The following is a 72,089-nucleotide window of genomic DNA, read 5'->3' as shown; positions in this document are numbered from 1 at the left end:
ATGTCACCAGTTATGGCAAGTTCAGAATTTCTCTTTTTATGGAATGGTAAACTGAATTGTTTCAGTAAGAACCCAGAAGTGTACATTTTTATTACCTATCACCTTTATGCTAATGATGGGAGAAGTTTGCAGAACTAATATGTAATTTCCTCTAGCGCTGTAGCTGCTGAGTCTCCATTGGGGATTGTCTCCGTGATTCTATGAGCAGGACATTTCTAAGTAGTGCTGAGCAAACAGGGCCTAGGGGTTTATTACAGGATGAGTGACAAGCTTATCAATTCCAGCCAAACCGTCATTGATTTTTACTTTTTGTCCATAGTTCTACTTCTGTTGAAAAGTTAAGACACTGGAAATAGCAGGTGGTTAGCTTAAACCCTTCCCAATATTGATAGTTTAGTATTTCATAATTGTGGAATAGATCTGAGTAAGGCTTCAATATTTGCTGATAAAAAATAATAAATATGTCAAGGCCTATTGGTGAATGTTTTCCATACATTCAACCCCAAAACCAACATACATCATTTTGCTCACAGTCCCATTGAAAACCTTGTGCTACGATGCCAAACAAATCATCATGCCAATGTTATCCTTTTTATTAAAAGGAGTGAAATCACAAAATTATAAACGTGCAATGCATTTTAAATTTCATATTCTCTTCCTCACTGTTAACACTTTTGTATTCTCTGATATGTAAGGCACACACTATATATTGTGACAGTGTGTCCTGAGCAGGTGTCAAAAAGCAGGTGTCAAAGGCTCAAGGAAAAGAGAGTATTAATAGGTTTGGATAGGTTTCCTAGGAAAGAAACCAGGGACTATAAGGCCCTGGAGCCAGCCAAGGGAGTGAAAGGGTGGGATCCCTGGCCTAACCCAAGCCTGATTTGGCTTTTATTCACCTACACTCAGGTGCAAGGGGAGATGATCAGCCAGTGTGTTGCAGGCTGTAGTGTGAGCAGCCAGAGGGTTCCAGGCTGAGAAGGCTGCCAGAGGGTTCCAGGCTGAGGCTGAGAAGGCTGCCAGAGGGTTCCAGGCTGAGAGGAAGTGTGTTCCAGGCTGGGAAAGGAGCAAGAGTCTGTTCCAGGCTGCAGGAAATGGGGACAGAGCTCCAGAAAAGCCAGTTGGCAAACAAGACTTAAACTGTGAGTGAACAGTGGTGATATAGTGTGTGTTAGAAAGTGAGGGCAGGCAGTGAGGTAGCCAGATGCCCAGCCAGGCTTCTGTGTATTATTTTGTTGTAAAGGTATGGAGTGTGCTGTAACACTTGGCTAAGGAAATAAACACTGCTGTTATTTTGGACTTTTGGGGTCTGCTGTCTCTAATCTGCCCTGTAAGCATCCCGTTACCATGAGCAACCCCAGTAATTTACCACAATATATATATGTATTATATAAAAAATATTTTTTCCTTTATAGATTATGATGCTCCACTGACTGAGGCCGGGGATTACACTTCCAAATATTTCAAATTGCGAGAAATATTCAGCAAGCATTATGGTAAATTTAGCAATTATTATTGTATATTTTAATATGATAGTCATGTGACCTCATTTCTGTGTGATGGGAGATTGGATTAATGTCTCGTGTTTGCATGCAAGTCATGCATATTGCCGAGTGATTCAAATCATAGACATGGGATGATTTAGGAATATTTGACTGCTGAGAGATTCTTTTGTATGAAGTATACTTCCATAAATATACTGTACATAATCAGAACATTTATTCATGAGATAGACACAGACTGTTCATATCTCAAGGAAGCAGTAGTGCTGTTGCCTAACCCCATCTTGAAATTGATTAGCTATGGTCCGCAGAGACTATTAATATTATTATTAATATTAATAATAATAAACAGTATTTAAATAGCACCAACATATTATGCAGCACTGTACATTAAATAGGGGGTGGAAATGACAGACAGATACAGACAGTGACACAGGAGGAGGAGAGGACCCTGCCCCAAAGAGCTTTCAATCTAAGAGATCACTGCATGTTCATACACAAAAGACAATTTACCTATTCAAATAAAGGTAATCTTATTTTTATTTGGAGTAGGTGTGTGAGGTTCTGCTGAGCTAGCTGGGGAGTCCTCTATGGCTTGCCAGGTCGTTATAAGACTCCAAAATGATTGGATATTCAGATGTGTGGCAACTTCAGTGACACATTAGGAGCTCCTTGTAAAACAGTCAGACTTTTTTGACCATGAGAAAATCTTGATTTTTTTTGTAACAATGTATACATATACAGCCAACAAAGTTTCAAGGTTCTATCCCTTTTTCAGGGTTAAGATCATGGTTCGGAAGCGCAGAGAAAAGGATGTTTTGCATGGTGTAAAGCTGTGGCTTAGCTCTAAGTTCCATTCCAACCTTGTTCAAATGGTTACACACAGTTGCCAATAAACTCAACTTTTATGGACATTTTATGAGACTGCTAATCATGGTTTTCCTTCTCCGCTATTGCAGTCATCCCATGTCTATTGGCAACCCAACACGGATAAACTAAATTGACTTGTGACTGTCATATGTGTTTGATGTTACAGCGGAGCCACTTCTACCTGCACCCTCACTGCTACCAAAAGGAGCTTATGGTCCTGTAAAGCTGAAACGCAGCCTGTCACTGTGGGATATCCTGCATCTAACAGGAGAGGTAAGGGGAAGAAAACTTTTCTACCTGCTCCCATTAAACTCTGTAGGCTCAAAGTCAGCAGTTGTGTGGTTTGGTCCACAAAGCATAAGAAGTGTCATCACTTATGTACATTTTGTGGACCAAACAAATACATATAAGACACATTGGAATATAGCGAGTCGTATTCTCTGCAATATTTTTTCAGTCTGTATATTAGACATTTCATCAGTAACCAATATTTTAATTTGATCGCACACATGTGTACAAAACAAATGTTTGCATTTGTTAAAGAAGTTGGTTTTAGTATGAAGCGTTAACTGCAATCAAAACCCTGAAATTTGCAACCTGGTTAAACTTAAATGTCCCTTTTAGCTGTTACAGACCCTTATGACTATACCCTCAGACCAAACCCAAAGCTCCCCTGTTTTTCTGTGATTGTTACCTCTGGGTAATCTGATGTGAATACTTTGGTAAGATTCTTATGCCTTGGATTAACCCTTGATATCCTTTTCACCTTTGATCCCCGGCTCTCTGTTTGCAGCCATTCAAGTCGGAGGTTCCAGTCAACATGGAGAACTTGCCTGTGAACAATGGAAATGGCCAGTCCTATGGCTACACTTTATATGAGACGGTGATATACGGAGGAGGGAAGTTCCAGACTAAGGGGCATGTCAGGGACCGAGCACAGGTGCGGTCTCAGTTCCTGGACACCTTTGTTATTAGGCACATGCAAGGTTTCAAGAGTCTGAGCAGAGATACATTGTGAACACTTTTCTATTACAGGTCTTTGTCAGCAGTCAGTCAGTGGGGTTCGTAGACTATAAGAACCAGGAGCTGGACATTACAGAGGTTCCAGTAAGTAACCAACACATTTAATAGACCCACATCTTTTGTGGATGATTACACGTGGACTAATATAAAGAATGTGTGGTATGGTCACTAGTGACCAATCAAATTCTTTTATGCTATTGAGCAGTTAAAGTCCTGTTAACAATCAATGCATTAAGATAGTTTGAACTTTATGTGACTCCATTAGTAGCCACCTTTTCACACCAGAGACCCTTTAATTTTGTTATCAAGCCCCCCATTTCACATTAGGAACCCCCCTTTTACATTACTATCCCACCTTCATATTGTAAGCTCCCTTTCCCTCCTTCACATCAGGAGCCCCACATCAACTTACTGGCTTTGCAATTGTCATCCATCAGAGCCTGGCAGAGGAAACCATTAGTTATAAATCTCTGCAGCTGTAAAGTTAAACTTTCAGTTGAGCTCCTGAGGGTTCATGCTGGTAGAGGACTGAACAGGAGCCAAGACAATGGCCTCAAGGAGGGAAAAGGTGGACCAGCTGCAATTTCAGATGCAGCAACCCCTGTTCATACACCACTGTAAGATAGTATGGGAGGAATATTATTATGGAAGAATAAAACTAGAATCTGCAGGCTGTACAATAATAAAACAGAGAGCTAAGGGCTTAAATCCTAACTTTGCACTGGTATTTGGTAATCTGAAATGTTAAATTTCCATAGATGAAAGATGGTAGAACTGTAGGACAATCAGTATACATCAAACATGGACTGTGCATGTTAAGATCAGATTTTATAAGTTACTTTGTTGAAAAAAGAGAAAAAAGATCACTGGGGAGTTCCATGATATCAGTCTTCTACTATATTATCCGAGAACTCATCAGTGATGAAATCCGTCCCTTGATGTTTTCAAGTAAACAAGAGCAAATAGCTATACTTTTCACCGTTATAAAACACACCAATGTTGGTTTAATTTTTATTTAAAGGGTTATAGAAAGCTTCGAATATTAGTAGAAAACTGTGGACGAGTTAACTATGGAACCAGAATAAATGATCAGCGTAAAGGTATCCAAATATTATTGTATTATTACCATCCAGGAGGGAGGGGGGCAATGGATATATACTAATTAACTAACTTTCATGGCATTTTATATTGTGATTCACAGATGCCCCTCAGACCAAAATTGACTTGCCTAAAATGCAGTTAGATTTTTTCTTTCCATAAACAGCAGGGGGGCAGACTGATACTGTGCAATATCGACACTTAAATATCCACAGTCTGGCTAGTAGTATCCATAATTATGACAAGGGGGTTAGTTTTGCACTCGGTCCTTTTATTGAATAAAAATTTCATTATGTTGTTCGATCCTAAGATCTGGCCAAGCTACCAGTACAGCTGAATTTGCTGACACTAATACCTGCAATTACATACAAAGCAGGCCCTATGGAGACCAAAACAAATTCCAGGACCAACATGCACAGAGAGGGTACAGACCCTTGGCCAAGTTGCAGCTAAACCCTGTCCCACAGACAACCATCTAATACCCTAAAGGACTTTATTTCCCCGTCAATCATATGGATTGGTGGGGTCCTGCAGTTCAAATAACTACATATATGTCAATAGTGCAGGGCAGAGTGATAGGCATGGGCAGGGTCAACAGCTTAATGGACCTTAAAAACATAACCAAACACTGTAAATGGTATCCATAATACTAAGGAGGGGGCAGATTAGGGACAGGGCCCAGAATACACTTTAAATATACTAATTGCTTTAAAGGTTATCTTTGCATAGGACACTTTAGGAGCCATCCTACTTCTGTGTACTGATCCAGATCCATTACAGATGACACCACTAAACATCTCATGTGGGGTTTGGACCTCAGGCATTGCTTATAATGTCTTTTTGTATCTCCTTTCAGGTTTGGTTGGTGATGTGTTTCTTAGGGATGTTCCCTTACGGAATTTCAGGATCTACAGCCTGGACATGAACTCTACTTTCATAAGCAGGTAATTCTTTGTATTTCCTGTTAATAATACTGAAATGCCCCATTGTGGTAAATATAAGAAATGTAAAATTAGTGCTTTAAAAACTTAAAATAGTTCATAGTGTATTCTTCGTCCTTGCATACATATGGCCAGTACACCCCAGCCACCTTCCAGACAGTACATTACTGTTGGTCAACAAATGACTGGTTCTCTTTGAAGTGGGTAAGGAGCAATTATATAGTCCAGACTTGGTAGCCTGAACATTTTGTTTTGTCTGCACCCACTATTTCTAGACCACATGAGGCAGATGGACAACAAAGCTTATGCTTCTCACAGAACAGACCACCGCAGGTGCTGGGTTTTTCTCCTGGTTCCAAACTTTTCATCTATGACATACTGAGGGCAAGTTGTGGACATAACAGCAATGTTCAGAATGTCTAACTCATTTCCTCACCGATAGAGGAATTGTGGAAAAGAGAGTTATTGCCATTTTGTAATATTACTGATGGTATGTGTCCTTGTTAAGTCTAAACAGTGTCGAGTGGTCTGATCTGAGTGAGGAGAAGACAGGCCCGGTGTTCTTCCAAGGAGCTTTAGAAATCGGTTTATCTCCACTGGACACTTTCCTGAGCATGAAAGTAAGTCGCAACATCATATATTCTATGTTTTTCAGCATTTCATGGGTGCTGGATGCTATTCACTGTAAACTAGCGTGGCACAGATCCTCCTTCTCACAGACCACCTCTCAGATGTCTCTACTCTTCTCAGACTAGCTCTCTTCCCATAGCCTGTCTCTCTTCTTCTAGACCAGGCATGGGCAACTTAAAGCCTGCGGGCCATATACGGCCCAATGGGGATGTTTCTCCGGCCCTTTGGGTGGTCTGCGGCTCTGGCCGGTGCCACCCCAAACAGGGTCAGGAGAAGGCCCCCGCCAGGGGAGCGCACCACCCAGAGCCGCGTAACGCGTCCCCGGATCTGAGCCTGCGTTGGGAGAGTGGGCGGGTTGTGTGTGGTGACACAGCCCACCCACTCTCTCATCGCAAGCTCAGAGTTGTGTTACTGCACACCAACCCGCCCACTCTCCCATCGCAGGCCCAGATCTGCGATGGGAGCGTGGGCAGGGTTATGCCATTATGACGTCACGTTCAGGGGCGTCATGATGGCATAACCCTGCCCACTCTACCATCGACCTGCCCCTCTGGCAAATTTTTTTTCAGATTGTGGCCAATGACTAAAAAAGTTTGCCCACCCCTGTTCTAGACTATCTGCTTTCTCCCAGATCACCTGCCTATTTGCAGACTGCCTCTCTTCTCCAAGACTTCTCTTTTTTACAGATCACCTTCTCCCAGACACCTCACTTCTCCTAGACCATTTATCCTTACTTCTTCCAGACCTTCTCCCTTCTGCCTGACCACTTCCCTTCTCCCAGATATCTTCTCTTTTTCCAGACCACCACACTTCTAGACCATTTTTCTTGTATTAGACAACTTCCTATCTCACAGACTGCCTCTCTTCTCCAAGACCTTCTCTTTTTTGCAGACCTCTGTTCTTCTCCCAGACCCCTTTCCTTCTCCTGACCACCTCCTTTCTCCCAGACACCTCACTTATCCTAGACCATTTTTTCTTTACCCAATCACCTCACTTCTCCCAGATCTCTTCCCTTTTTTCTAGACCACTTCTTCCAGATGACTTATTTTCTCCCAATCCACCTCCCTTCTGCCAACTGGAGACAAACACTGGCTACCTGCATCAATTTTACATTAATTTTCTTTTTAGCTGTATTTAGATTTTTTCACACTTGTAAATGTTTTTTTTTTCAATAGTGATGCAAACATTTTCTAGCTAATGCAGTAATTAAGTAGAATCAATCAGATCAAATCGTGCAGAATGGAATTTGTCCAAATAAACCCACTTGCTTGTTGTTAATAAAAAATGGCAATTTAGATGTTCTTTGGCGGCTCTTTATGCCTGTGTGATTTCCTGTTCTGTGTCGGTCTCAGGGCTGGAAGAAAGGAGTGGTATTTGTGAATGGAAAGAACCTTGGTCGGTACTGGGATATAGGACCTCAGGAGACTCTCTACTTACCTGGAACCTGGCTTTGGCCTGGGGTAAATGAGGTGAGCCCATTTTTTGCTTCCCCCCTTTGTCCAATAAACAGTCCTGTTCTCCTGTAACCTCTTTGTTTCTGCAGATCACAATCTTTGAAGAAGAAGAAGCTGGAAGCTCACTGTACTCTGTCGATGTTCCTAACCTCGGAAGAACTCAGTATGTGGACTAGCAAGATGTGAAGAGATGGCAGCTGCATCCAGCATAACCCAAATCAGCATCAATGATGCTCTAGGAGGTTAGAAGTATAAGAACCTGTGTCAGTGGGTTTTTTGTTACCATAGAGATGTATGGCAATGCAAAACCCACATTCATTCAAGTTCAAAAGGAGGATGAATTCTGAAAGATATCAGAATCTTAAACTGATGCCATGGATAAAAGCCATAAAGCTTGCAATCTTAAGGGTCTTTCTTGGCAACAATGCTGGCTCTCACAATGGGTTACCATTCTGGAAGTGTCAAGAGGTGTCCAAATATTTACTTTCTTTTCTGTGGAATTAATAGACAATGACTCTTGAATTAGACAGAAAGCAATGCCAACCTACTTGGCAGTTAGGCACCTCAGCTTCTAAGCCAAACAAACAGTCCTTCCAAACACAGAACAGCTCAATCCTTCCAAAGGCTTCTCTGCTCCTTGAAGCTCCAAATACTTGTAAATAATGTAGAATTTAACTCAGGTGCTCAAGAATTATTCCTGTGTAAAAAATAATGTTTTAATGTATTTTTTAAAGAACTGTAAATGTAGATAATATGGATTTTAAATATTAATGGTGAAACAAGGGTCTTCCATTTTGCTAATTTTTTAAAATATTTAATAAACAGTTCCTTTTTTTAAGTTTTTTTAAATGTTAAAACTGATCTGTTTTTGTGAATTCCTCAGGAAGCTTCAGGAACAAGATGTCTGGCTAGGTCAATTTTAGCTAAAACCCACAGTTCAGTTTTAATGGAGCACCGCTGTGTTAAATTACATGTTGGCTTCCAGTACTTCTCAGAAACATAAATGGTAAGATTTCCCAGCAGTAGCTTGTGTCCTCACCTCTTTCATGTGCCCTATCCCTAAATCACCTTAAATATGTAGATGAAAAATGTTACTTGTTAAGGAGACAATTAGGATTATACTTGCCTTACCCCAGTCTTCCGCATTGCTGGGCATGACGTCACCATAGTTCTAGGCTGAGCCCTTTGCAATGCAAAGCAGACAAAACCTTGTAAGATGTTCTTTAAATTGACTGGAATTTGTTCTTGTGGAATTTTACCCCTTGCTTTACATAGGACCTTGCTCAGAAAGGGCGGTGGCGTCATCTTCATCAAGAAGGTTAGTATAAGTGTAACTCTTCCTTGGCTGTAGACCGAGACACCTTCAGGCCTTGTCTACAGGTTTTATTATGTGAAAGAGCAGTGTGTACAGCTGGTATTGCTTCAATAACCTTTATTGAAGCCTTCAGATCACCATTCAGCTCCAGTTTGGTAATGTTAAACATAGAGAAGTGATGTAAACAGTTATCATCAGGCTTCTGCAGGCTTTCAACAAACTTCAAGTAGTACTAAAGCTTACCAAAGCCTGCTAGAATTGATTTAAAGGGACAGCCAGAACTCTTATTAAAGTCATCCGTACACCAACATGGATGGTTCAATTCCATGTGCCCTATCCCCAAATCACTTACTATATGTAGATAATGTAACCTGGTTAAAGAATAATATAGGGTTACCTTACCACAGCTGAGCATGATGTCACCATCATTCTGGGCTGAGTCCTTTGGGATGCAGAGCAGACAAAATTTCCAAAAAGATGTTCTTACAAATAACTGATATGTGTTCCTGTGAAATTTACCTTATGCATTCCATAGGACCAAAAGCCCATGGAGGAATTCTCATCTAGATGCTGCAAGTGAAAGACGGGTAAGGTTAGTAAAAGTGTAACTTTCTTCCTTAAGCTACGTAACAGATTTTTGTTGTTGGAAAGGACCATTCACAACATTGAAAGACGCCTGAATGAGGGCTGTACATACAGCGCCATTCTGCTCCATTGAGAGGGGAGGGGAGAGAACGAGCGAGCGGCACCCCACTGCACTTTCTCCCCTTCACTTGTAATAAATAGTTTGCAGACCCACCAGGACAGATCCATGAACGATGTTAAACAAGCGCCGTACACACAGATTCTCATCCAATATCAGCCCTGAAGCATGAATTGTATGAGAATCATCTGACGTGTGTGTACGTAGCCCTACAGGTAATATCTTCATAACATATATTAGGTGAATTTGGGAGTTTCAAGTACTGTTATTTGGTACCTTTTGTTCTATAGGATATTCAATTAGGTCCATTTATATTTGGACAGGGACAAGTTTTTTTCTAATTTTGGTTCTGTACATTACCACAAATAATTTTAAATGAAACAACTCATTTGAAGTTGATGAAGTTGAACTGCAGCCTTTCAGTTTTAATTCAGCGGGTTGAACAAAAAGATTGCATAAAAAAGTGAGGAACTAAAGCCTTTTTTTACACAGTCACTTCATTTCAGGGGCTCAAAAGTATTTGAACAAATTAAAAAGCTGAAAATAAAATGTTCATTTCTAATACTTGGTTGAAAACCCTTTGCTGACAATGACAGCCTGTAGTCTTGAACTCATAGACATCACCAGATGCCGGGTTTCCTCCTTTTTAATGCTCTGCCAGGCCTTTACTGAAGTGATTTCAGTTGCTGTTTGTGTGTGGGCCTTTCTTTCCAAAGTTTAGTCTTCTACAAGTGAAATGCATGCTCAATTGGGTTCAGATCAGGTGACTGACATGGCCATTCAAGAATATTCCACTTCTTTGCTTTAATAAACTCTTGAGTTGCTTTGGCTGTATGTTTTGGGTCATTGTCCATCTGTATTATGAAACCCCCAATCAATGTTTATGTATGTCTCTGAACACCTCAGAATTCATTCGGCTGCTTCTGTCCTGTGTCACATGATGAATAAACACTAGTGTCCCAGTGCCATGGCAACCATGCACGCCCAAGCCATCACACTGCCTCCGCCATGTTTTACAGATCATGTGGTATGCTTTGGATCATGAGCTGTTCCACGCCTTCTCCATACTTTTCTCTTGCCATCATTCTGGTAAAGGTTGATCTTGGTTTCATCTGTCCAAAGAATGTTTTTCCAGAACTATGCTGGCTTTTTTAGATGTTTTTGAGCAAAGTCCAATCTAGCATTTCTATTCTTGAGGCTTATGAGTGGCTTGCACCTTGCAATGCACCCTCTGTATTTACTTTCATGCAGTCTTCTCTTTATGGTAGACTTGGATATCCATACACCTACTTCCTGGTGAGTGTTGTTCACTTGGTTGGCTGTTGTGAAGGGGTTTCTCTTCACCATGGAAATTATTCTGCCATCATCCACCACTGTTGTCTTCCATGGACGTCCAGGTCTTTTGGCATTGCCGAGTTCACCAGTGCTTTGTTTCTTTCTCATGATGTACCAAACTGTAGATTTTGCCACTCCTAATATTGTAGCAATTTCTCGGATGTTTCTTTTCTGTTTTTGTCGCCTAAGGATGGCTTGTTTCACCTGCATGGAGAGCTGACCGCATGTTGTCTGTTCACAGCAAAATCTTCCACATACACCCCCCCCCTCAAATCAACTCCAGGCCTTTTATCTGCTTAATTGATAATGACATAACGAAGGAATTGCCCACACCAGCCCATGAAATAGCCTTTGAGTCAATTGTCCAATTACTTTTGAGTCCCTGAAATGAAGTGATTGTGTAATAAAAGGCTTTAGTTCCTCACATTTTTATGCAAACTTTTTGTTGAACCCACTGAGTTAAAGCTGAAAGTATGCAGTTCAACTGCATCTGAGTTGTTTCATTTTAAATGAATTGTGGTAATGTACAGAACCAAAATTAGAAAAAACTTGTCTCTGTCCAAATATTTATGGACCTAACTGTATATAATGAAAGCTGCAACTTTTATTTGTGGCTGTGTCCTATCTAAGCCATCTTATTTCTAGACCTGAGAATGTCTTGTATCTGTGAATCTGAGGAGAAAGCAATGTAAAAGTGATCAGGTACAGCCAAGAATAGGAGTCTCAATATCTGGGGCTGCTGAAACTACAACTGGAGCAATATTCTGTGCTGATTGTAAATAGTGTAAAATCACAGAAATTTGTTTTCCCTTTAATTTCCAACTTTTATATATTCCTAAAATAAAAGAAAAAAAAATCCAGAAGTTGTGCTTTAAGAGTATAAGGAACATGAAATTCCAGCAAGAATACTTTGACTTTGGAGTCCTCAAGAGATCTAAAGACCCAGAATGCAATTCAACTTGTTAGCGGCTCTGCTAATTAAAATATCACTTTTGGATACAGATCGTTTAATAGAAAAAAAAGTGGCGTTTATTATCTTACTGGCCAAGCAGATATTTGCTTTAAAATTTCCTGCCATGGGATGACAACTGTAAATTAGTTACTGTGGTAACAGAATTGTTTCATCCTACCTTTTATATACTGAAGGTTCATGCTGGTTTAATATCACACATATGAAATGGAAGACAAGGAGCGGGCTCCGTCTCCGTCGGTATTCTATCTGCTATTGGCATACAAACAAGCCAGCAAAGCAGCCTTGAGCGGTGAATTAATTGCACGCAGCAGATGCGCTGCCAGCATCGTACTTTTAGGAAATGTTCCATCAGACGTCTTGCATGGGTATTTACTAGAGACTCATCGAAAATGTCATTCGCTCTGAACAAACCCCATGTAAAGAGAAGCCATTCAAATCTATGATAATAAAACCACAAGAAGCATTTGGAAGACTTTTTTTCACAAACATTCATTTTTTTTTTTTCATTTTAAATATGCAAAACCAAAAAAAAAAAAGAAGTCAAAACATAACTAAATGTCGTTCCAGAAAAGAAAATACTTGTTTTAAAAACAGCAGCCTGTTGTTTCTGCAGGAGAGGCGGCACGTGGAGGGTGATGAGGGGTTAGAGGTCATCTCTGTCAGTCCCGTCAGCGCTCCCTCTCCTCCGCCTATTAAGTGCATTTTTCAGGGCATGTAACCAATGAACAAACACATCAGCAGACTTTTCTTCACTGCCAAAAGTGTATTCTGTTGCTATGTGACCGTGTATTAGCCGTTATTTGCATGGTTCAGTCTCCTTGGGTAAAACAATTTATTACAATGTTTTCCGCCGCGTATCCCAGCCTTTAGCGCTTTTCTTTTTCAGGTCATTCTGCTCTAAGCAGAGGATAATTCATCACTGTTGCCAGAAGGGGGCAGTGCTTGCAAGGTTCCAAACCAGGTTATCTTGGCACAGGTGTATTAAAGTGGATGAATGCTAAGTTTAGGAGTAAAGCTTTGGTGAAAGTGGATGAATGCGACGTTTAAGAGTAAAGCTTTGGTGAAAAGTCTTATTTGCACTGGGTCATAGAAAGGTTGGAATACTTTTTGGGGAAAATGCTGCTTCATGTTCTCTCTATGTACCAGGCATGTGAACAAAGGTCTATTCTTCAAAGGCCATGTCACACTAGCAACACAAGTACTAAAATCTGCATAGAAATTATTACCACTTTTATTTGTTGCTCCCTTGATGGCTGGATGAACAAGGCATGGCTGCCTGAACTCAAATGCAGTAAATTTTAGGTCACCAGCAAGGGAGCCCCATCTCACCAATCTAGCCAGGGATGAGATAGCACCTGGAAACAGTTAGTTCTTTACTTCCCTGTACAGTGATCTTTTCACTGAAAAGGATCACTAATGTGACATTATGAAAGGAAGGATCCAGGTCTTCAATAGCTGACTCTCTCTCGCAGAGATCAGCAGGTCAAAGTCCTAGGGTTTTGGATTAGTAAGCAGCACTGGAGGGAACTAAAGTCCCACTTTTAAAAAACAGAAAGTGACAGGTGACATCCTTCTGCAATACCTGTTCTTATCTGTCTGATGGCCACCTAGCTGTCAATCATTGATGGCCAGAGAAACTCAGCAATCCTGGCTTCCTTTGCGCATGCCGGTAATGAACTCCTGCACACCTGCATTACCCTGGCCAATCAAGATGACCGAAGATCACATTTTGGAAGAAAAGAACAAGGAAGAAGGCAGCACCCTGCAATGGAGTAGGGATAGGTAAGTATTTGGGGAAAAAAAATAAATGGACATCTTAACTTGCTCCAATGGTAAGCTTTTACATTTACAATCAAGACTAAATTTTGAGATTGCATGAACCTAATAGTGCCCGGTACTCTTAAATTCTCTCCATTTTACTTTTAATGAGTGCATACTTATTTTACTTTATACAGTAGTGTGAAGGGATTGTTATTTATATGTACGCCATTTTACTTTTTTGTGGCATGGTCCTTGATAGTTTTTTTTAGCCCCGAGAGCAGTGATGAATGTATCCAGTTATTGAACAGAATGACCAGCAGGTGGCAGCAGAAGAAAAGGTCTGTGCTTACCACCGCCAACAGCTGCTCTGTTCAGTAGGGAAGCCATGTGGGCATTGGTTAATGGCACCTCACCGCCATGATTATCAGTCAGCATCCAGCCAAAATTTCCAGTAATCGCAGTTTTGGAAAGTAATGCTCTGGAAGAGGAGTAAACGTCCTTAGCTCTCTGCATTTCCAACCTTCCCTCTATCACATGTGCTGTGCTTCTTGGAAAAATTTACACATGGAGCCCCCTTGCAAGCTGCAGGGTGGGGAGGGGGAATCGGCGCTTGAGAACACGCTGCCAACTTCTCTCTCTTTTATCACATCTGATGGGGGGAAAAAAAGTAAATTCAGCTGTAAGCAATGTAAAAAACATTAACAAGATCTCTTTATAATCTTTAACAGTTGAATAAGACAAATGTAAAGCTGTGCTCGGGGCAAGCAGCTTGTTTCCTTACTGATAAATAATCTGTTTTTATAATACCATTCAGCCATTCTTGCAATTATCATACCCACTACAAAGTCAAGAGGGGGACACCAATATTTAGTCCTGCAGCTTCCTATGCTATCAGCCCATTCAATGCAAACTAATCATAATAAAGATTGTGGTGTCACTATATTATGGTTGGGAGGGGGGTGTAAGGTAATAAAATGTCCATATACTTGTCTTTGGTGGTGCCTTTTTCACATCTGTGTCTGTTTTGCACATACGGGGCTTTTGGAGCTGGTTGGCTTTTCAGACATCCAATAGCCAGGCACAATGTTAGCGTGTTGATATCTAGGCCAATCGGTGCCCCCTTCCTCAACCCAGTACCACATTCCCAAAGCTGCAATCAACACGATTCGCCATATGTGCACAGAGCACCAAAGCAAGCTTACTTCCATTGTCTAGCAGCCCGTTCTCATTCCTTGAGCCTGGTGTGAGTGACAGCACCAAAGAGAGGCATTTGATTGGACAGGGGATTTAGTTATGATTACCAAGTAATGGTAACACAGTTTGTGTGTTACCATTTTGGATAACAGAAAGGGCAAAACAAATGATAGAAAAATTGCAGGCCTAGTTTCAAAGAAGGTCCTTCCATAATTAGCCTGGTGATGACTGCCAAGCTGTGACGCAGACATGTTTCACTAGCAACTAAAGTGTTATATTTAACCTTCAGTTTCCCCTTGCACAGTTATATCATCTCTGGACTGACACTGCTTACTGTACCTTAGAAGCTGCAGCAGGTCAGATAAAGCCTGCCTCATTTACAGGCTGGAGGATGTTCAGCATTATTTAGCCCTCCCGCCCCAGCCTGATTGGACCTGATTTATTAAAGCTCTCCAAAGCTGTAGAGGATATACGTTTATCAGTGAACCTGGATCACCCAGCTTCACTGATGAAAGTGTATCCTCTCCAACCTTGGAGAGCTTTAATAAATCAGGTCCATTGTCTCTGGTCTACCCATTTCATTCATTAAATTTAGTTATTTTAATAAAAAAAATCAAGCATTACACATAGAAGTAAAATTTCAGCAGATTCAGAGTTCAGCTTTAAGGAACCTATTAACTTACTAGTGTCTGTTTTCAGATTTCCACATTGGGGTCTGTGAAGCCTTTCTTCCCCTCATTCACCAGTACTGGTTTCTCTGTCCTTGTGTGCCATACCAAAATCTGAAAAATAAAGATGTATCAATATAATATTATTGACATTATTACTATTGAACAGTAATAAAACGTCTGACAGTTTATTCACTCATAATAAGAAACACCTTTGGGGTCGCCTCCCTTGGGAAAATATTTTTTTGTGCTAAGGCCTACAAATGTGTTTATCCGGATCATCATGGAATGCAGATGCTGACTGTCCAAGATTGGGCAGTGGGAAACAAGCATAATCTCATCCTTGGTGTAAGGAAGTCTGCATAGGTGTTATAACTTCTAATTATTATTAAACAGTATTTATATAGCGTCAACATATTACACAGCTCTGTACATTTAATAAGGCTGAGGATGTAGAACATTGTAGAATAATTACATGGCTTCAGATATAGAACATTTTCAGAATGCTGTGGCAGAGACTTTAAAAAGGCATAATAGGTGGAAGACATGACGTTGAAGGTTCATAGACGATTGTTTTAATTTGATATAGATGGCTTCTTTCATACCAGTTGTTCTCTCTGTCCATATATGTACCTCATTGTCCTTGAAAGAATGTCATATTTCCTTCAGATGTAGGAATAGTGCTGAATCTTGGTTCAAGCATTAAAGATCTATCTTCATCAAATTAGCACAACCATTTCTAAACAACGGTAGGGACCTTCAGCACCATCTGTCTTCCGCCTATAATGCTGCTTTAAAGTCTCTACCCCAGCATTTAGACAACGTACCACACCTTCAGTCATGTCATTTAAATTGTTAAGGTCTGTACAGACTTCCTGACACCAAGGAGGAGATTTTTCCATATTCATACCTCCAGATCTGGGACAATCAACACCTATAGCATGGTACTGCACTGTATTTGGAAAAGGTTCTTATGCTGAGTGGATATAAATGTTGGGGTATTTTCTACACTGGTAGAATTGAGGAAACAGCTTGGAACATATTCAACATTGCAAAAACAAGTCCAGTTAAATGTGACTAACTACAACTAGATATACAATGACCTGGATAAATGGGAACGTTTGCAGTTACAAATGTCTAACCGGATAACAAGAAAGCCTAGCACTACCATCCTCCCATACACTGTGCTAATCTGATGTTTAAGGCATTTCCATCTCGGCTCATGGTAAAGAGTGGTGATTGCCAACCCTGAAGAGAATCATTCAGGTCTCTGTTTAGTAGAATAGTATCTCCCAGAATAAATGCAAAATTCTAACAGGCAATATTTCATAATTATTACTTTAACAAATCAAGCAATATATTTATTACTGAACATGAAGCATCATTATTATGTACGTTTTTCATTTGTAGTGTTTTTAGATAATCTCTTTTGCTAAATGATGGACTGGCTGAAAGTACAGTATATCTCACTTTACCATAATGTTTTCTATATTTAGTATGTGCATAAGGCAGCCATATGTACCCTGTACTTCTTGCTCATTATTGCAGCACAATGACCGTCTTTTACCGTTTCTCTTCATTAACCCAATAATGTCTGAGCTTAATTCTAATAGCCAACGAAAAGCTTCTGATGTCTCCAGTGCAGCCTTTATCCATGTTTTTACATGTAATAATACAGCAGAACCCCTACTCTGATTACTATATCCACACCCTACAGTACATTAGTGTGGTGGTCAGAATGCCTCTTAAATTGCTGGCCATTAGGAAGAATGTCACCCTTACACATAGCCAAAACGATGATTGGTGTCAGTGGTAAAAGGCATAAACTGCTCATTGCCCAAGGACCCCCAGCAACCTCTGGAGGAACCCTGGTTGGTAAACACTCTATGAGTGCGACTTCAAACAGACAGAGTGTTGTGACCCACAAGACATCACATGACCAGCCTAAACTCTGATGGAACAAGGGAACCGGACCATTTTAGCAGTTTAGCATTTCCTAAAAAACTGATTTGAAATTGTAGATTGGATGCAGCCAAGTACATTATACCAAATCTATACCCAGTGTCTTTTCTTATATCTTTCACATTACTTTACAAGAAAAGATGTTATTACAGATAACCAGTGATCCTTGTAAATATCAAAGGTGGGAATATAGAACTGGGGACAGATAATACAAATAAGGCTGCAATCTAATATCAAATGCTCTGTACTGCAAATCCTCCTAGAAAAGAAGATGAAGAACGCAAATCTGTCAGTCACTCTGTGTCTGCTTCACTGGAGAAGCTCCGAGTCAAGAAAATGTATCTGTCAGAAAGTGGTGAGTAGCCAAATCATTTCCATATGCTTGTTAGTAAACAAGGCCATTATATTGAGTATTTTATTTATCTCACCAGTACACAGCATCGATGTATGCAGATGTTGACTCCAGTGCTACACAAACAGCTAACAGCAATGTGCAAGGAAATATCTCTGGAATTTGGAACACCTGGTGTCCCAGCAGACATTGGCAATATACAGGGATGTCCTTGGCATCCCTGGCACCTCCAAGTAAATAATAGCCAGGGTCTGAGTTTTGTTTTTTAACAAAAATTTTTTACTTTGCCGGCTTTTATTGTTAGTTTGTGCTTTTTTCCTTTGTGTTTGTCTGAATAGAAAACCTTGAATTTGCATGCAAATTCTGCTTTAGGAGGGAGATGAAATTCTGCTGGCAAAATTTTGTCGGAAGAATATTCAAAGCTTGGCACAAAACCACAAATAACAAAAATAGGTCAGCATTCAAGTTCTACCCAGTACTTACTGTAAATCAGACAATGTCAGACAAACATTGAGCTCCTTACCTTAGTGCAATTGTCAGCTTTTGGTTCCAGGTCATTGAGCGTTACCAACTCCCGCAGCAGACTGCTTTCCTGGTACCCTCCTTTCACCCCTCTTAATTTGAAATAGGCCTGCGGTCGCTGAAGAATCAACCGCAAATTGATGGCAAAGCCGGCCATGTCTATTGCAAATGGTCTGTGCGGGTCAAACACGGTCTTCCACCCGTAGACTTTTCCTGCAGCGTTCACTTTGGGAGACTCATAACGCAATCCTCCAACAAAAGCCACCGGCCACACCGACACTTTCCTGGTATTTCGCATCTACAATGAAGATATAAGGTTCTACAATCATGATAAAATACTAAGAGCTCAGTCCCTCCCATCTCAAGTGCATTTCCAAAAACTTAAAAAGTCTTTAGAAGGTCAATCATCTCTCAAGAGCTTAAGCTTTATAAATCAGTTCATATGAGTCCTTATCAAGTGTTCCATAACAATGTATCACTACAGAAACATTTAGTTATGTCTCCGCCCCTGAGGAGTGGAATCATCTTATTTTATGTTTCAGGCCTTTGAACAAGTAGTATTGTGTTCCTGTTGGAATCTGAACTTTTCTATTGTTGTTTGTGTGTGGCAAAAATGCTGTTTGTTCTTCTGCGCCCTCACATTTTATTACAGTCACAGATTACCAACAAATAAGTAAATGTTGTTGTTCATACCATCAAAAGTTTTCTTACATGGATTAAGTTCTTACATGGAAGAATGAACAAAAGCTGTTGATGGCTGCCCTTTCTCTACAACTCTTTGGTCCTTTCCAACGCTACCTACTGTCCCACATTTTGGAACTACATCACCTATATTTTATCCTCACCTTTTGGTCTGATGTATAAACTTCTACAACAATGCACTGTTAAATCACATACAATGATACATTAAACCCTTCATCCAACCTTACCTAAATTATTGCATTTTGCAAAGCCAGTGAAATACTAATATTTCACAGTTGTGGGCTAAACCAATATCTTTTGCCTTTTAATTCTTTGTGGTCCCTGGAACTCTGTCCCTGGAGTGACAGAGGGTGTGTTCTTCACCTATTGGCTTTGCACTCAGAAAGTAGGGGCTATTCATTTGTTTATGAAATTGTATAATAAGTTTAAAAGAAGAACATTGGTATAATTCTAACCCAACACAAATGTGGCTGATTATACCTGTCTGGGCTTCCAGTGCCAGAATCCCTATTTATTGTACATATTGTTCAGTGTGAACGCAGCCTCCCCCATGCACAGCAGTACGTCAGCAGAGAGCTTAGCAATCTTGTGTACTAATTTGCTGCACCTTTAACAAGCCGCGCATTGTTAGGAAACTGCACAGGAACTGCTAAATGACATGACAGTAATTACAGTAATTAGGTTGGATGCCTGTCAGTCACACACTGTATGGGTGACAGCTATTTTATTTCTCATAACAACCCTGCTGTTCGGCTGTCCTCTCCCACGTGATTTACCAGATGAGGGAACAATAACACCACACGGCTCCCAATGTGATCAGGGCCACCTACAGTTCCTAAATAAGACCCTTTACATTCTCCATGTAGGTTGTTTTACAACTTTGTTAGAAAAAGTAAAAAATAACTATGTTTTATTCTATAACGAGTGAGCTGTGAGCTATTTTCAGCAACTTCAAGTACTAATATGACTGAAAAGTCAAGTTCTTCCCCAGATAAAAAAGTAATGGGAGCTGTAAATTTAATCAAAAAGAAAATTTTAGCGAAAGGACAGCTATTGTCACTTACAGTGTCTGATCATGGATCTCATGGTGTAACACACAAAATTTATTTTGCTGTCAGTGTGACAGTTGTTTGCTCCGTAATCAGACCACAACCTCTGGCTGTCTTGGAGGTCCAATGACTGTGTAATCTGCAGGGCTGGCTTTAATGGACAAAAAGCAGGATTTGGAAAATCTGTACATTTGCTTGATTATCCTATTTATTCTTATTAAAGAAAACCTGTACCTTCCCTTTAAAAATTTGAGTTGCTGAATGTTTCTGGATCAATAACTACACTTTAAGCAGTAAAAAGTATCAGAGGAGACAAAGTGAGGTCAGACTGTAAAAACTTTACCCATAAATAAAAGAACAGTTATCCATTGCCCCATACTGGAATGCAAAAAAATGTAAAATTGTCCTTCTGAAATGGCCATTTAATAGATACTTTTCCTGTCCTGCTTCAACCCAGGCTCCAGGTCATCCAAGCGGCATTATTGTGGGTAGGTTGCCGAGTTTACTTCCAGTTCCTGGTCCTATAGACAATAATACGACCTTGGTCTACTTTTGTGGCGATAGTAGACTTAGCACATCCTATTAGCTTGGGATACAGCGAAGCATGGTATAATATCTTATGGCTCAACCTATATGGGCAGTGCTATTTACATTTCTTTACTAGAAGTGGGGGCAATGGATAAATGTAAAAAGGCAATAACTCGAATGAGCCCTGATGCAGCAGGAGACTTATATTGTAGCGTTTGGCTCACCTCTTCAAACAGGTCCAGACTGTATGTGTTGTCATCATCTGCAAAATACACCACTCCAGGCAAACTACTGTTTTTGTTAAATGTCTCTCTGAGCCACCGTAGGGCCAGGTTTCTCTGCATAGTCCCACGGGGTATTCTGGGGTCCCTGGTGTCTCCTCTTAGTTTATAGTTACGTGGCGTCTCCACGTTAAGGTGGGTGTAATTGAGACCAGAGTCCTGCAGCGTCCGGGTGACCAAAGGGGTGCGTCGTTGAGAGTCCTCCACTAGGATCCAGTGCAGGTTGGGAACATGCAGTAAAGTGTTGGCCAGACGGGTGAGTTCGGCCTTTTGCACCGGTCTGCTGTAGGTGGGGGTGATGACATGGATGGTTGGGAGGTTACCCATCCAAGGCGGGGGCCGTGTATATACATACTCAGTCCTGACAACTTCTACTATATCCCTCTCCGAGGAACAATATTCCCTGGAATCTGAGCCTGGGTTGGCATCCCTCCGACCATCAGTCCCATCCTCTGGAACAGAGAGAAGCATAATTATAAGAGAACAAGACAACTGCATGTATAACCTGTTAATGGGGATTTATCGGGAGAATGGAATTCCCTAATTCTTACCCTTTACAAAATAATAACTTCTCCACTGTACTTAGTGTGTCCATTTGACTTGACCTGGCACTGCTTTACCAAATTTGACAAGCAGGCTTGGGTGTTGTCAATTCTCAGGGACTTCATTGAACTATAACTTCTACCACTTATTCCTATTGTCCAAATTTGCCCACATAAACAGGATCTTTATTTATAAGTAAGAAAATGTACCCGCATCTAAAGCAATCAACCCACAAATATTTAGTCCAGAAGAATTGCCCTAACATTAAATCTTGCTTCTAGGTAAGTACATATAGCCTGCAATGAGTTTGATTACATGTGGGCATATGGCCACTTGAAAGGTGATGGTAGAATGCCAAAAGTGGTTCTAGTTCAAGAAAACATTGGCCCATGGTAGTCCCTCAAATTTATTCCTCTCTAAACCCAACAGCAGGCCGTTTGTCTTTTATCCTCATTGCTTGGTATTACATCTATCCCAAATGTAATCCTAGTGGTGCACAAACAGACAAATGCAAACCAAAAGCAGATTTATAAAATATAAGTTCATCAGTGAAGTAGTAGATGAAATATATTATGGAGGAAAAGATGGTGAAAAGAAGGAGAATGGCAGTCTGGTGTAAAGGAATGGAACATGACTGAAGCATGGTTGGTAGGTTTGATTCAGAATATTTTTTTTGTAAACTGGGGACAAGTAATGTTTATGTGAGATTGTTTGTTGGTGGTCTGTAGTAAGTGAATATGTAGCATTATTTGTGATTTTACTGGTCCCTATTGATTGGATTGGTTGCACTCTCAATGATGTCACTGGTCCCAAGTGATTGGATAGGCTGTACCCCAGTGATGTCACTGGTCCCTAGTGATTGGATAGGCTGCACCCTGCAATCTGAATAGATAGGCTACTTTTATGTAGATGATGTCTGTATCATTTTGTGAATAGAACAACTGTATTGTTGATGATGTCATTAGTGACTGTATAGGCTGCACTCTTAACAACATCACTAAGATTTTAGAAATGGATAAATAAATGTGTATGTAAATTGAACATTCAAGTAGAAAGAGGAAAAGAAAGAGGTTTTGGGCTCACAAAGGATTTTGAGAAAAAAATTGTTGAATCCAACGCGTTTCGCCACGAATGGGCTTCTTCAGGGATATGATAATAGGCAAGCTTAACGGTCTGTATGTGTACATAGGGATTGAATAATGAAAAGAAAAAGGGAATTCATATATTGTTTACAGCCTCTACCCCAATCAAATTTTATTCATATATCACTAATTTCCATCACTGCACTTACGTAGCTAATATGGTAAAGGTTGTGAAAGTGCAGTGATGGAAATTAGTGATATATGAATAAAATTTGATTGGGGTAGAGGCTGTAAACAATATATGAATTCCCTTTTTCTTTTCATTATTCAATCCCTATGTACACATACAGACCGTTAGGCTTGCTTATTATCATATCCCTGATGAAACCCATTCGTGGCGAAACGCGTTGGATTCAACACATTTTTAGCACGGTCTCCTTCATCACCTTTATTGTATTGCTAGAATATACATATGTATAAGTTACCCATACCCCGTGAAGTGTGAAACAGGTATGAGGTATTGGTTTGTTTGTACTTGTTTGCTTTACTAACTGTTTAAATACAACAATTTTTTCTCAAAACCATTTGTAAGCCCAAAACCTCTTTCTTTTCCTCTTTCTACTTAAATGTTCAATTTAGACTAACTAAAGAGGTGGCTCAACTTTTACTGCAAAATTCCAGTAAGGGGAACACATCTCCCTTTTTACGTAAATATATATGTATTAAATAGATAATCTGTGTGCTCAGTGGTGTCACTAGTCTATAGCGTGAATGTCACTGATCTATGGTAAATGGAAAGGTCACATTCTTAGTACGTAATGGCTGCTTTCCTATAAATAAATAAGCTGCATTGGCGTTATTAAAGATCTGTCGTTAAACAATGTAACTAACCTATTGCCATTACAGTCTCAGGCCAGTCTATAATGTAGGCACCTCAATGTGGACGATATAAAATAAATAGCACACACTTCAATTTAATGGGATATACTTCTGAAGGATGGAAATCTCAAAGGTAAATAGCTGGCTCAGACACCGCTAATGAAAGTTGCTATTCTCAGACTCCTGGGTCTCATATCAATTCTGGGCATCAGTTGCCTCAAAGCTTAATAAACTCGACTTTACACCCAACGAGGGCTGTAGCCTGCATATATGAGCATTGCAGCTTCTGGTCCAAGTGTGATAGCTCCCTCTCAAGCATAACATTTTACTTCCACAACAAAAAATATACGTAAACCAATATATGTGAAGACATTTCTGAAAACTGATGGGACTGGGCAGATGAAGAGATATTACCCATAGTAACTAGATCAATATTAACATACATAAGCAATGCACATGACTTTGGCTCATGCTGCAGTTGGATTAGATCGTAGTTTCCCAACCAGAGTTTCATGGGACCTTAGGGTTCCTCCAGAGTTTGCTAGGGCAATGAGCATTTTGGACTTCTCAGGTCATTTTGACATCAATGGTCTGTACGGGTCCTTTAGCTGGCCATCCTTCCCAATGGGCAGCACTGTAAGAGGAATTCTTCCCACTGACCACCACACTAATCTACTGTTAGCTGTGGTATAGTAATTATAACAGGGGTTCCCTAAAGACCTGAAAGGTATTTCAAGGGTTCCCCCATGTTAAAAAGGTTGAGAAAGACTGGCCTGGAGAAAGTCCACCAATGTCTGAGGTCAAATCTGCAGCAACTATTGGGTGTACAGAAGCAAAGAACTTAATTAAGTTCACAGCAGATTGTTTTATTGGTGTCATTTATTAGCACGCAATATATAATATATTATATTATCAACACTCTATAGCAGTCTTTGCTTTTATTATGCTACAGTGGGCACTCAAAAAAAGGGAAAGTTACTGGTTTGCACCCACTGCTTCCTGTAGAGCATGAAAGCATGGATCACATTTTGGACAAACGGTTATGTCGTAAACAGAACGGGATGAGTGATATTAAAAACCACCCCATGGGGTAATTTTGAAGATCTCTTTGAACACCTGGATACAGTTCACCCCCCCAAAGTGAAATATTGTCCACTTCAAGCATTTAAAATTTCTGCAGGAACTTGTCTGCTTCTGCATTGTAGATAATGACAGAGACCTTGCAAGCACATACTAATACATGGAGGGAAAACCTTAATCCGAATAATCTGAGTGCTGTAATGCAGTCTCAGCATTAAGGGATCTATTTATAAAGCAGTGAATCTGACATTCACAAAGACATTCTCTGGTGGATAATGTTCCAGTACCATGTGTTTCAATGGCAGTGACAGATTCTCCACCATGGAAAGTTTCAGTGAATGTTTACTTATTAGACCTAAATGTGCAAGGTATTGCAGTACTAATGAAGCTATAGTAATTTTCCTTCTACAATCTCTGCAATCTTTTGGGAAAAGCATGTGAACAGGGTGGTGAGAATTCTAGGAAGTTCTAAAAAAATTGTTGCAAGAAAGAAAACAATATTTATGGCAGTATTAAAATCCATAGCTGGCTGGAGTTTGGAATAGAAAGACTAACTGATCTTGGTATAGATTGTGTGGCAGCTGTATCAGGCGGGGGGGCTAGGGAACGGTCACCAGTATTGCCAGGGGGTCTACCTGCAGCACCAATTATTTCTCCATTACTGACTGGTCATGCTTTATTCGGCTCTGTGTCTTTATGTGTTGGCAGCCGTCTTTGCAGAGGCAGGGCTTTGCTTTCCCATGACAGAGCCTCCAGCAAGGGGAACAATGAACATAGCAGTGTCATCGCTCCTATTCTCCTAAGACTAGCAGTCAGAGGCAGCAATGAACATAGATCTTGCACTGCAGATATACAGCTACGTACAGGAGGGCCTAGGCACCCTTGCATACTGGGAGGTTCAGAAATAACTAGGGGCAATGGGTATAATTTCAGGGTATTGCTTAGCTACAATCAGAATTTTCAATATTTCCCTACAAAATAACAAATCGTCACTTGCACTTCAATTACAGCTACTATTTAAATAAGCCAATTGGCCCTAAAAACTACAGAACAGGTAATGAAACAGGGGTGCTTAGCAGTTTTCAGAAATGTCCGAATGGATGATAACTGGGTATGTTTGTAGAGGATGAGGACATAGACTGGTCAGGGCGATGATGAGGTCAGTGGAGGTCAGTGACATAACAGGATAAGTCTAATGGGGTCACAGAATCTCCTCACCCTTGTGTGCAGTGAGCAGCGGGGACAGAGTACTGTGGTGCCATACTGTGATGAGCAAAGTCCAGGGCAGAACGATCAGTACAATAGCCAGAATGTCCCTTCTCTTCAGCATCTCCAGGGTGGGCTGACCCCAGTGCTCCTCATTACCTGATGAGGACACCCCGACAGCACAGAGAACAGCAAAAGCAGACAGGAAAAGAGATCAGTATACAGACAGAGAAGAGCAGAAGGAACACAGCACAGCTCTACACAGTCACCTCTTACCAGCATTCAGAACCCACCCATTGCAGCAGGCTGGGGATTCCAGGCTCTGCCCAGATAGGGGGAAGCAGGTCACAGAGAATGGGGGTCAAGGCCTTTCACTGGCCAGGACCTGGAGATGCACCATACAGATGGAAGCCTGCAGAGAAAGCATAAGAAAGATGTATGAACACCAGAGAGCACTGCTAGCTAAGAATTCAGAATGCGTCTTCTTACTGCAATGCAACAACCCAAGTTACAGTTAAATCCTGATTACAAAAATAAGATAATGACAATATAAAACCCTGCACGGCATCTGCACATTGTAGAGTAAACTTAACCTCTACAAACACTATTTCTTTTTTTTCTGTACAATTGCGTTCCAGACCCATGCACCAAATTGAATCTGGATTTATCAGGTTTGGTTAGAAAGCGGAACCGCGTTTATGAGGTTCCTGTTAAAAGTAATAAGACGCAGATAGCTAATGGTCAATTAAAGCCACACATTGTCTGCTAACTGCATGGAAATAATACAATGATTAAAGCAGATCTCCAAACAAATGGCTAATTGTACAGTTAAAATGATTATATGTGGCCATTTCTGGGCCACGTTATGTGATATTTCCCAGAAGTTCCCAGATTACCCAATCCCTGCCAATCCAGCAGTTTTTCTATTACACCATAATGAAATTCTAGTAAAAATGTATCTGTGATCCATCACTTTGTGACCGCTGCCATATTGTGCATCCTTGCCACCATCTAGCAAAAGATTTTTCAGAAATCCATTCCAGGCTTGCTGGATCACCGAGATTCACCCATGATAGTCTATCTTCTCCAGCCTGGGAGAAATTAATATATTAGGCCCAATGTTTTTGACCTCCCCAGATTGTAATCACCTGCCTTCTTGGAGGGTTCCTGATTGTATTTTGGAGCCGGTACTGTTTAAAATTACAATATGGCACCATATTACCATCCTCATAGAAGGTTTTGTGTTCTACACTCTTTGCTATACAATGTTTTTTTAAGATTTCTGTACATTTGTATTAGAAATAAGAACATATGTGAACTCTTCAATCTGCCAAATGATTTTGTCTCCTTGCTGTTCTGTTAGTCAGGAATCTAAATCACAAAGCTAGACAGACACAAAGATAAACTGATGGTTATATAACACATACACACATGTACACACCCGGCCTTCATCTGCACAACCATACTCAGAAAGGGAGGAGGGCCAGCTCAAGAGCCAATCAGTATTTGCTAAAATGCACATGTGCAAGGAGCGTGCAAATAGCAGAAAGCAGAGTGAAGGGATTGATAAATCATCACCAAGCTTCTCTTTTTTATTGTCTTAGCAGCATGCAGCATGTTCTTTAACAAGTTGCAGGAGATTATGAGTCACAACAATAAAGCTAGGTACACACTTGCAATAATTATCATCAGAAAACGAATGACTAACAATTATGCACGATTATTTTGAACGATCATATTGTGCACAATTCTGTACATGTTGTAACGATACGATTGTTCAAATATAATCCACCAATAATGTACACACGCTAGATACGATCGTTTGAATGATGCAGGAAGTTACATGTAAAGGAGAAAGTGTATTGCAGAAACATCCACTATCACTGAACGACCGTACACACAATAGATAGTGAACGATCGTCGCTCAATTAGATCCGCCGGGACGGTCGTTCGTTTCCAGCCACAATCCTCATTTGTCGGCGTTGTTGGTCACTTTTTTTGTTACCGATTATCAGACAGACGGTCGTTAGTCATTCGTTTCCAAAGATAATTATTGCAAGTGTGTACGCAGCTTTACTGAACGCAATGATAAATCTTTTGTACAACAGACCTTGAAGCTGAAGTTCAGCTAATGTACAGTTCTCATATAAAATGGCCCTTTCACCCTGTTTAAGTTAATAATGTTTGCAATTTCCATAGTAGAAGCTCCCTGCCCATATTTATTTATACATAATTGACAACGTATGTTTCTAGGTGTCCCAGGGGTATACAAAGTCCCTGGAGCAGCATTTTCCAACCACTGTTGCATGGGACTCTAGGGTTTTTCCAAAGTTTGCTGGGGTTCCTTGAGCAATGAGCGGTTTCCACCTCTCAGGTCAGTTTAGGTGCACTAATGATCTTTTTTGACTATCTGTAAGGGTGACATTCTTCCCAATGGCCAGCAATGTAAGAGACATTTTTCCCATTGATCACTATGCTATTAAATGGTAAGCTGTGGACATTACAGAAGCCGTTTCCTGAGGACCTGAAAGGTATTTCAAAGGTTCCTCCATTAACAATAAAAAGACTGCCCTAGTGTATGCTTAGGGCAAAAAAATACACCCAACATTCCCAAAATAAAAATATACAATTTTCTATAGTTTGCTATGGCAGGCAGAGAAGCACTTGCTGTACTCATATAGGAACAGATTTCTATATAGGAGATTTCTATACATTTCTGGCTCAGCTTTGGGAGTCCCTAGGGCAGACAGGAGAACATTTAGAGAGGAAGACAATTAGGCCACACTGAGCTGCCTGCTATCAGGAAAAGTACAAATATCAGCGACTTGGATGCAGTGACATTAAAGGGTATTTTAGGGCCCATTTTGAGACCCTATTTTGGTGCATTGATGGGTGGTACATTAGGCATATGTTCTGCACAATTCCTCCTAAATGAGCACAATGCATAGCGCATTATCATTGTACGCATTGTGGTATAGTATTGTGTAGTATTGTGTGCACTGTGTTGAATTGAAAATGATAAGCAATGCACCTCAACACAAATAGACATTGCCATAATGAATGAATGAATATATTATGTTATATTGTGGTTGTGCTGTCAATGAGTCCTTATTGCCATTCTCTGCCATTTAATCAGTGACAATTCTATTACTGTCCATTATTTCCAGTGTTTTATATTATAATTTTACGGATTCAGTGTTGATATCCTTGGACTTATTAGGTATAAAACTTTCTAGGGTTATATTTAAAATGTGGGACTTCTGGTCCTTGAAATCAGAGCAGCTATCATCTGCCCATAGAATGCCTCAAGTCAGACCTCCTGGCTCCACATAGAACATCTCAAGTCACTCTCATTTATAAGAGACTTCACCAGAAGCACATTCACTGTGCAATGTACATCCTGGGGCATTCTCAGCATGCATGCACTAAAGTTGGGTACCATGGGCACTGTGTGCATACAGACAGGGTTACATTGTCAATGGTTGCCAATTGCTGAAGAGAAGCAAGGCAAGAACCAGAGAAAGTACAGAGAAATGGTGGCAGTGCCTGGTAGGTGTGCAATGGTGGGCAAGTATGCTTTAGCTTTGTATCCAAGTGAACCATCACCTAGCCCAAAAGTGCTTAGGCGCCATTACTAAGTGTTAATCTTGGAAATGATCCCTGTAGTGATACTTGCCAGACTGTACAAGTCAAAATTCTGCCCTGTTCTTTTCCAGCATTAGGCTACTGGTTGGTCAACTATAAAATGTCGAAACTAACGTGGACAGCATTGGACTTTTAAATGCAGAGGTGGGACTTAGCATTAGGATTCATGGCGAATGTCCACACCCCTGACACGGCTCTTCACACATGAAACAAACACACGTGTTTTTCTGTTTACATGAAGGATCCTCCTCCCTAGAACTGATCAATATAAGATGATGCAGTACGTGTTTAAGCAGTCAGAAACTCAACATTAAAACAAAAGAATACCAGGACGTAAAACGCGTCAGCTTTCTTAAAATTGTAGCACTTGCTGTATACGATTTGTAGAATGAAATGAGTGCCAATATGAGAAGTAATTCCACTCCTGCATGAATGATTGATGAGCTCATACTGTACATACAGTGCTGCAAACTCAGGAGCCAGACACACTATATATAGAGAAACGTGTGTACGTTCTGCCTCCTATACTGCATACAGCACATAGACTGCTGCTTATAGGATAACCTCTGCAAAGAAAACGTATGGCTGTGAACAAATAGACTAAAGGTCTCAATATTCTATCACTGATTTGTGGAAATATTATTTACTATGTAGTATCAACATATTACGCGTTTCACTGCAGTGTATGTAAAATCATTTGCACCTGAGCCTGTCTTCTAACCCTTGTACAAATTCAGCCAGAAGCCAGCTAACCATGTGAATGCAAACTACACAAGTACATGGGAGCTAGGAGTCCCTGATAGGACCTCAGCACTGTAAAACAAGAATGGAAACTCACCTCTGCTACCCAGAAATAAAAAGTAGATTGAAAATGACCACCACACCAATATACTGTGCACTGTGAATATAGTAATATAGCAAAGGTTCCCTGAAGACTGGAAAGTTATAAAGCTAAAAAGGTCAAGAAAGACTGTTCTGGAGGAAGATCTGTTCCACACAAACAAGTGGAAAACTTGAATAATCAGAAGCAGATTGGCTTGTGCCTGTTCTAAGCTTAAGTAAAGTTTTATTTCAATCATCAGTCAGCAAAAACAAGCAAAAGACAGATGTGAAATATTTACCTTTGGATCTAGAAAAACTACCAATTTAATACCCGGTGGCCAACACTATGACACTAATTATGTGGTTACTGCTGAAAGAAAATAATCGGTGTTCAGACAAAACTGCATGTCCATGTCCAGAGATCTTCTGCCAGAGACCACATAACCAATACCATGGCACTGATCATGTGTACCAAAGGGGTTTGATATTATTGACAATGGTGATTTATGTCTCTCCTATTCTTTTGCTTTTACAAACAGTGGTATAGATTCTCTTTTACTGCCATTACCCACCCATGCACACCTATTTCAGGTTTTTTAGAAAAAAAATTGTATCAGAAATATCCTTAGAGCCAATATCTGGAATATGCAGTGTAGTTTTGGGCACCCGTTCACGTAAAGGACATTGTGGAATTGGAGAGAGTGCAGAGGAGCTCAGCTATGAGGAGAGATTAGCTGAACTGAATGTATTCCCCCTTGAGAAGAGACGTATAAGGGGGGATATGATCACCCTGTATAAATATATAAACGGTCCATATAGAGAACTCTCTTCCCCCATTATTCACTTTGAGATCATTACAAAGCACAAGGGGGCGCTCTTTGCGTCTGGAGGAAAAGAAATTTAAGCTCCGGATAAGGAAGGGATTCTTCACTGTAAGGTGTAAAAATGTGGAATCGGCTCCCTCAGGAAGTAGTTTCAGCAACTACTATAGATTGCTTTAAGAAAAAGCTGGATGATTTCTAGAAGCACAAAATATAACTGGGTATTTAAGCTTCAAAGTAAAGATAACAGTGACTGTTCATCCAGGGAACATCCGATTGCCTCAGGGAATCAGGAAAGATTTTTTTTCTCCAGTTGGAGCAAATTGTACCAGGGGTTTTATATTGTATTCCTCTGAATCAACTATGTCCATAGTTTATTTTAAATCTGGGATATGTTTATTTCCTTAGTGGTTGAACTTGATGGACTTATTTTTTTTTTCAACCTATGTAACTATGATGTTTGCATGCACTTTATTACTACCTATAATCTCCTATTATTGCCAGCATCTAGCCAATTCAATTCAGTTGCATCAATATCCAACAGAATACATTTATGTGCTCCACACAACATAGCTCTGGCCTGAGTAACAGGCTGACAACTACTAATCCTGACCTCGCTAAATTATTCACAAACATAATTAAAGGATCGAAGGCTTAATATGTAAATTAGACCCCTGGTATCTGAAAAAAGGACTTCTCTAACCCATGCTTTATCCTTATCAGAAACCAAGCCAATTAAGCCATTGATTTTAAACCAACATTACTGTCAACAAAACCACATGAGGATCAATTCATGAATTGTGTGATTTCTTTTTCTTTATCTTATGATCATTTTCACAACAATATGCTTAGCAAACAAAGATTCATTTTGCAGTGGTGTGCAAACATTATTATGCCGCATAATATGGATATATGAAACGTTAAAAGATCTGAAACAACATGGCTTGTAAAAATTATTTTTATAGCGTTAAATATGCAGCTTTCAATAATCAGAGTTTTATTTTATGTTGTCACCCCATTACACAGGTATGGTCCAGTGTTATCACCATCTATTATAAATGCTGCAGCCAGACTCATCCATCCTTCCCTCCGCTCCTCTTCCGCTGCATCTCTTTGTAGTTCTCTCCATTGGCTTCCATTTCACCTTACAATCAAATCCAAGCTCCTGTGCTTTGCCTTCAAATCCCTCCACAGTTCTTGTCCCATTTACCTTCCTGACCTGATAGAAAAATACTCCCCTAGCCGCTCTTTCCGCTCCTCCAGTGACCTACTAATGACTTCCTCACTCATAACCTCCTCACACGCACGGCTCCAAGTCTTTTCTAGAGCTGCCCCAACTCTCTGGAATGGTCTCCTCGTCCTATTCGGCTTGTTCCTACTTTCTGCTCATTTAAAAGAGCCTCTAAAACCCAACGCTTCACCCTCACCTACCCATCTTCTTCTGTCTCCTAAACCCTCACTACTTCCCACCATTCCATATCCCCCCTCCTATTGTGTGATACTTCCCCCACCTCCTAGATTGTAAGCTCTTCGGGGCAGGGTCCTCTCCTCCTCCTGTGTCACTGTCTGTATCTGTCTGTCATTTACAACCCCTATTTAATGTACAGCACTGCAAAATATGTTGGCGCTATAAAAATCCTGTTTATTATCATTATTATTATTAATATTAATAAAAATAATGAGAAGAACTTGCTACCTAGTTGTGTAATAAAAAGCAGTTCTTGGGGATGGGGATACTGATCATAGAATTACCAGGAAATGGGCATTACCTTTCTATGGGATTGCAACATATTACATTATTATGGCTGCTGTGTGCACATGATAATGTATTATTTTACTATTGTAATGTAATACATGTGTGTGAACGTCCATGCACACAGAAAGTGGAGGCAATGAAGGTTGAAAAAATGGATCTTTTATGATCCATAGTACTTCAGCAAACTAAATCCTATTAGGTTCCTTTTTACATCTACCGTACTCCCAACTATATATATATATATATATATATATATATATATATATATATATTGCAAAAATTAGTAACGATATGCAAAACAATCAGCATATCTGTGCAATAGAATAAAATAAATAGAAATGTAAAAAGAGGAAAAAAATAATAATATTTTGTTACTGATCACTTTGGTAATTAGCACGGCTGCACACATCGTCCATTATAATGTAATATAAGAGAATCGTATAGAAAGGAAATTTCCGTTTTCTGGTATTTCTATTATCGGTGGATCCATCTAATAATATACCACAGAGAGCTATTCATTAGACATTTCTAATGTACGGCACCTTCCCTTTAACCTAGGCAGGGAAGGCTTGGATCCTGAACACACTATTATGTCTATTAAAAGCTCTCCAGATACAAATCTAGGCCTGTCAAACCCTGCGATTACTTAAAACGCCCCTGATAATCAACGCGGCTGGATCTTACTGCCGCAGGAAGCGTCTGCTGTAACGGAATATAGGGCAGGTCCCCCATGCTCCGTCCTACAGCAGCCCATAGGGAAGCCTTCCAGAATCTGCCAATTAACCTGTAACTAACCTATCCTTCAATCAAGCCGCACACCCAGATATTCTCCGAGAACAATATGACCTAAAAACCTGACCCGCTACTTACCCCAGAGGATTTTCAGCCCTAATTTTAGCCTGCGCTTAGAAGAAACATACTGAGTTTGAAGCCGCAAAATAAATGGAAGATAAAATACAAGATGGCTGACCTTAAGAGTCAAACTTTGACACCCGGTAATTGGCCAGCTGGAACTTCTAGAATGAGCTGCACTTTTCATTTGAGGTGAGATTTTATCTCAGGCGGCCCTGCTGGGAGGGGGAAGTTTAGGGAAATTAGAAATAATTGGCCTGGGAAATCAAAGTCCAGGCTTGCCCTTGATAATGTATTTTTGGAACTTGAGTAAATCTATTTATACAGCATCAAAAAATTATGCAAAATAGTTCACTAACCGTTTTTTGTTGAAGCCAAACCTGCCCCCATCCAACAATCAGAGGTGGATTTCGGCACAGCCAACACGGGCAATGGCCTGCAACCACCAAGGGTAGTGCCCAGCCATATATACATCACACATTACTAACCATGCTGATCCACCACCATAGACCCAGACTACCCAGAGACAATCTGACCGACTCTTCGGATCTAGATTTCTCCAGCCTTGGTTTGCTTTGGGTGGCAACGAAGTCTAGAAAGTTACTGGGAATATATAGAACAGTACAGGACAATTGGAATAGAGGTCATGGAAGTATAAGGGACCATTATGTAATAAAAAAAATCACGATTAGACATTAGGCTCCTCTGCAAGCCACCATCTGAGCTCAGTTTACTAGGAACGTCTAATATAGACACAAATCACCGCTTGGGCACCAGCACCCAAATTATTAAGGAAACGTTCTGCCAAGCATGCCTTGGGCAACGCAATCTATGGGCATCCATGACACAAATGCTGCAAGTAGATCACTACACCTCCTACATGTGTCCTGGGACATTTTGTATAAGGCCTTCTTTTGTTAGGGGGCATTGACTGGGATTAGGACCACCTGCCAGGATAACCATTCTGTCTTTATCTGAGCAAACCCCCAAGGTAAATGGAGCCAAAAGCCATATAAAGAAACCTCCACCCAACTTCTAAGAGCAAATTCCTACAACGATGTCCCTCATAGTCTGGTAAATATACCATTAGGAGGTGGAAATAGCCTGTACAGATCTGGCTTGGGGGTGCCCCCTCCAAAACTGTTTTTTGGGGCTACCATGGGGATCCTTGTTGGCCAAGGAGGCTCCAAGGCCCTTGAGTAGTGGCTCACTTTGTACCTACCTATGACAGATGAAGGAACGAGCACTGTATACTGTTCTATGGAGAGGGTGGGAGAGAGGATGACGAATCGGCACCCCATTATGATTTCCTCCCCAGACTTGCATTGCAGTTTTCTCGATCATCATTCCTGGATCCGCCGTGAGGTATGCATGACTTGGGCAACTGCTGTACACTTATCAGATTCTCACCCTAAACAAGCTCTCCTGTTCATCTCAGACAATAATTATCTGTGTACATAGTCTAAGTAAGTGTTACCCTAGGACAGGAAGTTTTGTATCTTTTTTGAATTTAAAATACATGACAAAGGTTTCTCAGAGCACCATGGGTGACCCTAAGAGAGGGCACCTAGTTTCCTCCCCGGTGGCTGTGATTTGTAATTGAAGCTTCAGATGAAGCCAACAGTAGACAAGTCTGTTCTGAACTGCCTACTCACTGGGCCTGATTTAATAAAGGTCTCAAAGACTAGAAAAGGTAGACTATTATTGGAGAACCTGGGTGATCCTGCAAACCTGGAATGGATCTTGCCCAGGACTGAAAACATTTGCCAAATAATAGCACGTGACTTTTAAGAAATCCATTCCTGGTTTTGCCTAATCCCTAGATTTTCCTACAACCGTCTATCTTCTCCAATCTGGGAGAGCCTAAATAAACCAGACTCTGTGTGTCAATGTCAGCTTGAGCTACTGAACTCTTTAAACATTCAAAAAAGAAACCTAAAGCGCCACCTGCTGGCTGTCAAAAAGACTACATTGTATTCATATATATTTTATATATCCTCGATGAAAAAGAAAAAAAAGTTCGATATTGCTAATGCAGATCATAATAATGATAGAAATAAATGAAAAAAGAATGCTATATGCTCCGTTATTCAGAAATGAATGCTGATGTACTTTTTTAGACTTTTAAATTATGTAGAAAAATGAATTGCAAAGGCACCTTATTAAATAATCAAAGCTTCCATTAAGTCAATTAAAAGCCCGGATGAAATACCTATGTAGTTTTTAATTTTACACTTGCAATTCATTTCACAATTAGTGTTCTAATGAGTTCCCAGATGTCATTGAACATGTTTCACTTTTCCAAGATTTCCATTGTGATGCAAATGAATCAATTAACCACACACAATGATAAGAGTTTCTTGTCCGAAAAATTAAAAAAAATAATTCAGCGTGAAGGCACCACAGCCATTCTTGCCATTACAATGTGACTTTGTGTTACAGGTAGGTACAACTAGCTATTCATCCAAGGTTACCCTGAAAGTTTCATTACTGGATTTACATTTTTACACGCCTGCTGTGTCGGATTTCTCTAATAATGTTTTGTATGAAGACTTTTAAGGGACAGCTAAACTCAAGAACAAGAAAGGTTACATTGCAGTTCTTGGATGTGGCAACTGCATTAGTTGCTAGGAATAGTTTTCTAGAAGTACAGAAATTACCCATTGATCCTGCCAGAATTCCAGTGGCTTTGTAACTTCTTGAATTTGGAGCATAAAAGCCCTTCATGTACTTCCCATGGTAATGGATTTGCACGTATTTTCTTCAATTTTTACATAGGAGATAAAAATTAATGCATATCAGCAATCTGCATTCTATGTTTATTCCAGCAGGTGGAGCTTTAGGCTTCTTTTTAGATTTTCCTCTGTTCACTTTGTTCCCTTGTTTGGGAAATACCAGAACCAATCACTGAAACATATTAAGGAGTCGTTACAGTGACTAATTCCTTATCACAAAGCTGTTTTTACGGTTTCAATTAGACAAAGCAAGGCTCCAGGCATGCTGCGTCTGCTGTGCTATCCTTTCGAATAACCCAAAATGAGAAACCACTGCAATGTATTAAATGTTTAAACTGAAAGCTGACCTTCTTAAATAACTAAATACACAGATGAAAAGTGCATGTAAGGGAATGGTTTTACTGTCACAGGGTTTCTGCCCATCCATTTCTAGCATTTTTAATGGATTTGCACCCATTTTCTTTATTTTTTTTAAAAGGAACTAAAATGTATGCATATCAGCAATCTGCATTCTTAGTTTATCCCAGCAGGTGGAGCTTTTGGCTTCTTTTTAGGTTTTCCTCTGTCAATTGTGCTCCTTTGTTTGGAAAATACCAGGCAGATTACAACACAGTTAAGGAATACAGTGATCTCCTCTCTTTAGCACCAACATGCTGAATAGATAGTTATATTATCATCTTTCTACTTCTCTCAATCAGCATGTTCCATGTCAGAACATTTGCAAGCTGTACATGTGATGGGCCCCTGGTCCTGCCCTCTCTTGACCAGTCTGAGTTCTGCTGTACAGGAGGCTGATAACAGGTTAAAATAAAGTTTAAACTTAAGAAATGTTGAAACAGGTCGGTCATTATTACAGAAAGGGACAGACAGTTTCTCTTCAGCAATAAACCTTACCTGCCCTGTGCTAAATTGTGCATGTGCAGCTCCGGTTGCCTGGATGATCAGCAATCTTGGCTTCTCCTGCACTTGCAGGGACTGAATGAACTCCCAGGCACCTGTGCAGGAGTCATGTCATCCCTGCCTGACCAATCATATTGGCTGAAGATCACAAAGAAAAACAAAGAAGGGAAAAAAGAGGGCGATGCCCAGCGAGGGAACGGGGACAGGTGAATATGGCAGGATTTAGTTCCACTTTCACGGACAAAGAAATTCATTATTCTGCACATTTTGTATATGCCATAAGTTCAGTTTTAAGAAAAACATAAAAAAAAGTTCCCTGTAAAAATGAAAAAACAGCAAAGTACAACCACTGTGCAGGGGATTACAGGAGGCTGATACCAGGTCAAAACCAGGTATTCATTTTTCTATTATTATTATTAAAATTATTATTATTAATAATATTAATAATAAAAAACAGTATTTATATAGCACCAACAAATTACACAGTGCTGTACATTAAATAGGGGTTGCAAATGACAGACAGTGACACAGGAGGAGGAGAGGACCCTGCCCCGAAGAGCTTACAATCTAGGAGGAGGGGGAAGTAGCACACATACCCATGTACACAAATAGGTGAAGTGTTGTGGATTAATGCAATGAGAAAATAACAGAATTTCACAATTATAGCAGGTGGATATTATGCTACACACAGATTCCTGCTGAGTAATTAAATTCCAGAACAGCTCCCCACTGCCTGAAATGTTTGAAAAACAACACATTTTGCTCTGGAATCATAACACATGGTAATAGAAAGTCAAATATTGCAGCCACTGTATGACAACAATTTACATTAATCAATATCCTGGGAGAGAAAAATCCACTCCAGGTCAGTTATGTACATTGCAAGCATTGCAGATTCCATTGACACTATGAAGCTAATTTATACTTTCTAAAGCTCTCCAACAAGAGAAGATAAACTATCATGGGGGAACCTGGGTGATCCAGCAATCCTGGAATTATTTTTTTTAAATTGTTTGCTTTTAGTTGGCAAATATTTTCAATCCCGAACCAAATCTATTTCAGGTTTACTGGATAACCCAGGCTCTCCCATGATAGTCAATCTTCTTCTGTCTGGGAGAGTTTTAATAAATCAAGCCCCATGATCTTCAGATTAGTCATTTCAATAACTTTTTTTTAGAGGGGGTGTCAGACTTTTCTTTTGCTCCCACTTTCTGCAGATTTTAATGTACACTATCAAAAGCCCACAGTGTGCAAATAAATCAGAGTAAGCAAGTTCAGTAAGGAAAAGGAGCCTGCATGACTGTGCAAGACCAAAGAGAAGATTGGAGGGCAGAATTAAAATGATCACACTGTCACATAAATCTAAATCACTTTAACCAAATAGAAAAGGAACCAAATGCTCCCACCTCACTAAAAAGTTCTTTAAAAAGTTGGAAGTCAGTCATGGCACACTGGCTGATGGGATGTGTTCAGCCTTGCAGTATATTATTACATACATTCTGCCTTTCCATTGACATTAAAACAAATATTTTTTCCCAATAGCTATCACATCGGCATTTACAAAATACAGACTTGTTCGTAGTTTGGATTTGAGGATCCAAAGCAGGTATGAAATGTGGTCTGCTTGTTGTTAGCACCCCCACATAATAAACTGGGTCATTGGTAATTGTTGGCATGTACACCAAACATTATAAAATGGAACACACATCATCTAGAACAGCAAAATTCCATTCCATATTCTGCTTTATATGGAAAAATAAACATATGATAGGAAAAGATAACCAACAGTAATATAAGAAAGGGCCAGACAATGGGGTAATATGCAATAATACAAAATGTTACCCCCCAGCCTGGGGTACAGGCTGTATTATACTCCATCCGTCGGGCAGGGCATAAACTTTCCGATGTCTATATGATCCAACAATCAATCATTTCCTGATCGGGGAATGTTGATAATTTACCACCTTGCACAATTTTGATATTGAACAGATTGCTACCGAAACCCAAACGAAAGTTAACCCAATGCGCAGTGATTGTTAGCTCTATGCAGCACAATGCGGTACAAAGCCCATCGATCACCTGCTACTCCTGCTGACAATCGATAAAAAGAACAATCTTTTCCCAATTAATGTTTCATTGATTTTCTAGGTCAAAATTATTGATAAAGGTCATAGATTTTGTTTGCATGTTCGTATTGAATTGCATTTGCTTATTTACTTTTCCTTCCCTGGTTCCTCCTAATGGTGATTTCATTGTATTACTTGTTATGAATCATGACTGGTGGGGTAACTATAAATTTTGGTTAAGTGGTGGGGTTGTTCTTGGGAAGAGGTATGCAAAGGTATGTTATTCCTTGATAGGTGGATGCCAGGGCTGGGAGAGTGGGCATTTTATAGTAATGCCCACATGTGATATTGAGCCTCCATTGACAGCCAATGAATTAAGGGGTGGAGCCAGGGACAAATAGGCTGGAAAGGCTGGAAGGACATCCTCCAGCCAGGAAAAAAAGGCGGGCTTTGACTTGCTGCAGTTTCTAATGTGTGATGCTCACATTGTGCAATGACATCCAAGCAAACAATTTTCAGTACACGAGAGGAGCTGGTACAATTGTGCAGGACTAAAACAAAGCTTTTTATTCTTTATTGTAATATTGTGCATAGGAATACCCGAATACAGCCATGGAGCAACGGTCAGCTCGCTACACCTGTATTGTATTCCAAGTTGTCTATATTACTTTTCCGCCAACATCAATAAGCTGTAATTTAAATCCGCAGTCTACTCCACAAAATTCTCGGCTACATTCTAAAGGACCAGAATGGATAAAAGAGAGAGCAAACAAGGGAGATTGCCTCATGGCTCCGAGATGAATGAACAGCTTCAGACAGTGCACTTTAGAGCTCTGAACAAATGCAAATTGATAATGACTAAAATCTGCCATGTTAGTGTGGAGAATCCTTCAAAACATCACAAGATTTCCCTCAGCGTTAGCAAAACTAAACAAAGGCAGAGAAAAGGAAAAAAAAAGCTAATTTTATCCGTGTCCATCAGCCAGATAGTAGGGGCTGGGAGAAAAGCTGCTTAGGGTGTGATTAATATAGATGTCTGTTTTTATCTGCTCACTGCTGAACAAAGCAATGCTTGGAAAAAAGATACAGGAATATATATGCTAAAATATAAAAAATAACTATGTATCTTGCACTTGATGCTGCAAAAACAATTGGAGGATCCAGCGGTTATGAGTCAAAGTGATCATCAAAGGAGAAATAAAGGCACAGCCCACAGCAACCATTGTGATTCCAATTGCTACATTTTGTAAAATAGGATGTAAAGAAAATATAAAAGAGTGCTATTCACGCCATTCATTTCCCTTTATGCTGCTTCTTAAACGTAAGCGCCTGCGAGCTTCGCGTATGATCGTGTCTGAATGAGAAGGAAAAGGTTCGGCTCCATTGGATGCTGCAGAATGTTTGATAAGGGTTAGGATGTTTTCCTAGAACATAATATAAGATCCATAAAAATATAATATATATATATATATATATATATATATATATATATATATATATAAAGTTAAATAATATATGCAAAAAAAAAATGTTTATTAATAGATAAAAAATAAAAATAGATAAAAATATAAGAAATACCCACTAGAATGATAAGCTCTTGAAGTAAAATGATTCTTGGTCTTTAATTTTTAATTACTTCTATGAAATGTTCGACACACATTTATTTTGGGGTGCATCCAAGATCTAATGCAGACTCCAATGGTCCATATAGAGAACTCTCTTCTCCATTATTCACTTTGAGATCATTACAACGCACAAGGGGGTGCTTTTTGCAATATCAGTAACATTGAAAATTCTTTAACCACCTGGGCGTTACACTGATGTCTAGATTTCCGTACCAAAAGCGTTACAGGTTTTAATGAATTTTTTTTTTTTAAATTGTAGACCTGTAACTTACCTTAGACCTGTAGATATCATGAATATAAAAAAAGTTTAAAGCACACAATCATGTAAAAAAAAAAAAAAAAAAAAATTACTTTTAATAAAATTAAATAAAAAACACAAAAATCAGCTTCAACAAGAATACATAAATAAATCAAAAATACTGAAAATGCGATAATTCGGTATACTGTATAGTAATATATTTTTCTAAAACACCTCCCTAGTGTCCGTCACATACCTATAGACAAAACCACATAAATATATTTTGTAGTGGATTGGATACAGGACTTTGTATTGAATCTAATACAAAATATTTGAATTTCCCGCTACGACCCCCATCGACGGGCGCATGCACTGACATCATCAGGAATCGCAGAGGGACGCGTACGCGAACGCCAGGTGTTCTAATTCTTTCCGAACTTCTGTACTTCCATGCAAAAAGTGTTACATTTTTTGCATGTAAATTAATTGCACGGACATCATCAGGAATCGTTGAGGGAAGCGTACGCGAACGCGTATTGAATGTATTTGTATTGAACGTATTTGTATTGAACATATTGAGTTCAATACGAAAAGTGATTTGAATTTCCCGCCCCACCTCCCGCCCGCACCGACGCATGCAGCGACGTCACCGGGAAACCCCGGATATAACTGGGGATTAAAGTTTAAAAGTAAAGATAAAGACTGTTGATCCAGGGAACATCTGATTGCCTCATGGAATCAGGGAAGATTTTTTGGAAGCAAATTGATCCAGGGTTTTTTTTGCCTTCCTCAAGGTCAACTATGTTTGTAGGGTTTTTATTTGTTATTTTTCAGTCTAATTATGCAACTATGGTTGATATTTGGTAATAGAGTTAGCAATAGAATAAATATAAATAATGAATCTTGACAGCAATTCAAAATGTTGGACTTTAAAGGTACAAACTATAATTTAAAAAATCACTGTATTAATAATATATTTATAAAGTTCAAAGCAGTAAAATCCCTTCATACAATACTGAATAGATCATGGTTAATCATTTTTAATCAGCTTATTCCATATGATAATGTACGTGTTTGTCTATGCGTTTCTCTAGTGCAGCGTCCTCAGGAGAAACACCAATTATAGTACAGTCTATATCGAAGGCAATATCCCTTAATATAACTTCCATTACCCATATAAAACACACCATATACCTTATTATATAATGCAAGTTACCATTTATACAATCCAGATATTATACAATTTAGATTGTACAATTACACAATAATAATATTTCTAAAGGACTTCCAGAATCCCCAATTGAGACGCATCAATGATGGAATAATTTAGTATCTCTCAATGAATCATAAAAAAATCTATTGGAAAAATGAGCATTCCTGATCAATGTTTGATCTAAATATTGGTTGCAGTATATTGATCGCGAATTCCCATTCTTTTGCCTAATGCAACTTAAGAGGAGTTTGCCCCAATTTTGATGGTTAGAGCAGGGAAGGGTGCCATTGATCAGAAAACGAACAGGGCACAGTGGCAACAAGCTAAATAATCAATAATAATCATTTATAATTAATATCATAAATGATTATGATATCATAAACATTTAATATCCTAAATATTGATTGATAGTTATGCGTCTATGTCCAAAATGTGCTGTGACTGGCATAGGCCAACATTGCATTTATGTCCATGTGTGCCTTGAGTATATTTAGTCCACACATTCCTGTCTCTTCTTATAAAAAGCAAGTTAGGTTTTTCTCCTGTGTGCAGTCTGTGTAGTCTGATCTCCTGGTTTGCTGCACCATTGCCCATAAATCAGTCATTAAAAAGCCCCATAATTTTACCTCCGGTTCACCACCTGCTGGCTGAAAATGGTTTATTTGTAAATTTCATTTGTCTATGCTGTATACTGGGGCAGTTCTGGGATTCTGGAGTCCGCAACCACCCTTACCCATTCTTAAGATTCTTTGCAGAGCAATGCTTTGCCTTGCCTTGTAGAACCCCCTGCCCCTTCAAGAAAGGCGAGTAAGTCCTAAACCTTGGGGCACCCCTATGAAGACCTGTGCTGAGTGATTGGGTCCAACACCGGACAGGTGACTGCTGATCTGTAGATGGGCTTTACGGCTGTACTCAGTGCTATTTTAGAAAAGCGAAGGCATTTGGATGTAGCCGGTACATATTGTGCAATGGAGCATCACAGCACCACTAAAAATGATTGGCAGCAATAAGAAAACATTGCCGTTTTTCCGCCTTTGCAATTGTCTGCTATGCAAATGTAGGTTGATGGGTTTTATATGCTCTGCTGGAGTAAATAGTAAATACATCCACAAATATAACATTCTGCACATACTGAGGGGTTACTCGGCATCTCATGAAATTATCCCTGGTGTACATGAGAGAGGGTATGTGATCTTTTTGGCAATCTGTAGTGGTGACATTAGTCTCACTGGCCAGCAAAGTAGGAGGTATTAATCCCACTGATCACCACATTAATATACTGTGAGCTGTGGATATAGTAATTATAGGGGGGGGGGGGGCATCTCTTAAAGTTATTTCATTGGTTTCCAAATGAAATGAAAAAAGCATACATTTAAAGGCTACTCCAGTTGCTATGTGAAAAACAAAAACCCTCATAACATATAACATTACCCTTCTAGAAAGAGCCAAATTCCCCTTCCAGGCAGCTCATAGTGAGGGGGTTCCATTGATAAAGGCAGCTGTGTCAATCCAGAAACCCTGTGCACCCACTTCCCCAGGAATCCAAAAATCCTCTGAAACATTTATTTTGTTACTGTAGACCAAACAAATACAGCCTACATGGGAGTGGCAACTCTGCTCTAAACTCCAGAACGGTGCAGCATTGTTGCCACTCTAAAACAGTTGGACGTCTTCATTAAAAAGTATTTGTAAGACTTTACAGGGGGACTAAGAGAAAACTGTAACTGTGAACACACTTGTTGATAAGCACTGCAGCACATATCCCCTACACTATAGATAAAATAGGAAATAATATAGAAGAGTCCCTTATATATGCAACAAAGCAATTCTGGAGTTGTGTACAGTTGTGTTGTGTGTTGAGTCACATTAAAGTCAAGGCATTGGTCACATGGTCTCGGCTGGAGGAATTGGAGGGACTGATTTGGGGCAATTCTTCCATATCCAATTATTTACATCAGCAGAAAGTAAATGAATAATCCTTCCTATTGTATGATACTTCCCCCACCTCAGGGTCCTCTCCTCCTCCTGTGTCACTGTCTGTATCTGTCTGTCATTTGCAACCCCTATGTAATGTACAGCGCTGTGTAATATGTTGGCGCTATATAAATCCTGTTTAATAATAATTATAATATAATTGAGTATCAAACACTGCACAATCTAAACAGACACATTTTGGAAAGCTTTGCCACTATGCAATCGATCACACATTGTGACATTCATTTATAGCTGTCCATCGTTCTTCTTTCCCCCTACTCCCCACTATTTATTTCAATGGTAGCCCATTGCTTGTCCCCTGGCCTGTTAATGGTTCAGGTTAAGTAATAAAAGCAAACATCTGATTGGTTGTTGTGAATTCCTTTGTTTAGAATGATACATAAACCTTGCTCAATACACAACAATTCTGCCAAAGGATGAAGCTCCTGCGGGTCAGACGAGTCAGATGGTAATAGAATTACAGAAAGTCAATCAGTGTTAATCATTTCTAACCTATAAATCATGTTAAGTAGCACAGGGACGAGGAAAGAAAATCATTTTGCCATCATGGATATCACTTGCAATATTCTCTACTACATCCCCTCTTCCCAGACGCACGTTTAGTAATAACCGTCACCATGAACGGGATTGTTTATGTGAAACACATTGCTGCATTAAAGCAAAACTCATGCGTGATTGCTGTTTTTTATCTGTCAGATACAACACGGCTAAATTTAATAACGATCTCCAAGGCTGGAGAGGATACACTTTCATAAGTGAACCTAGGTATTTCAACAAATCTGGAATGGATCCGGTCCAGGATTGAAAACATTTGCTATTAAATAGTAAATAACTTTTAAGAAATCCATTCCAGGTTTGCTGGATCACTCAGGTTCACTGATGAAAGTGTATCTTCTCCAGCCTTGGGGAGCTTTAATAAATCAGGCCCAATATTTTATACCTGCCAAAGGATTTGCATTTCTGCTCAGCCTGTCCTGAGATTTGCAATGTACACAGCAAGAGATTTGATTTTTCTCTGCTGCAGTGGAAGAACAGTTAGGCAATCACACTGGCCATTAGGTTGTAATGCATTTACTGCTTCCTCCTACCGGGAAATTACTGTTTAAGTGTAGACGCTACAAGCAGATTCTCGAGGCAGCAGCCCCATAAAGAATGAATGGGGGTGGCATTGAGTGACCTTGCAGATGTTGGTTCTTTAAAGCGGACCTAAGCGCAAAATGTTTACTTTACATAAAAGGGTAGAGGAACCGTTTTATAAAACTAAAAACTGTATTTATTTATGTTTAAAAAAAAAAAAAAAGGGAGCAGCACCTTCCCCCTTTTTGTCTTGATCGCTGCGGCAGAGAGCACAGAGCCTCCTGAGATACATGACATAGGTATTGGCTGCTCCTTTTGCGCATGCCTAAAATCGAGAGAAGAAGGCCTTTTCTTTAATGGGAGATAACAATTGCCGATCTCACGGATGTGCAGTGAGATTGGTAATCTTTTTCCCTATCTCCGTCACCCAATCCCACGTCTGCATAGAACAAGATCGGTTGACGTACAAATAAGAACCCGGAAGAGGAGTAAAGAAGATGGCGGCACTGGTGCAGGGCCGAAGAAAGATAACGGAATGACGCGGATGGAACAAAGTATCTGTGGGATTAAACATAAGTGTACTTTTTATTTTGACTTTAGTTCTGCTTTATGAAGTTACCGAACACCTGGCAAGGTAACCGCTACCGGGAGCGGCGCGGGATCTCTCGGCAAATCTGAACTGACCTCTATTGGTCTTGTCCCTCCCCCAGCTTGTGACCGGATAGTGAAAGGAGAAACAGCTTCATGATAAGCTTGTTTGCATGTAATTCTTCTCTCACCCCTGATCAGCATCCTGCTTGCTGGAACATAATTAATACAATGCATCCAATAGGCCGCTACTACATCTCTCAATCTGAGCTCTAATGCAACAGTGAATTGCAATGGGCTGATAACAAGTGTTGTGTTTGAATAACAATATATTTTTTTAGATGATTTAACAATGTTTAATAATTATAGAGCTGCATTGCAATGAATAAGATCATCACCTGCATACACACACATACATACAAACACATATACACACACATACATATACATACATACATACGTATGTACAGGACATACTATGATTAGCCAAGAGAAGAGGTGAATGAGATTGTGCAGAAGCCATACTGCTTATCAGAAATAAAACAATACATTTTAGGAGCTGCAATTTGGGCAGCAATTGTACCTAAAAGTGTAACTTTTGTTCGAATGTCCAAAAATTAAAAAAAAAAAAAAAAAAAAAAAAAAAAACACCTTGCCTGAAGTTCTTCTTTAATGTCCCAGCTATAAGGTGCAAGCTGGTTGATTTTAAACTATGTGCTGAAAAAAAGCCCAGCGTTCAAAATATGCACCATTATAAATCGACGGGCTGTATCTAATCTGGAAATGTTAGAAATAAAATTGAAATCAAAGCTTTTGTGTAATTTCTCCAGCAACCTGCTGAAGTGGTGGAGCTATGGCATTTCACAAAAAAAAAAAACCAAAAGGTTCATGGCCAAAATAACGCTTCTCAGACATAGAATACAATGCAAATACTGAATCCCTGCATGTTTTATAGACATATTTGTGAAGGACTCATCATCTATTCATCTAAATGATAATGGAGAGATGAATTACACTAAACTATGTACCACAAAAAGATAAAACATAATAGAGCAAAACTAAAGTCCAAATATATAAGTGAGTGAAAGAGCCATTGCCCTTGAAAATAACTCAGTATAATTGTTTGCTGGAACTTTAATAACAATCAACCCATTTTCACTTTGGGTTTACAGGGATCCGTGAATAAACAACTTTATAAAAAGAGTGAATGTGTAAAATCATTACCTGTGTTTTGCGGTGTAATAACACTGCCTTGATATATTGTAATGCCAATCTTATCTAGACATTCTCTGCACCTGAACCGACCATTCATTCTGTTATTTCCCTATAGCTGGAGTGGATCTAAATAATGCAGGGGTTCAATATTTAAAATACAAGTAAAGGCTACTATATACAAATCTAATTGCTAACCAAACTTTTCACACGCGTCCCCTTCCAGACATTGCAGCTCATAGTGGATGGGTTTCATCAACAGAAGCAGTGCTGCCAATACAAGAAGAATTAGGCAGGACTAGGTATGGCCAGGCGCTAACTGCATGCTATAGACTGTGAATTAGCACTGACATTGCTGATAGCCCCCCTGCAACAATAATTCATTATACTGTAATGCAAGGAGGCATTGCCTACATGGGAGTTTGTAAGATGCATTAGGTGTCATCAATAAATTTCTATGGGACTTTGCAAAGGGATTAAAAGAAAACTCTTAGTACAGGTGTACCTATAACTAGATGCTGCAGTACATTTTGAGATTATAGATCTACGCTTAACCTTCAGCACCATTCCCAACAAACAGAAAAATGAATGAATAAAAAAGAAAAATGAATACAAAAAAATGGCCTCTAAGCTGATTACAAATTCAAGAGGTAATCAAATCAGATGCCTGGCTTCGTTCTTGTCTATTTCTTCTGGATGTTTCTTCCCATTTTTGTGTGTTATGCCCAAAAGGTATCCCCAACATCTTTGTAGTCCAGCAGCTTCTGCTACATGATCCATACTAAAAGATAGATTTAAATCCAGCAGTGATGGATGGAGATTGTCCTATTATTATTATTATTATTAATAATAATAATAATAATAATCAGAATTTATATAGCACCAATATATTACGCAGCACTGTACATTATAATGGCCTGACTTATTGAAACTCTACAAGACTGCAGAAGAAAGGCTATCATAGGAGAACCTGGGCGGTTCAGCAAACCTTTCTTGGATCTCCGATGATAGTCTATCTTCTCTTGGAGAGCTTTAATAATTCAGGCACAGTGGGTGTACAAACCCAGGAACACAGAGAGCTCACCCAAAAGACAGAATAATTCACAGCATGGAACCCAATTGGATACAATAATCAGAATTTGTTGTACGACTTTTTGGTTCTTTTGGTCTCCAGTTTGCTGGTTCAGCGCCTTCTCCTGGCCATGAATTGTCCTCCCTTCCTTCCACACTTCTGCTAGCCGCTGGTTATTTTCTCATACATTTCTTACTGCTCAGCAATCATCAAATCCAACGCTGGGATTGCTGCAAGAGACTTGCTATTAGAAATGTTATTTCTGTTATTCTCAGATCACTGGAAAACATAAAACTATGAATATCCCTCTGCACCATGCAATGTGCCAGAGATCTGACAGGACTTCTATTCCTGGCACTGGTGCATAGCATGTAAGTGTCAATCATCGGAACAAGGCCTTCTATCCAAGGAGACATTTCGGCACACAATAGCAGATAACACCGGCCCATCAGCCGTTACCTGGAGATGGATTTGGCAGCTCAGAAGATAAAGTCTAAAGATCGCCACAATAGTTGATAATCTGACAGGTAACTTACTCGAGGGGCAACTGAAAATTCTGTGCACCCTTTTTTTTTTTTTTGCTGCACAATTACCTTTCTGTTTAAATCAGCTGAATACGTTAAGGTACATCAAAACAATCAGAAAGCAGCTACAGCCTGAGTAGAAAAGCCTGCCCATTGCCAGCATGCTGCAGAAAAGGATCTTTGTGTATCCTCAGTGTAGGAACAGCGGTCCCCCTCCAGAATTCTGACTGCAGAGCTCTCCAATCAGAGCTAAAGGGAGACATCTTGCAAGGGATTTCTCTGCTACATGCTGGTATGGGACAGGCTTTTCTACTTTTTGCTTTCTGTACCTGGAAGTGGTTTAGTTGTGCCTGAATAATACTGATTTATTAAATACTTAATATGAAAATATGATATGTAGGTGAAGAAAGAGGGACATTGGGAATGTCTGCTGCAAGGGTGAGGGTGCCCTGCCCACCCAATAGACCACCATTGCAGCATTATTCACCTTACGCAGAGCTAAAAAAAAGTAGAATATGACAAAAGCAAAACCATAGATTCTCCATCAAATTGTCTTGCCAAGCCCCAAAATATTCAATGAGTAATTAGGAGAAAAAGAGCCAAGAAAGAGGGGCTTTTGGCACCTAAAATAACTTTATTTAGGAGAGCTATTAGAAAATGGGTCAAAGTTTCTGAAGATCAATAGCTAGACAAGGCTCAACTGACCAATAGGGCACATATCATTGTGTATAGTAGTTGTTAGACAAGATAAAGATAGCAAATTAGCATAAATAATTAGCATAAGTTGGGTAAAAAAAACACAGTTGTCACTGTTACTGACGCATTTTGCTGTATGGCTTCCTCAAGGGAAGTTAACAATTTAAACTACCACATGACACAATAAAATTCAAATATTGCTGAAAATCTATTTGTGAACAACTAGTACATTATGTAAGCATATTAGACAATACATAATGTAATCACAATGCAAGTATATCTATAACAGCATAAATAATGGCAAAGAAAGATTTAGGGTTCATTCCTATTAGTGCACCGCGATAAAACATGCATTTACATGCAGAAGCAAATGCATACAGCAACACACATTACGTGCATTGGTTTACCAGATTACAATTCAACCTCAATGGCACCACAAACGTACAATGGTAACATGGTAACATGCATTGCTGTGCACTGCAGTTTCAAAAGCACAGCCTGGAGGATACATAGGTCGCCCTTATGCAAGGCATGTCATTGTTAATAGAAACATGCGTGCATTTTTAAAAGTGCATTGCATAGTCTTAAGAGCTTATTCACATCTGTGTGCTGTAGAAAGACAACTGTGCTCCCATGTGCTGGGGCCATGCATATCTGTTTAATCAGTCCATTCATCATTTGAACTGGATTTTTAATGCAACAGTGGGGCCTAAAAATAATTTTTGGCAGCGCACATTGATGGCCTTAGCCCTGTGGTGCAGCATAGGGTTGGAGAAGGTACATTTAGGTGCTATTGAAAATAATTAGCACTTCATCTCACCAATGGGTGGTATGCGCATTACCATGCGGCTGCACATAAAGGGCTTTCAGTTCCCTAAAAAGATTGCCCATCATTGGTTGTTAGCAAACAGAACATTACAATAAAAGGTCCTTTTAATTGAAGCATTCCATTCTTACAATCCATTATATTTGTATCGCCATATTGCTTTTCAATTCACAATGGCTGTTTTAAAGTTCATATTTTTATAAGAAGCATATTAATCACTGACTAATAGGAGCATATAGTAAGCACATTACTGTGGTGCTGTATTATGCTGCAGACCTTGCATGCACTAACACGTCCTTAGCATTAAAGCGTCTCTGGAAATGATTATCAAACTTTGCCACTATACGTCAGGCAGAAAGTGACAGCTCAGCCAGACAATTTTTATAGCCAAGGCAGCAAGCCTATATGCAAACGTGGATGTACAAGATGGCTCGAAGATATATTTACCCCGGTTAAATGTCTGCCACCCGGCGGGGCTTGTACAAGGACAAAACATGTCATCTGCCACTTGCCAATCCATCATTTCCCCAACGCTCTGCCAAATGTTTTCTTTACCTCCCTTGCAATCTTCAGAGAAGCTGATTAACAAGCTTATTACACAAGATGAAGCATTGAAGACATGATCAGGAGAATGGATGGGACTGGAGACATCTCCTCCGTGATAGCTGAGCCAACGGATTGATGATATAAAGTGTTATGATGACTGTCAGTCTATCACTATGGGGAAGGTCATTGCAAAGCAGAGATTTGAAAAAAAAAATGGAATTCTGATGTATCATCTTAGTATGGATAGGGTGCACATTTATGTCATCTTAGGTTTGGTTGGTAATATGTAATATTATAGTTATGTAACCACCTCTTAGGTTGTAAGCTCTTTTGGGCCGGGTCCTCTCCTCCTCCTGTGTTTGTCTGTCATGTGCAACCCCTATTTATTGTACAGCGCTACATAATATGTTGGGTGTTTATTATTATTAATATTAATATGAAAAGGACAACAGAAAAAAATGTGCTTTCAGATCCATAAAGAGAAATCACCCAGTAAATTGGAGATTCCTCATAGTCAATATCACAACTATGAGTCAAAAAGCATGTTGTATTCACATTAAAGTACAGTTAGGTGGTTAATTTGCATTTACAAATACCATTTCCCCCCTAAGATTATAAAAAATTTGGACCCCATACAGAGATCTGGCCACTGCAGCCTAATGCCCTTCCAATCCAGGCTGCCAATGTGTCATGTCCAGTCTACCAAAAAAAGCTAGGAGGTAGTCAGGAGCTGGGTATTTTGCTAGAAGGGGTCAGGGCAGTGGCATTCCATACTCTGATGTTGGAAGCCCCTCTTTGACAAGCACAATCCACCCCACTGGCTACCATAAACCTCCAGTCCTGCTTAGATGGCACCACCATACCTCTAAACTTTCACTGCATTGTCCAGCTTTGCTTTTTTGGGTGGATATATAGACATAAAAATAGTAAACAGATATAAAAAATATAATATAATAAAAATAAACATAAAAGTCTAATGTAAAGATATAAAAATGCAATAAAAGTGATATTTGGCAGTAAACCTTCATCCATCCTCATTATTCAATTTGTTGTTTTGAAAAGCTAATATAAATCTAATGTATTTAAAAAAATATTGCTTTACCCAATCATTACTTTTTGTCTAATTTTTTATGTTCTGAAGATTAGGGCATGGCCCTGATTTCTCATTACCTACATGTTTGAAAAGTATCCTTTTTCCCCATCTCTAAAATGTTTGGAGGTACATATCTGCTTGCTTGGATTGGAGGGGCATCTGGCCATAGTGTCCAGATCTCTGTATCCTGGTATCCTAGGCAGAGGGCCCATTGTATATTTTTATGCAGTTTGGGGGGGGGGGGGGGGGGGGGGGGGGGGGCAGGTAACTGTATATGCTTTAATGCCAAAACATATGGCATATGGAATAATAATAATAATAATAATGGCTATGAACACAAATCTGATCCGGCTCCAACACCAAAGACCAGGAACATCCGATGCCAGGAACATGTTATGGTGTTACAGTTGACCCCCTAGAAATCAGGTTCGTCTGTTATGGAGGCAGTGACCATTTCTTCACTTTAATAGGTTCCTTCTTTACCCAATAGACTTCTAAGAATCTGGAGGGGCGGAGCTGACCAGGAACCATTTTCTTCTGCAGGAAAACAGAGCTGGCGTACATGGGTGCCTGCTCCTTGGTGTGCCAGTTTTAGAGTTTTGTTGACAGCAGCAGGTTCACTCTAAGGTGATTTTTATACAATCTTCCCACTACTTTCTAATAAATTTTAATTTCAATCCACTTATGCTGTGGCTGAATTCCCAGACAGCCTCCCTCACTGCAGTAAGAGGAGGATGGGAATATTTGATTGATCAGGTGTGTGCCTACCTAGAATGTCATAGGCACATCTTATAGGACTGTGGAGAAATGTGGGCAGAGCTGACAATGCCTAACCTGCTGGCTTGATAATTAGAGTTTTCATAATGCCGAATTACCATTAACCACACAATGGCTAAACCTGATATGCTTAAGCAATGTCAAGATAAAAAAAGCTGTCTACGCATCTCTATGCCATGCACCCTTCATGCAATAACGCTAAATCTTATCATGTCCAAAGGTAGAAGGAATTGCACGTAAAATCCAACAATTCAACACTTTTCATGAACATCATATAAATAACCTCTTTTGTTTCAGAACCAGGTGAGAGTTATTAAATTCTGGAGCTTCATGAAAGTACTGCTATCTAGTTTTTGCCATACATTTTCTTTGCCTTTTATGTATGTGATTCAAATCTATCATTATCATCCTACTAGAGGATCTAATATAATATCATAGCATGTTTAGGAAACAATACTGCTTAAGACAACATGGAATGTAACATGAGAATTGATTGTAGCGTTAGCACAAAATTTAACATGAGCCTGGAAGGTAGCATGAGCGCGGAAGGTAGCATGAGCGCGGAAGGTAGCAAGAGCCCGGAAAGTAGCATGAGCGTGGAAAGGTAGCATGAGCGCAGAAGGTAGCAAGAGCCCGGAAGGCAACATGAGTGTGGAAAGGTAGCATGAGCGTGGAAGACAGCATAAGCGCAAAAGGTAGAATGAGCACAGAATGTAGCATGGGCCCCTTGACCTTATGGGCCCTAGTACAATTGCTTCAAAGTCCAATAAAGGGTTTGAGACAAGAAACTATTTTCTACCCTAAACCCAAGAATTTAAACCTGCAAAGTCTAACATATGTGTTAGATGAAGGTTCCAATTCCACGACACATGCATGTATGAGTAAACAAATATACAACATATAATTATAGTTCACCAGCCATGTGTAAAAAACAGATTTTCGGTACTTGTGTCATGATTTGCAGTCAAGCCTTTTAATGTAGAGCCATCTTGCTGAAGGTTATGGGTGTATTGCATCTTATAGTCTATTCACCCAGCACTATAGATGTGATTACAGTGCTATGTACCTCCTGTGTGCGTTCTAGAAGTCGACACTGCGCTCTCTCTCCTTCCTCATCTCCAAATCATTACTGTGAACAGCAGCAGTCTGTCTCACACCGGCCCCGGCCTAACACCCAGGATAAATTGTGTGCATTTAACACATTACCAGCGATAGCTGGCTGGAAAGAGATATGATAAGGTGAACTGAAGAAAAACGCACTCTATTAGCCAAAGCAACACCATGACATGGCCTGCATTGCACCCCACTGTCCATACACAGCCAAGGAACAGGTCCCTGAGCAGAATGTGAAAGAAACACTCACATATCGGATTATCTCTCTAAATACATCTAGAGGAATTCTGTGCCTGGACAATGTATCTGAAACAATGGAATATAGTACAAATACAAATCTAGTAATCTGGCATAAACATTGTGTATATTACATATCTGATCCCCACATTTACTGCAACAATGGAAGGTTTTTTTACATAAATTGTATAGAACTTTGTAGGACACGGTCTATTTATCTATATATAAGATTTTGTAGGTGCACCTTATTCTAAAGAATGTGAAATTCCAGGTACTAAGAGTGACCATGGGTTTAACTTTTTAATATCTTTGTGTCATTTCTCTGATTCACTTATGTATATATTGCCAACCTGCCTGTCCTAGACTATCCAAGTGCCATCACGTCACTGTGCTATGACCCCAAAGGTAGTTATGCCATTGTTCTAGGATCCTAAATATTGTTACATTTTACCAAAGATCCCAACAAATACACTCGACGTTGTCAGTGTCGTTTTTGAACACTGCATGTGTCTAACGTCACTGTTCTAGATCAGCCACTCTTTTTAACATAGGGGAACCCTAAAATAACTTCCAGGTCTTAAATAACCCCTTCTATATTTAATATTTTCACAGCTCACGGTACATTAGTGTGGTGGTCAAACATTGCCAGCCATTGGGAAGAATGCGGTCCAATACAGATACCCAAAAAGATCATTGGTGTCAGCAAAAATGGCCTAAAAGGTACAAATTGCTCATTCTTTAAGGAACCCCTAGCAATGTCTGGAGGTATCCTAGGGCTCAATGGAACCCTGATTAGGAAACACTATTCTAGACATTATAGTGCTATGGAATTATTGTTTCGCAATTCCCAAGAATCAGTGTATCATTGTTCCAAGACCACGTGTCCAAATGTCATTGTTATAGAGGTCCAAGAGTCAATGTATCATAGTTATAAGACCTTAAGTGTCAATGTGTCATGGCTCAGAGCCCCAATTTGTGAATGAGCCATTGTTTCAGAAGTGTAGGTGTCAAATATGTCAAATGCTCAATATACCATAGTTGTTTGAGTGTCAGTGTGTCAATCTTCTGGGGACCCAAAGATCAATGGACCAGCCAATGTGTCAAAATATCATTGTTCTAGAAGTGCAAAGACCACTAGCGATTCTTCCAAGACTGTAAGAGGAAAGCAAATTCTTCTAAACCTCAAGGGCAAATGTACCATTGGTCTGAGACTGACAGACCAGTCTTTAATCATTCTGGTACCTTTAAAGCCAGAAAGTTATAGATCCGGGACCGCAACTGTCCATATACATTTGTTTTAGAACCTTAATAGCCAGTATGCCAATCCATTAAAAAGTGGACTCCATTGTACTAGTAACACTGTTACCCTTAGACACACATGTGGCACCCCAGCTGGAGTTCCGATTCCCAGATTCTATATCTGTCAGAATACATATCATGCAGCTCAATGCACACTAACAATGGATAAATTACCCACCTATAGAATGATAGATTTTGTGAATAATTACATAAAAAGGTTTCAGTAAACCACATCATTGAAATAAAGGCGGTATTCTGGGGAATAATACTTTCAAAAACATTGCTAGAAGTCAGGTAAAGAAAGAAACAATATTCCAGCTTCTTTCACCAACAATGGTTATTTTAAAAGGTTGCACACAAAGGGACACAAATGCCACAAATCTGAGTTTGTATTCAGGTATGGAAGCTTCTACACTTATAAATGTTATATTGTTATTTTTATAATGAAATATTTCATATAAACCTTTTTTTTGTTATGAGCATGGCGGTCCTTTAATTAGCTTGTGAAAAGGACATGGTAGAAATACTTTGCCTTTACGTATGACCAGAAGCCACAATGGTGTTAATTAAACTCCTTTCCTGCAAATCATTTATGAGAACTCTGTAGAAGATGAAATGCCAGTGCAAAGAGCTTATTATTATGCAACTGATGTCTATAAGACTATATTTCATTGTAAAAATTGTCGTTTGCAAACAATTGTTAACACTTATCTGCATGTTTTGAAGTTATAATAAACTGAACTCATATATACCTATTACTTCTGGAAGATACACTGCCACAAAACCTTATCAATGTAGATCCATCACTCCAAGACCCTTCTCCTTTGCAAGAAACTGAGCTGCAGTGCTTAATTCTGGGTCTGCTTTTGAAGAAGGGCCACTTATCGATGTATCATACAAGGCAAGGGGCCAGTTCCCTCAGTATGAGCCCTCTTAATGCACACTGGGGCAGCAGTATACAAAGGGGCTGCTATTATTCTTGGGTCTTAAATGATTGCGAGAATCTACTCCTGCATAGAAAGTTATTCTAAATGCATAATTCTGCTTTTTCTCCACCAGTTTTAAATCCTCTGTGGAAAATAATTGGCCTATGTGCAATGTAAAAAATAGCCACAAAAGCATGCACTACAGGTATCCACTTTTTCTCAGGTAAGGTTTACAGGGTTTCAAAGTTAGCTATGCAGAATGTAAGATTTTTTTGGTTTATCTTTTGTTAAGGTGTTAATACTTGTTGAATAAACCTTAAAGTGTACTCAAATAAAGAAAATGTAACAGGAATAGCATATGCTCTTGAACTATGGGAAAGCGGATGGATAGATAGATAGATAGATAGATAGATAGATAGATAGATAGATAGATAGATATGATAGATATGATAGATAGGAAATCTTATGACCCAATAATAAAAAATGTACAACTATGATAGCTTTCCGACTATGACCAACATATTATGACTCTTCCACACCTACACCTTTTGTAGGTGCTATTCTCTGTGCCAATTTATTTGATAAAACTCAACAGCCCCCAAATCTAACCTTACAGCCCCGGTTATTCACAATTACATATTCAGCCCTTAAATTAAGCACCAATAATATGCAAAAGCTTGGCAGCCAACTGGATTCCACCTTTCTTAAGTTAACAGACATTTACGAAAATGAGGAACAGCCACCTGATTGGTAGCCAAGGTTTGCCGCACTTTGCACATTGTTCTTTGCTTTACGAAATAAGAAGACCAATTCCTGGCTAGGAGGAGGACCCATTGGCTGACCCCTGGACAGTTTAAGGCACAATGAGTGAGAATTTTGTTTAGCCTTAGATAAGTGAAGAAAGAGTTAAGAATTCCAGATTGCTGCAGAAAGCATTTAAAACAAGGGTGACAGATGATTGCAGTTGCTAGAAGCCTGGGGCGCCTTCTTACTGTTCCAGGCAAACAGTCAAGTAATAGAAAACTATATAAAGTTATGGGGGAAGGGGGTTGGTAAGATTCACCCCAATGACTGCATGCAGCAGTACATTTATGTGTTTGCTGCAGGTGTACATATACACATATGCCCAAGTGAGCAGAATAACAGACAATGCATAATATACAATAGAAGAAGGATGATGGAGTGAATGGAATACCATACCTCATTGTGGTAATAGGGTCTGCCTCATTCTCTGCACTGAGCTGTGCCTTTCATTCATTCTTTAATCCTTCCTGCTCTGGGAACAGAGGGCAATTCACCACTGCTCAGTGCATCCTTTGTGTGTGTTCTGTAGAGCTGCTCCTAAGGATCCCAGCAATTAAGGTACAAGATTCCCCCTTTTCCCAAATCAAATCGCAGGGTTCTGCGGAGATCCTGTTAGGCTTTGGGGGTCTTTATTCTGCAGACAAATAGAGATGGAGAGGGTCACCTCATTCGCTTGCTGCATGGAGGGAAAAGAAGAAAAAAATGGGATTCTTCTTGCATCAAGCACACCCAGACAAAGCTCAGCTCCTCTAGCATGCAGAGAAGAGGATGCTTGCATAGAGACAGAAGCAACTGCACAGTGCTTGGTCTATTCCAATCCAGCAACATAGAGGGGTGAGGTATGGCACTTGGTACATGCTGCAACGCCTCTGGGAATCCAAATGCTTTTTCTTTCACAAAGGCAGGTGGCGAAGAGGCAGCAAACCAATAATGGGCTACAGCGGACACCCATTCTCTGAAATGTTGGGAGGGAAGCTACACTTAATTGTCATTTTTGTATTATTAATATTTATATAGTGCCGACATATTACGCAGTGCTTTACAAAATCCATAGTCATGTCACTAACTGTTCTCAGAGGGTCTCACAATCTAATGGTCCTCACATAGTCATATGTAATAACTCAATTTGAGGCTAATTTTGGGGAGAAGCCAAATAACCTAACTCCATGTTTTTAGGATGAAGGAGGAAACTGCAGTGTCCAAAAGAAAACCCATGCAAAACGGTTCATGATTGAAATAATTTACAATGTTTTAAACAGGAGTGTTTGTATCCCTGTTATTGCTACAATGTAGCCCTTGGGCAGTGTTTCTCAACTAGGGTTCCTCCAGGGGTTGCAAGGGGTTCCTTAAACAATTGGTAAATCTCAGGTCAGTTTAACTCGCCTGAATGATGTTTTTGGCTACCTATAAGGATGACATTCTTCCCAGAGGCCAGCAATGTAAGAGGAATTCTTCCCAATGACTACCACACTATATACTGTGATCTGTGGATATAGGAATTATAGAATGGGTTACCCAATACCAGAAAGTTATTTAAAGGGTTCCCCCAAATGAAAAAGGTTGAGAGAGGCTGTTCTAAGGACATATTTATTTTGGTATTATGTGCAGCTGACATCTCCATGCAACTTTCTGCTTTTAGTTTTCCAAGATTTTCATTCATTTAGATTAATCTATTTCCAAACATGGCTCATTCATTTTTTGGTACACTAATCACCTTTTTGTGTGTTAGAATAAGTTTGCTATATTAGGGCAGCCTATTCATTTAAATGTTTCTGCTATTTTTGACAATGCAGTGTACAACAAGGTGTGCACACATTTAGGTGCTTAAGAGGCGATTATACCAAACAGAAGTAGCTTAATAGAGTTTTAAGGCACCTACTAGAAATTTATACAACTACATGTCCAATAAATACATAATTTATCGAATCATTAAAAAGTACAGTTCATATGTATGCAAACGTAAAGTTTAAGTCTCGTCAAAATTGCAACGCGTTTCGCAGAATCTGCTTCTTTAGGAACAGCAAGGCCAATTCATCCTAATTCATATGCAAAATCATTACCACCATAGGCTACTGAGTGAAGTCTCATGTGGAGGAAACCAAGGTGAACTCAGATGGATGGTGCTGAAGTCCACATAAAACCCAGGAAACCTTGCCAATTGGTACCTAGAATGATCCCAGAATACACCTTACCTGCAAATCCTGACAGGGTTGTAACATGCTCCAATAATATATAGAGGAGTTGCATGTCTGTTGGATAGATCTCCTATGCTATGCTGATTCTCTGTTTCTGTGCAGAGAGCAGAAGAAGCAGATTCTGCAAAACACATCAAGATTTTATGAAACCTAAATTGTATGATGTGTGCGCTTACTGTACTGTACTTTTTAAAAATTCAATAAATAATGTTTTTATGAATTTTAAAAAGAACATGTAGTTGTAAAAATATCTACTAGGCATCTTATTAGTCCATTAAGCTACTTCTGTTTGTTAAAGAGAATTAAGGAAGTGGCACCTGATATTTCACCTGTTCCCTATAAAGACACTATTTTGAGATTGAGAGGCGGCTATGCGAATCGCTATTAAAATGTCTTCATTTCTGCTAAAACGAGGCATGGTTGTATGTGCTCCTATTAGAAAAGTGATCATTCAGTTATAAATGATTGCCAGTTTATTGTACATGATGACCTTCTGAGACCACAAAATGTAAAAAGCATTAATTTTGAGCAACACAAATGTCAAACTGCAACAATAATTCAAATACACTAAACAAAAATGTCAGGGGATGTCACGATGACTCAGTGCTGACTTTTGATTGGTCTTTAGCTGCTGGAGCAGTTAAGTTGATTGGAGGTGAAGTGTGGTGAGGTGGGAAACTAATAAAAAAAGAAGATTACATCAGACATGGCAAGCGCCAGGCAGATCTGTGTTTCTAAAGCCCCTTTCACATTTAATGTTGTTATTTATGCAGTAAGGCACGAAGCATTAGAACAGACCATTTATTTTGCATCATACAGTAATATTCAGGACCCATTTTTGTTTAATTTTGTTATGTTGCACAATCATTTACATTTTTTTCCTCATTAACCTACACTGAGTACCCGATAATGACAAAATGAAAACTAAAATTTAGATCATTTTGCAAATTAAAAAAAAAAAAATGAAATATCACATTTACATAAGTATTCAAACTCATTACTTAGTACTTGGTAGCAATTACATCCTGGAGACTTTTTTGAGTGATGCAACAAGCTTTGCACACCTGGATTGGGGGATTTTCTGCCACTTTCTTTGCCAATCCTCCCAAACTCATTTGGGTTGGATGGGGGCCGTCGGTGGACAACCATTTTCAAGTCTCTCCAGACATATTTATTAGGAACCATAACTACAGCCCTTCTGATTAGGGGGCCTGGTACAGAAGTCCCACTTTATCCCTCCATTGCTGGCAGCACAGACCAAATGACAGCAGTCTATAGCCAGGGGTGTAGTGGGACGGGGACGTGTGGAAACGCCATGCACTCATTTTTTTCGTGAATGAGGCGTTTACAGAACAAGTATGCGATGCGTGCTCGCCATGCATAGCCTTCACTATCACCGCGACCCCTCTTCTTTTTACAACTACACCCCTGTCTATAGTGACAGATCAGAAATCATCTTTTGCTGATTTGAATCTGTAAACTAAAGTCACACTTGTTATTTTATTGCTGAAAACTGTTTGAAGATTACATGACTACAACATATAGTTTCAGTATACCCTAGGGTTACCTATTCCCCACTGGCAAAAAAATATTGGAGCTCCAAGAGTGACCAATCACTACTCAATGGCAATGGACTCCACTAAAATGTTTGCATCTGTCCACACTTTATGCTGTATGTAGCAACAGCACAGAATGATATACACATTTAAATAAAATCGCTCTCATAGGGATGCTTAGCTTACCTACACAAGGTCCTTTCAACCATTTTCCACCATTGTACACAAGGTACAGGGAAAATAAAGTACGCATTAGAACAGTTAAAGTTTTTTGATGTATGAAGAGCAGAGATGAGCTTCTAATTGCTAAGTAAACAAACCAGGAAACTCTCAAAGACAAATAAATTGAATGTAGGACCGATGTACAGTTCTGTGGCTGACCAGGATATGACCCACCCATGCTCAGCTGCTACCAATATTATGCTACTGTGAAAAAGAACTGTGATTTTTATAGGAATGGCATTACTTTGTGACATGTTTTATATCACTATGAGAACTTAATCCCAAACAATCCTTTATACCTACCCCCAGCACCATCCATGCTCTACCATTGGTTTCAGGAATGATCATTTCTAACAATATTAGTAACCATGTGACCAGCAACTTTATAAAATACTTGACCTTCGTTACCACTGCCAATATTCCTTTAATTTCTATAGAAAATCAAATTTGGTAAAAACTTGTTCAACTTAAAAGCTTGAACCTGCAGCCTGGACAATTGTAATAAGAAAGGCTAATGTAAGGTTAATGTTTCATCATTGTCTGGCTGTTCTCTGCTATTTCTTGTGAATTGCTTACAGCAACCAGATTCTCTTAGAGCAGAGATGTCATGAGGAAATTATAATGCACCAGTTCTGCAGCCCTGGAAACGACCAGAAGTCCACTGAAAGGTTGCTGCCTTCAGATTTGTGAATGCAGTCAATAAGTAAGACTCCTAGGTATTAGAATTAATGGCAAAACCTCAACCCAACCTCAACCCAAAGGTGGGAAAATAGGTTGTAAAAAACAAACAAACAAAAAACAACACATACAGACTTCACTATAGTATAAGGGTTTGGAAACTGCTGGGGAGGGATGGATGGGACTTTTATTGCTTTCTATGATCCTACTGCCACTGTAGGGTAGTTGGAATGGTTTCTTTTGGTTGGCCGTGATTCGGGAGAAGGGAAAAACAATCCTAACCTAAGGATTGAAAGAAGCACAGCTGATCATATTTGGCTGATCATCAGAAAGCAATTTTTTATGTCCTTGTCTTCCCATATGGCCAAAATGAACACTGAAAATGACCTTAATTTCCCATAGGCTGTATTAAGAAGAATGGCTGTCACGGTAAAGTGAATATCAGGGGACGGGTGCATTGTTTGGGGAGTTGGATCATTTGTTTTCCACAATGGGATTATGTCACACTTACCTCCTCCTTGAAAAAACAACGGCATTTCTCTCCTGCGTATGCAGCTCTGACCTTGGGTGCACCTGCTCTTCTGGGTTTAATCAGTATCACCCCTTCTGCCAGCCAATCAGGAGATAGCCTGCTTATTGCCCTTGGCTATTTAGCTAGCTTAGACACATCACTTAGTGTTCAAGGAACATGTCTTCACCAATGCGGACTCCCCGAGTTCTGCTCTGCACCTGTCTGTTAAATAAGCGTTTACCCAATCCAGCTCTTGTGTTAACCCCGTGTTGCTCAGTCTGTTGTTTCTCTGCCTGTTCCATTGTATCTTCACTGACCCCAATGTCTCCCGTGCCTCCTGTGTCTTCACTGTCCCTTTGTCACCAGTGTCTTTTTCCTGCATTTCTGGTTCCTGACCCCTGGCTTTGTTCCTAACCTCCCTTGTCTACTGCCTCCCTTGACCCCAACCTTCTTAGAATATTTTCCCGCTTGCTTGTTTAGTACTGCACATTGTCCTACCTACCCTGGTGTGCCCAAGGAGCACAACCTGGCAGCAGCCTGCTGTGCAACAACCTCACCACTTGAGGCTCTGGAGAAGACCAGGCTGCTACTTGGGTTCTGCACCTTGGTCTTTCTCAAGGCTCACGCCACTATTGTGCAAGCCTTAGCACCCCCTAGGGGCTCCATCTCTCAAAGCATGCAAGATTCCTTAACAAATAGTCAGCCTACTCTTTGCACAGACTTTTTTATTTTTATACTTGCAGCTGTTTTTTTTTTCCTCAAAGTTTGAGTAGCTATCAGGTGAAGGGTGCATTGTTCTGGGGGTTGGATCACCTGTTTTTCCCCAATGCAATTCCTTAACGAATGGTCAGCCTACTCTATGTACGGACTTTATTATTTGTATACTGGCAGTTGGTGTTTTTTCCTCCCAGCCTTATGTAGCATTAGCAATATAGTTATTAAATGTCACAGGTAAGGTTCCCATCCTGCACTGGAAGTAACTCCCAAAAGCAGTGTTGGTTGGTATGTAAAATGGCAAAGTAAATATGTCTCTTTCAGTGCTATGGCATTGAACGAAGGCTCATTTATCATAATGGACAAACGAACCAGCTATTAAAATAGGATTCACCATTTATTCATCTAGTAGAGAACAAAAAACAAAAAAGTAAAATCAGATTTGTGATGCTGTCAATACAGACAGTTCTTTCAGACACATTAATAACTGAATAATGGCTGCCGAATTGCCTTTTGTTACACTGATTTAACTTCTTATCGGCTGCTCTAAAATACAGGTTAATGCTTTGAAATGGCTTTGCCGTTGAATGAAGGCATTAATAAGCTTTAGGGCTTAGGCAGTAAAACAAAAGTGCAATATACAAAATGCAGTCACTCCAAGCACCCAATTGGAAGTTATTACTTAACAGCCTTATTGAATAACCTGTTTTTAGTAATAAAGGCAGACACCAAAACCAAGATAAAAAGAACATTTCACTAGCCAATGCCAGGATAACATCTAGCATAGTGACAAAATATTTCAGAACTAAGGTTTCAGGTTCAAATCTGGATGGGTAAATCATTCACATCTTCTTTTGCATCTTCTTCACACGCACTCTGGTTTCCTCCCACATTCCAAAACATATTAATAGGTAATTGTTTCTCCACCCCCTTTATTGGAGAATGGTAATGACATGTCTATACCGAATATTTTTAAGCTGGGTGGGAAGAAGCTGTAAGTGGGTGGTGGCCCTGGTATTAAGACCCAACTTTTCACTAATTATACAAAAACAGCTGAGTGGTTACAGAAAAGTGCCAGGTGGTGCACCCATCTAAAAGGGGTTGGGGAGAACACTGCTGTATGGACCTTAAATTGGGAACTCTTCTGAAAGACAAATAATGACATGATTGCAGACTCTGAAAAAGCATTACATAATATGCAGACGCTATTTAAGAACAATATTAAATTATTATGCCAGTGTTAGTTAAAGTGCAGCGTTATTTAGTGTTGAAACTAAATGAAAAGCTTTGAACTGAATCAGAAATGACATAAGTGTCCTAGAACCTACAATCAAAATTCAAGCAACCTTAAAAACATAACTTCTCACTCTTCTTACTCCGATAACCGGCAATTCCTTTCTTCCTTGCTCGGTTTGTAATAAACTTACACATGTGCATGATCTATTTTACATCCACATCTTTTACCTTCTTTGGTCTCAATGAAAAATATTTGACACACTTTGACACTGTTTACTGCCACATGCTTCTAGTTAAGCAACACAGGTCTGGTAACAAACATGGAAGTAGAATTCTTTCATCAGAGCAATGTTTCTTCGAACTCAAATCTCATTTACTGTCCACTCTCTCCATATTTATTCTCCCACTCACCTCTAGATTGCTGTACTTTGCCAACCTCCTTGTCCATTAACTACTTTGCATGGTTGGATTTACCATTTTCTATCTACAGACATCCCTCCAATAATTTTAGTTGGTTTCAACAATTGTCACTAACATCTCCGCTACCTCCTTATTCAACCTATCCCAATGGTCCTCAGAAAATTCTCAAAGTGACTAACACATACTTGACCTGATCTTTACTCTCGTCTGATCCCTATCGAATTGTTCTAACTCTGCTTTGCTCTGTTCTCAAATTCAATCTCATTTCACCCCTTTGGGTCACAACCCCAGCTCCAAGGCACACATGGACATTCCAAGTATTGCATAATTTTAAACCTAATCATTATCTGGACTCCACAACAACCAGCCACTATGCCCTCCTTTTCTGACCCTGAGCTAGCAGCTATAGGGGTATATACATTACTCGGGTACTCGGTTGCTGCCTCCACCACTCATCGTCTTCAATCTCCTCAATTTACCACATCCTGCTTGGCGCACTGCATGACTCTGTATAATGTGCATCACCATTTTTTGTACCATGTGTTTGTATGTATACATTGGGCCTGTTTAAATAAAGCTTTCCAAGACTAGAAAAGATAGACTACTATGGGAGCATCTGTGTGATCCAGCAATCCTGGAATCGATGTTTTCAATCCTGAACCAGATCTATTCCAGATTTGCTGGATCAATTGGGTACTCTCATGACAGTGTACCTTCTCCAGTCTTGGAGAGCTTTAGTGAATCAGGGCCATTGTATAAAATAATTTAAATGTTAAGTAGAAAATAAGATGCAGGTGCTATATACAGTAATACCTAGAAATTTGCGGGGGTTACATTCCTAGACACCTCCACAAATTTTGAAAATGTGCAAATTTTGGATGCCACCTTGTGAGAAACTAAACTCTTAGAAATAAAATGACCATACCTTCACTAATGACCCGTTTTCTTTTAACAACTTAAAAAATTGTTTCGGTCTTTTTTTTTATGCTTTCATGAATCAGCTGATTTGGATACAATTTAGTCTCGAATTTTAAGTGTTAGGTTCCAAGGAAAAAATACACAAATTGGTGAAGCCGCAGATTCGGAAGCGTGGATTTTCGGGGTATTTCTGTAAATCAATAATAATAATAGGCTTCCCTAACAGCCACAGCACTCAAACTGTCAAAATTGCAAAATTTCTGCCTTCTTATTAAGTAATATGCATTTTGTTATGAAAATATGATGAAAAATAAATTTCGCTCACCAGTATTGATCAGTCATAGTGCTTCCCTAATAGATTCCCTTGTAGATAATCAATTACTGCCATCGAAAAACAGACTCTCCACTAGGGAATGTTTCAGTGAATGTCAGATCCACTGCTTTATCAATAGATTCCTTTGTGTGCTAATAAGTGAAGCAGTCATTGCATGCCTGCTAGCTGTGAAGAATCTAAGAAAACATCATCAAAAATTAAAATTTGATTCAGAAGAAAATAATAATCTGACTTTCAGCTCTGTGCAGACTTCTGAGAAAGGCGGTGGACCAGTTTCATGAATAGTAAAGGAAGTTCAACTGGTTTTAGTGTGTTTGCATGAGACTGTAAGGTTCAATAGTACAACAATTGGTTAAAAAAATGACCAAGCTCTGTAGAATATACGGGAGCTATCACCGACTGGAAATCAATGAACCATTGTATGAAAAAACAGACTGATAACATTTACACAAAGTTATATAAGCAAAGCCAAGATTTTCAGCCACAGTTACATCATTGCTTCAAGTCTCCAGTGGCCCCTGTCCAATTGTCTGCACTAGGTGTTAGATTAGCAATCACTCCAACATTGTAGGAAATATGGGCTTTTTTAAGCCCTTCTTAGACAGCTGATTCTGTCCCAGCACATATTCTCTTTGACAAAAATGACTGAAACAGCGTTAATTGACCAAGAACTAGCATACCAAGCAATCTGTAACGATCTGGGGTTTGAAAACCACTTAGCTGTGAAATGTCAGGTGGCTCAGCAGTAAATTAGTCATTTGAACTAGTTAAAAAGCACACATAATCCGAGGGACTCATACAGCTGCCATTTGCCACATTTTAATTCACAAAAAACTCTAGATACAAGCTTACACTTTTATGATCAAATTAATGGGCAGCTTCATAAACTGGCTGCAAAAGATTAGAACTTCTTTTGGGTTTTCTTTGCTGTTCCCACAGCCATCGGGAGGACATTCTTTTAACAAAAAGGGAATAGTCAGTAATAGAACATTTTGTAAAGTATGGCTTTGGTCCCCATTGAGGAGATTTACTCACTTGTTGTGTGGTTATATTGCTAAGATGTTAGGTGAAAAGACATCAATAACAGCATAAATCTGGTCAACGTTTTTCCACTTTTTGCACCCTAACCAGGAAAAAAATATATTTTGTCTGGAGCCAGGTTCCATATTTTGTTAAGCCAATGATCGCTCCAGCAGGAAGGCAAACATGGACATGCCAAGACCTTCATCATTTTTACCCTTAATGACTCCCTGGTCCCCTACAACTACAATATTATTTTGGCTGTAGTCTAGCTTCATGTTTTGTTAGGCCAGTGGTCCTAGACCATTGATGTGAACATGATGGTCATTCCATAGGGGTGTCCTCTGTTCCACAAGAAATCATGGAGCATTGAGGCAAGAGGAAGGTAAATTCTCAGAGTTAAAATATATTTTCTGAAGAAATATTGGATCTAGTCTTCTTTTGTTGGCTAGACATGATTAAAACCTGGGCACCGATCATGTGAATTTTGGAACTGTTTGTAAATGTTTATAAATGCTTCCATTTAAATCATCAAGCCTTTATTGTTTTCCCACTCTCTGACCACAATGTTCTCAAATTCCATCTCATTTCACCCCTTCCGGTTACCCCAGCTCAATGGCAAAGATGGACATGCTAAGACTTCCATCATTTTTACTTAATTACGCTCTGGTCCACTTTAACTGCAAAATATACTGTATTTTGGCTGGAGTTGGGCTTTATGTTTTGTTAGGCCAATGGCCAATGGTCATTGTTGTTACCATGATGGTCATTCCATAAGGAAGCCCTCTGTTTCACAATAAGTCATTGAGAATTGGGCATTGGGTATTGGGAAGAGAGTTCTCAATGTTAAAATACCTCTCATAGTTCTAGCCTACTTTTGTTGGTTAAACATTTGATTACCACCTGGGCACCATTCATGTGACCTCTAGTGAACAGGCTTGGGGAATCTTGTTATGACTGGAGATTTAAAAGTTCTTGAGTAAAAATGGATCCTCACCACAAAACACATAATCAATGCTTTTGCATGAGACACACAACCTGCTAAGCCAGCAAAACGGGAACCATGCACCAAAAAATTAAACGGAATGTTACACCGCCCTAAAATATAATTGGCTACTTTTTTTTGCATTATTTGATTTATTACTCCACGATAGTGGAATTTGCCTAAAGTACTTTCCCATAAATCTAAGTTCAACAAATCCACAAATCACTCACGTCTGAAACTAAAACAAATGTAAGATCAATATTAAGTATACTGCACATTAATTATAATACCTGATTTTAGTGTGAAAGTTTAAACACCAATCTGCCAGTTCTCTGTATCTAACCTAGAAAATCCTGACAGAAAAATATTTCCCTGGCCACTCTATTTGCTCCTCCAATGCCCTACTAATGATTTCCTCACTTACAACCTCCTCACATGCACGGCTCAGATGCAAGACTTTTCTAGAGCTGCCCCGACTCTCTGGAATGGTCTTCCTCGTCCTATTCAGTTTGCTTTCCCTTTCTGCTCATTTAAAAAAGCACTCAAAATCTTTTAAATCTTTTTTTTCTTAAAACCCTCACCACTTACCCACCATTCCATATCCCCCTCCTATTGTGTGATACATCCCCCACCTCGTAGATTGTAAGCTCTCCGGGGCAGGGATTTACTTTATGTACAGCGCTGTGTAATATGTTGGTGCTATACAAATGTTTATTAATAAAAATAGGGATCTATGTATGGGGGAATAGATATTTCTCGTGCAGTAACCCACAGCAGCCAGTCAGAATTTTTCTGTCTTTATTTCTTCGAAGCATTTAAAGTGTATCTATACCAGTTTATGCTGGAAAGGATTCAACCCCTGTTAAGTTTTGCTGTAGTTGGAGGCTTTTTTGGAGATATTCCTTCTCTTCCTTTGAGGTTGCCCCAATAAGAAAGGAATAATGGCAAAGTAAGTTAGAAGAAATATTTCCAATGCAGTCCCAGTACAACCTGGCAGGGGTTCCAACATTTACCCATTTAATCCAAAACTAGGAAAAAATATTTGAGTAGACTTAAAAACCTGTAGACTTCAAAGTGATGGGACTGGCAAATGGGGTGGAAAAAAATGAAACAGGATGAGCTTGTTATAATGTAGAGTAGACTGGAGAAGGACTACCGTAAGGAAGGGACAGAGGTGCTACAAGGTGGATGTGATTAAAGCTGTAACATCTGTAAAAAAAGGGACCCATGGTAGAGAGATGGAGACGGCGTACAGACCCTACAATTGTGTGCAAAGAATCAGCATGCACGTAATGATTACCCCTAAGCTCCAAGCAAAGGGAGTTCACATATTTGATGTATTCTTAACGGTGAATGAAAAAGTAGATAGAGATTAAAGATGTTGAATCAGGAAGTTTATGTTTCATGGTTTTATAGACAGGCCTAATTAGTAAGGGGTCATGTACACAGTATAAATTTCGAACCAAAAAATACAAGGCTGCAACAAAGTAGAATGATTCACCCCAACCAGCTTAAATGCTAATATTTTCATGTTCAACTAGAATATACCTTACTGATGATTTAAAGCACAAGATTCTGATGCTGGTCCCATTGTAAAAGCTCCCTATGATCTGCCAATTAACTAAACCGATGCCAGCAAGGAGATTTGTAATACCTACAGGGACAATCTGCAGGAGGCAGCAGCGAAGGCCGCGCATAATGGAAACACTACAAAGACTTTGTCTTTGACATGAAATACGGTGCAGCTCACAGAAACCCAAAGAGACTGATGTAGGAATTCATTCATCTTTCCTTCTGTTCTGTGACACTCACACAAGGAGATGTGTCTACCTCCCGTAACATGTCAAGCAAGGCTCAGTCTCTCTTCCAGTTTATTTTACAGGCCGTAATCCCTGGCTAAATGCCCTCCCCTTCCCTTCTCAGGATGCATTAGGCTAAGCTGGCTAGCATAGAATTCATATGCTGCAACATCTGGAGCTTAGGAAACATTGAGATCCCCAGCAGATCTGGCTTATTGCAATCATACTGGTTAGTAAGAACACAGTTTATGTTAAAAGCTGCAAACCATCAAGTAAATATCTGCAGAGAAAAAACAAAGAAAGGGTGTTAGAGGCCTTCTACAGAACTGCAATAAGGTGATTGTTATATCCAAACCAGCCACATAACCTCAGGCTTGCCAATTTTTTGCTGTCAGTTTTGGAGTTTTCAGTACAGTTATCCACCACGCCCATTTTAATTGCAAGTATCCAATAAAATTTAAAGATCTAAGCTGATGATCAATCCATTTATTTTATTTGCTCCATTTGCACATGTAAATATAACATTGAATTTTGAAACATAATATTTTTTTACCTTCCTCTGGACCTCTAAGTCTATATGGTTTTTATCTGGGATATGTTTATTTCTCTAGTGGTTGAACTTAATGGACTTTGACTTAAGGACATCAGAACACCAGCCATTATGTTACAGATGGTATCAGTGCCCTGATACAGCACAAAGCGTTAGTATGGTCACCCTAAAGCTGAAAATATGTTACTAGCATAATCACCAGGTAAATGCAAACATAAAAAGGCCTTTCGAAAAGAAAACAAATGCAGCCACAGTTTTTAAGGACTGGTAAGCTGTAATATGTTAGAAGTGTCATTTGACTAGCCCCACAGTGGTGCTGATTATTTTTTAAGCAACTTCAGTTGTTGAAAGGTTACAATTGGGAAACAAATTTAGGTGGCAGATTCTTGCTGATAGAACAGGCTACCTATCTTGGTTTGTGAAAACATAACCCCAATACATTTAATTAATATTTAAAGTGGGTAATAAGACAAGGAAACGCAACAAGACATACAACATTAGTAAGAAAAGTAAACACTTGGTAGGGTCAAGAAACAAGCATATGTATACATAAGATATGGATACATAGGATCCAAAGCATACCTAAACTCAACATGCAAAAAAAACACCAGGAGGTAGTACGGACATATTTTTTGTCAAAAAAACTAACTTGGCTATCAGTGTTATGTTTTAGGCTCTACACTGTGCGGCACATGCGCTGTGTAGTGTAGAGCTTGGCTGTTTGTGCAGCACCACCCCACACAGAGCCAGTCGCCAGGGACAATGTACCTGCTGCACACATGTGGGATAAAGTAGGACTCATTGGAAAATTGTCATTACAAACTATCAAGTGCAAATACTGTAGCTATGTGCTAGACCCTATGGGCAAAGTAGAGGGGCAAACAAAGTTGCCACAAGGCAAAAAAGCACAAATTAGGGTCTCAGGTGGATAATCCAAAAGTGGATAATATTGGCTAAATAGGACAAAGAAAGAGAAATCTAAAGTAGGCAAGGGTAAGTGAAAGGAGAACAACTAGAGAAAACCTAAAAAGGGCATGACAAGGACAAAGAGGTGTTAAGGGCAGAGGGGAAAGAGGAACGATCTCACAGGCAACAAACTGGAAACCCTTGGAGATCTGGGGTTTAAATGGCCACAAAGAGAAAAGCAACAATTTAGGTTTAGTGACATATAATGATCCAACCAATGGAACCAGATGTAACCCAAAGAAATTTCAAAACAGCAAAAACTCCATTTGTAAACAGATGCTGAGCTTTTATGGAAATCTTGTGGATCCCAACTACCAGGCACATGAATATGAATAAACTCTTCTTTAGTATTTCAAAATTTGGTAGATCTGAATCAGGTAAAATGAAAAGAAATGCCATGATGCAATAATGTAATAATGTTGGGGTTATGGATTATAAGGGTACCTGGTATGAAGCTGCATGTAAGGTACTTCACGTAAAGTAGGTAGAAGTGAATGTTTGTAATTTATCACCCAATTCTGTCATTTTTCAATAGTTTTTAATAACTATCCAAAAATTTAGTGAATGGCAGATTTGGGGTCATAGATTAATATGTACCCGGCATGTTAGCTTCTTTCAAAAATGATGTAAAGTATGTAAATGTGAAATTGTGAACTTTATTGCCTGTATTTATTGATATCATCAGTTTTCTAATTAAAGCCATATCATGTTTACTATCAACACTTCTATTTAAAGGAACTCTAATTATAAGCAGAATATGGCTGTACAGAGTGTGCAGCTGTAAGAGATGTACAGATAAAGGTCTTGAAGCCCCAATGCAAAATCTAAGCATGAACGTTTCACCTCTTCCAATAAATTTTTGTAAATCCAGAGAAAA

The 72,089-nt window shown here is 39.5% G+C and overlaps 2 protein-coding genes across 3 annotated transcripts in view; one reads left to right on the top strand and one right to left on the bottom strand.

Moving 5' to 3' along the window:
- GLB1L2 (galactosidase beta 1 like 2) overlaps positions 1 to 8,372 on the top strand; it is a 35,017-nt gene extending 26,645 nt beyond the window's left edge. Inside the window, exons 10-19 of the mRNA XM_072426451.1 lie at positions 1 to 15; positions 1,413 to 1,493; positions 2,536 to 2,642; positions 3,163 to 3,309; positions 3,405 to 3,476; positions 4,414 to 4,492; positions 5,347 to 5,434; positions 5,940 to 6,051; positions 7,414 to 7,530; positions 7,605 to 8,372. The exon at positions 1 to 15 is cut by the window's left edge and continues 123 nt beyond it. Of these exons, the coding sequence (XP_072282552.1) occupies positions 1 to 15; positions 1,413 to 1,493; positions 2,536 to 2,642; positions 3,163 to 3,309; positions 3,405 to 3,476; positions 4,414 to 4,492; positions 5,347 to 5,434; positions 5,940 to 6,051; positions 7,414 to 7,530; positions 7,605 to 7,691 (905 nt within the window). The 3' untranslated portion in view covers positions 7,692 to 8,372. The remainder of the gene's footprint in view (positions 16 to 1,412; positions 1,494 to 2,535; positions 2,643 to 3,162; positions 3,310 to 3,404; positions 3,477 to 4,413; positions 4,493 to 5,346; positions 5,435 to 5,939; positions 6,052 to 7,413; positions 7,531 to 7,604) is intronic.
- A 3,939-nt stretch (positions 8,373 to 12,311) lies between these two features.
- Positions 12,312 to 57,957, bottom strand: B3GAT1 (beta-1,3-glucuronyltransferase 1). Of its 2 annotated transcripts, none has more exons than XM_072426061.1 (7): positions 57,505 to 57,957; positions 25,944 to 26,062; positions 25,663 to 25,809; positions 20,804 to 21,312; positions 18,302 to 18,598; positions 15,480 to 15,578; positions 12,312 to 14,251 (listed from the first exon to the last, which is right to left on the bottom strand). In XM_072426061.1, exons 2-6 carry the CDS (start codon positions 25,945 to 25,947, stop codon positions 15,492 to 15,494), a joined length of 1,044 nt encoding a protein of 347 aa, XP_072282162.1. In that variant the 5' UTR covers positions 25,948 to 26,062; positions 57,505 to 57,957; the 3' UTR covers positions 12,312 to 14,251; positions 15,480 to 15,491. The 2 variants fall into 2 exon arrangements, with proteins under 2 accessions (XP_072282162.1, XP_072282163.1); XM_072426062.1 differs by having other exon boundaries at positions 25,927 to 26,062; positions 57,505 to 57,954.
- Between the last annotated feature and the right edge of the window lie 14,132 nt (positions 57,958 to 72,089).

The sequence above is a fragment of the Pyxicephalus adspersus genome, chromosome 11 (assembly GCF_032062135.1).
Source record: "Pyxicephalus adspersus chromosome 11, UCB_Pads_2.0, whole genome shotgun sequence".
NCBI classification, from domain to species: domain Eukaryota; kingdom Metazoa; phylum Chordata; class Amphibia; order Anura; family Pyxicephalidae; genus Pyxicephalus; species Pyxicephalus adspersus.
This window is presented reverse-complemented; position numbering and strand designations above follow the sequence as displayed.

What these genes read in the sequence shown, in the direction of transcription:
- B3GAT1 (XM_072426061.1), bottom strand. An exon ending in GCTGCTCACTGCACACAAGG is followed by an intron (nt 21,313 to 25,662) that starts GTGAGGAGATTC and finishes TCTCTGTTCCAG; the next exon opens with AGGATGGGACTGATGGTCGG. An exon ending in AAGCTGACAATTGCACTAAG is followed by an intron (nt 15,579 to 18,301) that starts GTAAGGAGCTCA and finishes TTTATTTTTCAG; the next exon opens with ATTTTGGTATGGCACACAAG.